This window comes from Lepidochelys kempii, chromosome 5, assembly GCF_965140265.1.
Source record: "Lepidochelys kempii isolate rLepKem1 chromosome 5, rLepKem1.hap2, whole genome shotgun sequence".
In the NCBI taxonomy this organism is placed as follows: Eukaryota; Metazoa; Chordata; order Testudines; family Cheloniidae; genus Lepidochelys; species Lepidochelys kempii.
In genome coordinates, this window is record NC_133260.1 from 130829717 (window position 1) to 130901467 (window position 71751).

At 48.3% G+C, this 71751-nt stretch overlaps 1 protein-coding gene across 2 annotated transcripts; it reads right to left on the reverse strand.

The window, feature by feature from the left end:
- Window positions 1-8585: 8585 nt before the first annotated feature.
- CHRNB3 (cholinergic receptor nicotinic beta 3 subunit) lies at window positions 8586-51192 on the reverse strand. Of its 2 annotated transcripts, XM_073346322.1 has the most exons (6): window positions 51075-51192; window positions 43510-43661; window positions 41628-41672; window positions 22521-22630; window positions 16094-16976; window positions 8586-9080 (listed from the first exon to the last, which is right to left on the reverse strand). In XM_073346322.1, the coding sequence occupies exons 1-6, from the start codon at window positions 51130-51132 to the stop codon at window positions 8946-8948; spliced, it is 1383 nt and encodes a 460-aa protein (XP_073202423.1). In that variant the 5' UTR covers window positions 51133-51192; the 3' UTR covers window positions 8586-8945. The 2 variants fall into 2 exon arrangements, with proteins under 2 accessions (XP_073202423.1, XP_073202424.1); XM_073346323.1 differs by lacking the exon at window positions 16094-16976 and having other exon boundaries at window positions 9027-9080.
- Window positions 51193-71751: the final 20559 nt, after the last annotated feature.

The window sequence follows — 71751 nt, forward strand, 5'->3', positions numbered from 1 at the left end:
CTATGTGCCACAGCCACTCACTCAGAATTGTTTTATTAATAATGCTTACACAAGGGACCAGAATATCGTGTGATGCCAAGCTTGCGAATGATCGAAATTCAAAACCATCTGGAATGTACCTACAATACAGACACGCAAATATACTCAAATAGTTTACAACCTTCCTACCCGTCAATGCCAAGGCTGAGAGTCGCCAGACTGGATAGTGGATTTGGATGCCACATTCCCATTAAAATTCATGGGCCTTGGACACTCAAATCTCCTATCCAGCTTTGAAAATTTCAGCCTAAAGAAGTAGGCTGGGCTTTTCAAATGCACTCAGTGTTGGCAAAAACAACAAGGAGTCCTTGTGGCACCTTAGTGTGGCAGTTCAATGATGAGACAGAACACAGCTTTATGCAAGCACGCAGGCTGGTCAGCTGAAATGGGCTGCTGCCCCCCAGCTTTCCACCTTCCCCTTTTATTATATTTCTCCCCCCTATGCATTACATACTTCTACCGCAAAAAGACACACAAAGGAATGTATGACGTTGATTAATATACTTGTTTACCAACTTTTATCTACTACAATCCTGGTTCTCAGGCCTTGAGCCCAGGCTAAGAAAGCTTCCCACGGTCACTGTCTTTTAATCAACTTCTCATGGTTCATATCTAGTCCTTGTCCTTGGATAGAGCAATGTGTGCATTGCTTCTACAAAACAGTCAGGGTGTGCCCTGCCTGTTTCCAGGTGGAATAACTAAACATGAACCCTTCACCTTAGAGACTAACAAATTTAATTGGGCATAAGCTTTCGTGAGCTAAAACCCACTTCATCAGATGCATGGAGTGAAAAATACAGTAATACAGTAAGTTAGTGCTGGCTTCCCTCTGCTCCTGCAGACATCAATGGAAGTGTTCCTTGTGAGCCTTCTGCCAGCTGTCATTAGAGCCAGGGCCAAGTAACAGCTAGGGTTTCCTGTTAGGATAAATTAAATGAATGGCTCAAGCCCTCGCCTAAAACTGTATCCCTCCCAGGTGTTAGAACCATCATTTAAACCATCTGACCACACATCTCTGCCCCTCTCGCAAACACACGTAGAGTCTTATTATCTTGGGCACACAAACCAACCAGCGGCCAAGGAGATCAGCTTGCCATCTTGCCTCCTAAAACTTTGGTTTCCAGCAGAAACCTACCTCAGCCTCACCACAAATTCAGGCCAACGACCTGCTCCATTAGGTAGGTCAGAGGGGGTCACCTCCGCTGCAGAATTGCTCTAGATTGCTGCCAGCTCCTATGCAAGCAGTCCCAGTCAGCTCAGGTCACATGCCGCTAGCTCCCATCAGGAAGCTCAGGACCATCTTGTACCAGCAGCAGGACAATATGACTCCAGCAGGAATCTCTACCCCCACTAGCTGTGTTGGGCATAGCTACACAATCTGTGTCCATCAGTAAGGTTTGGGGAGGAGAGGGCAAATGAAAACCAACTTGGCAGAGCACCAGCGTGTTCTACGCCCGATGTCCCCCGCTGGCTTGTCTAGAAGAGAAATCCTTGAGGCGGATCCCATAATATAAATCGCCCTACTGTACACTTACACCCCATGCCATAGATATCTATGAGGGACATGGAGCATCTCTGTAATAGTTTATAAATAGTGTGTGGTGACCAGGTGGTTGGGATGTTCACCGTATGAATATGTTGGTTTAATTTAATGCGGGCTGGTGGAAAAATAAGCAGGAAGGCAAACTGATGACTGGAGACAGGAGTGACAGAAGCGCCCTAAAAGTGGAACAGGGCTACTGGTACCTGAACCATGGCTCTGCCCTCCACACACCACCCCCTCCCCCCAAGGCTCCATCCCCCACTCGCTCCTCTCTGCCCCCTCCACAGGCTAGCCCTTACTGCCAGTAAAATGTGGGAGGGCATAGGCCCCTGTTCCAGCGCCCCTGACCAGAGATAAGACATTTACAGGCCAACAGGAGAGCTCTTGGTCCTGAGAAGACTGGCTCAACTGCCTGGTGTCCCAGCCAACTCTTTTGGACTGCAGGGCTGTAAATCCCAGGAGCTGAGAGAACAAAGCAACTGGATGAGGAGCGGGGGAGCTGTTGAGAAGCAGGTCAGGAGAACAGACTGACAGACACCGACCTCCATGGGGGAGAGCCAAATAAGGTAGGTCTGGTGGGGTCACCTGTCACCATCACAGAGGGCAAGGTGTGCCATACCTACGGTACAATCTGGACTGACAAATAGCTGTGGCCCCTCCTTCTGTGGCTTGCACTCACTGGACAGCTGGGCTTGCTCAAAAGCATCAGCCAATATAGCCATCTCTACTACAGCTTTTAAAGATTTATTCCAGACTGATTTTCATATAATCAGTGCATATACTCAAGAAATGTTCTTGAGCAACGAGCATCTACAACCCCTTTTTCCTTGAACCCATTTTCTTATTATGTCACACAAGTTATAAACATATTCACTAGGACTCATGTCAGCACCCCTCTTAAGATTGCTAAATTTCAACCCATACACTTCAGGAGTCATTTGAAAACTTTGTAAATGGATTTCAAAAATTCAGAATGTATTAAAGGTCCCTGAATTGGTGTTTCATTAAATACATTCAAAGCTTTACTAGTTTTGCAACTAGTGTGGGGACTTTCTTGTGCTCAGGACTCTTATCAACTTCACATTGCTTTTCAAAAGCAGTGAGGTACTCCTCAATGGAAGCTGTCTCTTTGCATGCAGGACACAACTTGTCCAAGCTGAGGGTCCCTTGGGTGCGGGGAGATGTTGGTGACTCTGGGATCTTTCCATGTTTTTCTATCAGGGCCTCATATTTCCTCTCCTTTTCCTTGTCTCCATGGCTTTTCTATGGGCAGCTTCCCCAGCTTCCCGTGCAGCGGTTGCTTCTTTCAGTCTCATTTCCACCTGTCATTTCTGGAATTCACATTCTTTCTCTTTCTTCTGCTTCCAAGCTGGCTAACTGTAGCTTTGCAGCTGTTTTGCTGGTGCTCATTTTTGTGCTTTACTGTTTCTAGTTCCTTCACCTGAAATATTCAAACAGAAAACAATAAACTGGAACCACTCTTTGACTGTTTCCAGGCACCACACTTGAGACTCACTTAAAATTGCTAGGCCAGTGCTTAGAGTGTAAACTTCATTTAAAATAACAAGCTGTGCATATATCCTGCTGACTATCCCACTGTAACATACCCAGGTACAATCTGGACTGATGGACAGCTGTGTCCGCTCAGTTCTCCACTCCTGGTCTGCTCACACACAGCCTCCAGCATGTAAATTACTCCCAGCTATACTGTATGAGTAGCACGGGCAGCCACTCTTGAATTACACTGCATGATAACACCAGCAAATTCCCAGTCCCAGACTTTCCCCCAGAAATGTGTGTCTTGTACTGCCCAGCCCTCTCCTGGACAACACAAGCTCATACAAAGTCCGTCATTTTATTAATAGAAAATAATATGCACAAATCCTGTTATCTCAAATGGAGTTTCCCAAACATTTCAGTCCAAGCACACTGGTTTAGATAAAATAACTTTATTAACTACAAAAGCTAGATGTTAAGTGAATACAAGTAATGGGGTATACAAGTCAGAATTGGTTAAAAAAATAAAATGCAGCTAAGGCCTAACTTAACAACCTAGTGTGAATTCAAAGCAAAGGTCTCTCTCACCACATGTTTCAACAGTCTTACTAGCTGAATTTCTTCCAGTCAGGATCCCTCCCCCTGGTTGCTTCCTTTGTTCTTCAGGTGCCGTGGATGCCGTGAGTAGCAAGAAAGAGGAATAATTTGTGGTGTCTGCTCTCCCTTCTTATGCTTTGCCTTTTTATAGTTCTTTCTCTTCTTCAAGAAGCATCTCCAGCTGAGATTCAGGAGACAGAAAGTCTGTGTGGACGGGAACTCCAAGCTGTTTCTTTGTCAAGATGTAGATTTTTCGCCCATGCTCTCTTTCCTGCTGAAGAGTGTCCACTTAACCAGGTGATAGTCCATTTGATTTTGTTGACACCTGGCTGAGGCATCAGCTTGCCTTTTGTCTCTGAGGAACTGGTTCATGGTTCATGGTTCCCAGACTTGGAACATGTCTTAGTATTACACTACAGAGGAATCTCATATCTTTACACAATGTTGCCACACATATTTTACCAGTACTCTAATGATCAGCAAATTATGAATTTTCAAATGATACCTCACAAGGCATACTTTGTACAAAATGTATTGTAGTCCTGTAAAAGGTGTGAATGCAGGGATACAGACCATCACGGTAGGGCCTTAGGTAAGACAGACTAGACTGTAGACTGTTGTTTCAAAGTCCTTTTTCTCTTAGGTTATGCTTGGTACAGTTAGGGTTAAACAATACTATGGCTGTCTGGTCCCTAGATGAGGACGGGTGAGTCCCAGAGGAATGGAGAAGGGAAAGCACAGTACCTATCTTTAAAAAGGGGAACAAAGAGGATCCAGGGAGTTATAGACCAGTCAGCCTAACTTCAATATCTGGAAAGCTACTGGAACAAATTATTAAACAATCCATTTGTAAACACCTAGAGAATTATAGGGTTTTAAGGAATAGCCAGCATGGATATGTCAAGAACAAATCAAACCAACCTAATTTCCTTCTTTGACAGAGTTACTGGCTAGTGGATAGGAGGGAAGCAGTAGATGTGACATATCTTGATTTTAGTAAGGCTTTTGACATAATCCCACATGACATTCTCATAAACTAGGCCTGGGAAATGTGGTGCACAAATGATTGAAACACCATACTCAAAAAGTAGCTATCAGTGCTTCGCTGTCAAACTGTGAGGATGAACCTAGTAGAGTCCTGCCAGGGTCAGTCCCGAGTCCAGCATTATTCATTATTTTCATTAATGTCTTGGATAATGGAGTGGAGAATGTTTATAAAATTTGACGGCAACACCAAGATGGGAGGGATTGCAAGCACTTTGGAGGACAGGATTAGAATTCAAAATGGCCTTGAGAAATTGAATAATTGGTCTGAAATCAACAAGATGAAATTCAATAAAGACAAGTGCAGAGTACTTCACTTAGGAAGGAAAAATCAAATGCACCGCTACAAATTAGGGAATAACTAGCTAGGTGGCAGTACTGCAAAAAAGGATCTGGGGGTTACAATGGATCACAAATTGAATATGAGACTACAATGTGATGCAGTGCAAAAAAAGTGAATATAATTCTGGGGTGTATTTATAGGAGTATCATGAATAAGACACAGGAGCTAATTGTCCCATTCTACTCGGCACTGGTGAGGCCTCAGCTGGAGAACTGTGTCCAGTTCTGGGCACCACACTTTAGGAAAGATGTGGATAAACTGGATTCCAAAGAAGAGCAACAAAAATGATAAAAGATTTAGAAAATGTGACCTATGGGGAAAGATTTAAAAAACTGGGCATGTTTAGTCTTGAGAAAAGAAGAGTGTGGGGGGAACCTGATAATAGTCTTCAAATATGTTAAGAACTGGTACAAAGAGGGTGGTGATCAATTGTTCTCCATGCCCACTGAAGGTAGGACAATAAGTAATAGTCTTAATCTGCAGCAAAGGAGATTTAGGTTGGATATTAGGAAAAACTTTCTAACTATAAGGACAGTTAAGTTCTGGAATAGGCCCCCAAAGGAGGTTGTGGAATCTCCATAATTACAGGTTTTTAAGAACAGGCTAGACAAACACCTGTCAGGGATGGTCTAGGTTTACTTGGTCCTGTCTCAGAGCAGCAGGATGGACTAGATAACCTCTCATGGTCCCTTACAGCCCCACATTTCTATGATTCAGATGAGAATGGCCCATTTTCCCCACTGGATAATCCCCATGTCTTCACAGAATCATAGAATCATAGAATAACAGAGTTGGAAGGGACCTCTGGAGGCCATCTAGTCCAACCCCCTGCCCAGAGCAGGACCAATCCCAAATAAATCATCCCAGCCAGTGCTTTCTCAAGCCTGACCTTAAAAACTTCTAAGGAAGGGGATTCCTCCACCTCCCTAGGTAACGCATTCCAGTGTTTCACCACCCTCCTAGTGAAAACGTTTTTCCTAATAACCAACCTAAACCTCCCCCACTGCAACTTGAGACCATTATTCCTTGTCCTGTCATCTGTTATCACTGAGAATAGTCTAGATCCATCCTCTTTGGATCCACCTTTCAGGTAGTTAAAAGCAGATATCAAATCCCCCCTCATTCTTCTCTTCTGTAGACTAAACAATCCCAGTTCCCTCAGCCTCTCCTCATAACTCATGTGTTCCAGAACCCTAATCATTTTTGTTGCCCTTCACTGGACTCTCTCCAATTTCTCCACATCTTTCTTGTAGTGTGGGGCCCAAAACTGGACACAGTACTCCAGATGAGGCCTCACCAATGTCGAATAGAGGGGAACGATCACGTCCCTCGATCTGCTGGCAATGCCCCTACTTATACACCCCAAAATGCCATTGGCCTTCTTGGTAACAAGGGCACACTGTTGACTCATATCCAGCTTCTCGTCCACTGTCACCCCTAGGTCCTTCTCTGCAGAACTGCTGCTTAGCCATTCGGTCCCTAGTCTGTAGCGGTGCATTGGATTCTTCCGTCCTAAGGGCAGGACTCTGCACTTGTCCTTGTTGAACCTCATCAGATTTCTTTTGGCCCAATCCTCCAATTTCTCTAGGTCCCTCTGTATCCTATCCCTCCCCTCCAGCGTATCTACCACTCCTCCCAGTTTAGTGTCATCTGCAAACTTGCTGAGGGTGCAATCCACACCATCCTCCAGATCATTAATGAAGATATTGAACAAAACCAGCCCGAGGACCGACCCTTGGGTACTCCGCTAGATAGCGGCTGCCAACTAGACATGGAGCCATTGATCACTACCCGTTGAGCCCGACAATCTAGCCAACTTTCTATCCACCTTATAGTGCATTCATCCAGCCCATACTTCTTTAACTTCCTGGCAAGAATACTGTGGGAGACCGTGTCAAAAGCTTTGCTAAAGTCGAGGAATAACACGTCCACTGCTTTCCCTTCATCCACAGAACCAGTTATCTCATCATAGAAGGCAATTAGATTAGTCAGGCATGACTTGCCCTTGGTGAATCCATGCTGACTGTTCCTGATCACTTTCCTCTCCTCTAAGTGCTTCAGAATTGATTCCTTGAGGACATGCTCCATGATTTTTCCGGGGACTGAGGTGAGGCTGACTGGCCTGTAGTTCCCAGGATCATCCTTCTTCCCTTTTTTAAAGATGGGCACTACATTAGCCTTTTTCCAGTCTTCCAGGACTTCCCCTGATCGCCATGAGTTTTCAAAGATAATGGCCAAAGGCTCTGCAATCACATCTGCCAATTCCTTTAGCACTCTCGGATGCAACGCATCCGGCCCCATGGACTTGTGCACGTCCAGTTTTTCTAAATAGTCCCGAAACACTTCTTCCTTCACGGAGGGCTGGCCACCTCCTCCCCATGCTGTGCTGCCCAGTGCAGTAGTCTGGGAGCTTACCTTGTTCGTGAAGACAGAGGCAAAAAAAGCATTGAGTAATTAGCTTTTTCCACATCCTCTGTCACTAGGTTGCCTCCCTCATTTAGTAAGGGGCCCACACTTTCCTTGGCTTTCTTCTTATTGCCAACATACCTGAAGAAACCCTTCTTGTTACTCTTAACATCCCTCGCTAGCTGCAACTCAAGGTGTGATTTAGCCTTCCTGATTTCATTCCTACATGCCCGAGCAATATTTATATACTCATCCCTGGTCATTTGTCCAATCTTCCACTTCTTGTAAGCCTCTTTTTTGTGTTTAAGATCAGCAAGGATTTCACTGTTAAGCCAAGCTGGTCACCTACCATATTTACTATTCTTTCTACACATCGGGATGGTTTGTCCCTGTAACCTCAATAAGAATTCTTTAAAATACAGCCAGCTCTCCTGGACTCCTTTCCCCCTCATGTTATTCTCCCAGACTCTCAGTCTTGTTACACTTAACCCTTGCTTTCATGTACCTGAAATTACATAGAAAATGTATCACAGTTTGTAAGTCTGGAACATGAGCAAACTCAGATTGCACAGCTTTGGGAATGCCTCCTGACATAAATGCAAATTATACCTGCCAGCCAGTACAGGCCCACAATTTTCCTCATTTACCAATGGGGGAGACAGAAACCAAGGTATGCAAATAATCTGGAAGAGGTAAGAGTATGCCCTCAGTTCTTCTAGGGGGAGTTAAGACATTCTGTCCCCACAAACCTGCTAATCCTAGGGTTTATATTCTAGTGACTTCAATGGGAGCAAAGTTATGCCAAAGCAGAGCACTTTGGAAAATCCCACCTGTAACGTGTTTATATTTTCTAATGCACAAACACACACCTTGTAATAGCCGGTTATGAAACACCTAGATAGGTATATAAAACAGCTGTGCTTATTACACTTAAAGATAACAAGGTGGACTGACAAAACCTTAGCGCATCAGTGCCCTGTGTATTCCTAGACTATTTAATTTTTCTTTGAACGTAGCATATTTAATACATGAGGATCCCATTTGTTAACAGACTATTTGGATCAAAAAGAAACAGTCACCTTTCAAAAAAAAAATCATGAAATCATATTGTAATATAATCAGCCTTTATAGGATTAATTAGTTAGGGCCCAGTTGTGCAAACCTTGCTCACATTAATGAACACTTACACGCACAAGTAGTTTCATTGATTTCAATGGGCAAGTAAATACCCAGCAACCTAAGGGTTACACAATTGAGCCCTCAAGTTGTACAGCAATTTGCAGATGTAACTATTCAAGTGAGAAGCATAATTATTATTATCAATATCATTTACTGCAGCCAGAAGGCAATGAATTTTCATTTCCATCTCAATTTGGTTTTGTCGACCCTGCACTCATTGAAAATTAAAAGACCCATCAGTCTCAAGGGGCAACTGTATCTTTCAGCCATTCTCCACATTAACACATGAATTTATTCCTATAAACTGCTGCTTAACCACGCCTGTAAAGCGGGGGTAAATATTAAAACAGAACCTGTCACTGACACCACCAAAAATAACCACAGGAAGATCCGATCGAGGACTTGAGCTACAAATTTCCAGTCTTGAACTACCTAGAAGAAACAATAACAACAATATTAGCTTAGTTCTTTTTCTTACAAGTTTCAATATATTTCAGCTGCAAAAATTGCAATTAAAATATGGTCTGTGCTAGTTATAATTTTGAACAAATGTTGCCAATGCCATAAATATTGTTCCCTTGGGCCCCAATCCGTCAAACACTTACGCACATGCTTACCTGAGTAGTCCCATTGACTCCAATGAGTGTGCTGCAGTGATTAAAATTAAGCACACGTATACGTGTTTACAGGATTGGGGCCTTAAAATGGTTTGATAAAAATTTTTTAAAAGGTTCACCCTCAAGTACTTTGCCATCGATCCAGCAAAGCCTCAGGCAGAGCTTTCCGAATGTGAGCCGTCCCATTTACTTCACTAGGTTTGAGTGCTTTGCTGGGTCAGAGCCTAAAACACACAGTGCATTGAGGAAGAAATGGGAGTTTGCATTCCCAGCTGTAAGTTCTGGCACATCCCGGCATGCCTAATGTAAAACAAACCAGGAGAAAGTTTTTATCCTCCCAGTTTCACACGGAGAGCCTGTGACCATGGACACAGACATCAAAATGCAAAATATTGTTTTTCCTGTAGATCCCCTTTTAACTCATTGCAGATATTGGGCCAGAGTCACCAAGAGGCTCCAGCTCTTCTAAATGCACCTTAATTGGCAGGGTTATGGCTGCTTTGTGTTTCAGTAGTGGTACAGAGGTGCTAAAGGGTACTGGTGACTCTGGTCCATTATGACAGGTTTCAGAATAGCAGCCGTGTTAGTCTGTATCTGCAAAAAGAAAAGGAGGACTTGTGGCACCTTAGAGACAAACCAATTTATTTGAGCATAAGCTTTCGTGAGCTACAGCTCACTTCATCAGATGCATCCGATGAAGTGAGCTGTAGCTCACGAAAGCTTATGCTCAAATATATTTGTTCGTCTCTAAGGTGCCACAAGTCCTCCTTTTCTTTTTTCTGGTCCATTAGTTACCATTTGTTTGGCCAACCTAGTCACTCTGAAACTTAGTCATCAGAAAGAATCATGCACACCCAAAACTGATCCTTTTCTGAAAATTACCTACCCTGCTACCCTTAGCTAGAATAAGTAATTCAAGGTATGTCTATGCTAGGGAGACCAGATGTCCCAATTTTATAGGGACAGTCCCAGTTTTTGGGTCTTTTTCTCACTCAGGCATCTATTACCCCCACCTCCTGTCCTGATTTTTGACACTTGCTATCTGGTCAGGCTATTCGATGCTGTATTGTAACCAGGTCTCTGAGACCGGGCTTGTGGACTGAGTGTTTCCAAACCTGCGTTTGAAAAGCCACACTGCATTGTAAACCTGAGTTTACAGTTGCTGGACCCAGGTCTCAGAGCCATGCTAACAAGGCCATATGGCACTATGCAGACTGGCTGACACAGGCCTGTGGCTGGAGCTGTGCCCTGCTGCAAAATGACAGGGCTTGGACCCAAGTCACAGGAGCACTCGGGTTCTGACCCACGCTGCAGCAGGGTCCACTCAGGGCCCGTGTGCTTGCTGACCCAAATCAGACTGATTGGTGTGTGAATGGAAGGGGGGCTTGGGCTCAAACCTGAGTCGCAGCCCCAGCTTAATGTGCCATGTAGCCATACCCTAAATGGTCCAACAGCTTACACCCATGCCAGGAGTACAAAAGAAGAGACATCTTTTAAGAATATCTGCTAGCAGGCTGCCTAAACAAGCCTTTCTGACCTCCAGGCAAGAGACCGAGAGGCCAAACTGGAGCCACGCTCTGCCGCAAAATAGTGGCTGCTGTGGCATTTTTACATCTGAATGTAAGAGAGCTGGAAAACTGGGAGCAGGACAGGGTTGACTGGTGCCTGGTTCATGTAGCGAGGCAGGAAGAATGACGGTGATGCCCTCAGAGAAAGTCCCCTCCCTCCCTGAATGAGGTCCGCTGGCAGGGCTGTTTGGCTGTGGGAAGCTTGTCCTGCTATTGTCCAGCAGCTAAAGAGAGGACTTCAATCACTAGGGCTAGCAAGCTCTTTAACAAGCTTAACTGCTATGTACACTTCATTTACAGCTATGCAGATTAGCTTGGGGATGGGGGGAGTGACAGTGACACTATAGAAAGAGGGTTTCAGAGTAACAATACAGAGTGTTAGTCTGTATTCACAAAAAGAAAAGGAGGACTTGTGGCACCTTAGAGACTAACCAATTTATTTGAGCATAAGCTTTCATGAGCTACAGCTCACTTCATCGGATGCATACCGTGGAAAATACAGAAGATGTTTTTATACACACAGACCATGAAAAAATGAGTGTTTATCAATACAAAAGGTTTTCTCTCCCCCCACCTCACTCTCCTTCTGCTAATAGCTTATCTAAAGTGATCACTCTCCTTACAATGCGTATGATAATCAAGGTGGGCCATTTCCAGCACAAATGCCTCCAACACCACTTTCTACAAGCCATTACCCTCTGATCCCACTGAGAGTTACCAAAAGAAACTACAGCATTTGCTCAAGAAACTCCCTGAAAAAGCACAAGATCAAATCCGCACAGACACACCCCTGGAACCCCGACATGGGATATTCTATCTACTACCCAAGATCCATAAACCTGGAAATCCTGGGTGCCCCATCTTCTCAGGTATTGGCACCCTGACAGCAGGATTGTCTGGCTATGAAGACTCCCTCCTCAGGCCCTACGCTACCAGCACTCCCAGCTACCTTCAAGACACCACTGACTTCCTGAGGAAACTACAATCCATCGGTGATCTTCCTAAAAACACCATCCTGGCCACTATGGATGTAGAAGCCCTCTACACCAACATTCCACACAAAGATGGACTACAAGCCGTCAAGAACACTATCCCCAATAATGTCACAGCTAACCTGGTGGCTGAACTTTGTGACCTTGTCCTTACCCATAACTATTTTACATTTGGGGACAATGTATACCTTCAAATCAGCGGCATGCTATGGGTACCCGCATGGCCCCACAGTATGCCAACATTTTTATGGCTGACTTAGAACAACGCTTCCTCAGCTCTCGTCCCCTAACGCCCCTACTCTACTTGCGCTATATTGATGACATCTTTATCATCTGGACCCATGGAAAAGAAGCCCTTGAGAAATTCCACCATGATTTCAACAATTTCCATCCCACCATCAACCTCAGCCTGGTCCAGTTCACACAAGAGATCCACTTCCTGGACACTACAGTGCTAATAAACAATGGTCACATAAACACCACCCTATACCGGAAACCTACTGACCGCTATTCCTACCTACATGCCTCCAGCTTTCACCCTGACCACACCACACGATCCATCGTCTACAGCCAAGCTCTGCGATACAACCGCATTTGCTCCAACCCCTCAGACAGAGACAAACACCTACAAGATCTCTGTCAAGCATTCTTACAACTACAGTACCCACCTGCGGAAGTGAAGAAACAGATTGATAGAGCCAGAAGAGTTCCCAGAAGTCACCTACTACAGGAAAGGCCTAACAAAGAAAATAACAGAACGCCACTAGCCATTACCTTCGGCCCTCAACTAAAACCCCTCCAACGCATTATCAAGGATCTACAACCTATCCTGAAGGACGACCCAACACTCTCAAAAATCTTGGGAGACAGGCCAGTTCTTGCCTACAGACAGCCCCCCAACCTGAAGCGAATACTCACCAACAACCACATACCACACAACAGAACCACTAACCCAGGAACCTATCCTTGCAACAAAGCCCGTTGCCAACTGTGCCCACATATCTATTCAGGGGACACCATCACAGGGCCTAATAACATCAGCCACACTATCAGAGGCTCGTTCACCTGCACAGCTGCCAATGTGATATATGCCATCATGTGCCAGCAATGCCCCTTTGCCATGTATATTGGTCAAACTGGACAGTCTCTACGTAAAAGAATAAATAGACACAAATCAGATGTCAAGAATTATAACGTTCATAAACCAGTCAGAGAACACTTCAATCTCTCTGGTCACGCGATTACAGACATGAAAGTTGCGATATTACAACAGAAAACTTCAGAAACAGACTCCAAAGAGAAAAGGAGTACTTGTGGCACCTTAGAGACTAACCAATTTATTTGAGCATAAGCTTTTGTGAGCTACAGCTCACTTCATCGGATGCATACTGTGGAAAGTTTAGAAGATCTTATTATATACACACAAAGCATGAAAAAATACCTCCTCCCACCCCACTCTCCTGCCGGTAATAGCTTATCTAAAGTGATCACTCTCCTTACAATGTGTATGATAATCAAGGTGGGCCATTTCCAGCACAAATCCAGGGTTTAACAAGAACGTCTGAGGCGTTCATACACATTGTATGATAATATACATTCATATACATTGTGTATGATAATCATGTGTATGATTATCATACACAATGTAAGGAGAGTGGTCACTTTGGATAAGCTATTACCAGCAGGAGAGTGAGTTTGTGTGGGGGGGGGAGGGGTGAGAAAACCTGGATTTGTGTTGGAAATGGCCCACCTTGATTATCATACACATTGTAAGGAGAGTGATCACTTTAGATAAGCTATTACCAGCAGGAGAGTGGGGTGGGAGGAGGTATTTTTTCATGCTTTGTGTGTATATAATAAGATCTTCTAAACTTTCCACAGGATGCATCCGATGAAGTGAGCTGTAGCTCACAAAAGCTTATGCTCAAATAAATTGGTTAGTCTCTAAGGTGCCACAAGTCCTCCTTTTCTTTTTGCGAATACAGACTAACACGGCTGTTACTCTGAAATCTGTAGTGATAAACACCCATTTTTTCATGGTCTGTGTGTATAAAAACGTCTTCTGTATTTTCCACAGTATGCATCCGATGAAGTGAGCTGTAGCTCACAAAAACTTATGCTCAAATAAGTTGGTTAGTCTCTAAGGTGCCACAAGTACTCCTTTTCTTTTTATAGAAAGAGAGATTTCAGTAAAACGAGGCTGCTCACATGGTAGAGGTTGGCACTAAAAGGCCAAGGTTCTAGCCTGACTCTGGGGAAGGAGCAGGTATGGTTGTGTGATTTCTATAAAATGAGGCAGCTAGCCAAGAGGGTCCCACAGTCAGAAGGAAAGAAAGTAAAACCCTTAGGTACCACAGAGATGCCACGTATGGAAGCAATACTAGAGTGCCAGAAGGGGTGAGTGCCCAGAACAAAAGGGAATCAGGAAGGAAAGAAGCTGATTGCCGTGGCTAACCGGCAGGGCTTGGGAGCCTATTTGAACCAAAAGAAATCGTTCCGAATTTGGAAATCTGACCCTTGTGAAGCCAATCGAACTTGAGGCTGAGGAGGGAATATGTGAAAGGGAAATTAGAAAGGCTAAAAGGGATTGTGAAGAGCAAAAAGCTACATATATGAAAACAAACAAGATATTATTTATGTATATCAGAAGCAAGATGCTTGAAAAAGAATCAGTAGGTCCACTGGGTCACCATGGACTAAAGGGAGCAGTTAAGGAAGACAAGGTTGTTGCTGAGACACTAAGGCTATGTCTACACTGCAATCCGCGGCTGGCCCAGATCAGCTGACTTCGGTTTGCATAGCTCAGGCTGCAGGGCTACAAAATGTCAGTGTATATGTTCCCGTCCGGCTGGGGCCTGGAACCCCATGAGCCAGAGTCCTGTGAGCCAAAGTCAGCGGACATGGTTGCAGTGTAGACATACCCACTATGATTTCTTTGCATCAGTCTTCACTGCAAAGGATACTGGGGAGAGAGACTTACCCGAACCTGCTCTTTTCTTGTACATTTGGGACTGTCAGATACAGAGGTGGCAGGATGAAGTGGCTAAGCTGCGAGCATATATATAAGATTCCCAGACAATTTTATACAGCTTTAGAGGAAGAGTCATACATGGACTTTTCTCTACCGGGCACTTTCATTAACACAGCATACCTGGTGTGGGACCAAAGCATTGGTTCCACCCACTCCCTCCCTTGCCCATTCACTCCCCGCTCATATATGCAGGGAAGTAGCAGATGCTTAATGCATAAAGAAGCTCAAGACTGAGTCCTCAGAATTTTTGTGGTAACTAATGACCTGAGCCTGCAACGTGCATGGTGGCAGAGCCCACATTCGCTTAGAAGGGAGCTTTCCCTGAGTAAGTTCCCCTTAATACTATTCAGATGAATTGAATAGCTTTCTCCAGGCTAAGGGTAGCCATTGTAGCTATCTGGCAGGGGATCTGTGAGCGTTTCCCATGCCCTTCCTAGGGCCGGCCAAGGAGCAAACAAATACAAATTCATAAACATCTCGGACACATTTTTGTTTTGAAGTTTTTTGAAAACAATATTCATTTTAAAAAAAAATCACTTTTTTTTGTAACTGAAAATTTTTGGTGTTTTTCCTTTTTTGGTTTTATCATTCAAAACACTTCAACCCACTCTGTCCATAACCTGCATTTCTACTATCACAGTGATCTTCTGAAGTTATCAGGGAAATTTTAAAAAGAATAATAACTCTCTATATCTTGGGGCCAGATTGCTTTGATCCACTGCTAAAAGCTAGATGGAAACAACAGACTCTCAGAACTGAAGCTTCAGAACAAAGGATACAATTAATTATTTACCACTGATTGGAAGTAGCTACAACAAACAGCTCCTTTCAGCATGGTACTAACAAAACCTCTATTTCTTTTTCATAACTTGTCTCTATACATCACCCCACAAAATCATATCTTTTGGAAATTCCATGTTATTTCCACTTCTATGTTCATTTTTTTAAATGAACATCATAACAGACAGCTAGATAATTGGGGCAAAAAAGTTTGGAGAGCCAAATATACTTAATATTTAGTGTGTGATTCTGATATGACACATTGGTGTAAATCAAGAATACCTTCACTGAAATCAGCGGAGCTATGCTGATGTAAAACAGATACAAGGCATTTAGGTGGCTAAAGAACCTATTTGTAGGTATTAGAAAAGACAAGTTATTTAACTATGCTGGCTGTAGATGAAAAAAATCTTCATTCTATTAGAACAACCATGTACTCTTCACGTGTTAACATTACCTGCCTGATGAAATGCTCCTTTTTTACATGGCCAGAGATGTATCTAATAGAATCAGCAGCTTTTTCCAAAAAAGCAATCACAATTTTTTCTCCATCCTTGACTTGTTTCTGTTTCTTTTTGCCCAAGATCTTTGATTTTGACACTGGGATAGTTCCTCCAGCCTCTGAAAAGGAATAGCGGTCCACATGGCCCTTCATGCATAATAGCCTAGGAAGCTTTTGAAGGAAGAGTCTTTTAACCCAGGGAGCCATAGGATGGTAGGTTGCTGAGGACCGATGGTGCACGTTAATAACGAAAACAGTAACAATAATTGATAGGGTTACAAAAATCATAATAAACAACAAATACTCGCCAATCAGAGGAATGACTTTGGAAGAAGATGGTATTATTTCTTCAATTACTAAAAGAAAAACGGTAAGGGAGACTAAAACGGATGTAGATAATGAAAGTTTTTCCCCTTCATCAGAAGGCAAATAGAACACCAGCACAGTTAGAAAAGATAATCCAAGGCAAGGGACGATTAGGAAAAGAGTGTAAAAGAGTGGGAGGCGTCTTAAAACGAAGGAGTAAGTAATGAATGGGTAGGAATGCAACCCATCCTTTCTGCTGCCTTTCATGCCTTTGGCATTTAGGATTTCCCACTCTCCATTATCAAAGAAGTCTTTCCTATCAACATTTTCATCTACTAAAATCAAGTCAACCATGTTGCCATCATAGGTCCAGGATCCAAATTTCATGGAACAATTCTGTCTATCGAATGGGAAAAACGTCACATCCATAGTGCAGGAACTCTTATAACTGGCTGGTGGAGTCCAGGTAACAAGCCCATTGTATTTCACTATGGCTTTGGTCATCAGGGAGCCTTCAAAACGTCCATCGGCACTGGGGAGAGGAGAAACAGGATCAGTTTCAGTTTTTCACCAGACCCAGTTCAGTCATTTGGATTTTTTGCGGATGATACTAAACTGGGAGGAGTGGTAGATACGCTGGAGGGGAGGGATAGGATACAGAAAGACCTAGACAAATTGGAGGATTGGGCCAAAAGAAATCTGATGAGGTTCAATAAGGATAAGTGCAGGGTCCTGCACTTAGGACGGAAGAACCCAATGCACAGCTACAGACTAGGGACCGAATGGCTAGGCAGCAGTTCTGCGGAAAAGGACCTAGGGGTGACTGTGGACGAGAAGCTGGATATGAGTCAGCAGTGTGCCCTTGTTGCCAAGAGGGCCAATGGCATTTTGGGATGTATAAGTAGGGGCATAGCGAGCAGATCGAGGGACGTGATCGTTCCCCTCTATTCGACATTGGTGAGGCCTCATCTGGAGTACTGTGTCCAGTTTTGGGCCCCACACTTCAAGAAGGATGTGGATAAATTGGAGAGAGTCCAGCGAAGGGCAACAAAAATGATTAGGGGACTGGAACACATGAGTTATGAGGAGAGGCTGAGGGAGCTGGGATTGTTTAGCCTGCAGAAGAGAAGAATGAGGGGGGATTTGATAGCTGCTTTCAACTACCTGAAAGGGGGTTCCAAAGAGGATGGCTCTAGACTGTTCTCAATGGTAGCAGATGACAGAACGAGGAGTAATGGTCTCAAGTTGCAGTGGGGGAGGTTTAGATTGGATATTAGGAAAAACTTTTTCACTAAGAGGGTGGTGAAACACTGGAATGCGTTACCTAGGGAGGTGGTAGAATCTCCTTCCTTAGAGGTTTTTAAGGTCAGGCTTGACAAAGCCCTGGCTGGGATGATTTAACTGGGAATTGGTCCTGCTTTGAGCAGGGGGTTGGACTAGATGACCTTCTGGGGTCCCTTCCAACCCTGATATTCTATGATTCTATGATTCTATGATTCTGATTCCAGTTCTGTTTTCTATTCCTTTGAGATGTGCGAGCATTGACACAGTACAAGTATTGGGCAAAGAATTCCATAAATCCCAGCCGCTTTAGAAATCTGGGAGGAATCCTTCAGATGATGAGGGTCATGGCAGCCCTGGGCTTTATAAAGTGCTACTCTTTTCCTTGTTTAGCAGATCTCAACTTCTAGACTCCCCAGGTCTCTCTCCATGTGATGCGCCCACATGAACTATGGCCCAGTGGTCAGTGGAACTATTCAGGTGCCTGACACTGGGGGGCAGCATGAACTAGTGGATAAATCATGGGACTGGAAGTCAGGAGACATTGATTCTACTGCCAGCTCCGGTGACCAGCATCAGCTGTCTGTAACTATGCAAGCTCTTCACAGCAAGGACTGTCTCTCACTGTGTTCACACAGCACCTAGCACAATGGGGCTCTGAACTTAGTTGGGATCAGTAATTCCATACCTCCCAATAGTCCTAGGTTTTGTGGGACTTTGAGATCCTTCACAGATTCATAGAGTTTAAGGCCAGAAGGAAAAATTAGATCACCTCATCTGACCTCCTGTATATCACAGACCATTACATTTTACCACCTTATCCCTACACTGAGCCCAGTAACTTGTGTTTGGCTAAGACTTATCTTCCAGAAAGGCACCCAGTCTTGATTAGATGACATCAAGCGATGGAGAATCTACCTCTTCCCTTGGTAGTTGGTTCCTATGGTTAATTACCATCTCTGGTAAAACACTGTGCCGTGTTTCTAATTTGAATTTGTCTGGCTTCAGCTTTCAGCAACTGGTTCTTGTTATGCCTCTCTTTTCTAGATTAAAGAGCCCTGTAGTACCTGGGATTTTCTCCCCTTGCAGGTATTGTGTATACTGTAATCAAGTCCTCAATATTATTTTCTGATAAGCAAAACAGATGGAGTTCTTTAAATCTGTTAGGCATTTTCTCCAGCCTTCAGATCATTTTTGTGGCTTCTCTGCACCCTCTCCCATTTTACAATATCCTTTTAAAAACATTGACACCAGAACTGGATGCAGTGTTCTTACACTGGTCTCACCAGTGCTGCATGCAGCGGTAAAATCACCTCCCTACTGAGTACTCTCCTGTTTATAGAGTCCCACTTTGACCTCCAAAGCCCCATGTACTGGCTGAAGCAGTTTCTGTCCCCCTGAGGATGGCTGCGCTTGGCTCCCTACTCCAGACGTTGCAACCTGGTGCACAGGATCACTGCATCACTCCCTCAAATTTGGCCCAGCCACACCCCTCGTTGGAGGGCTGGGCCAATGCTGAGTGGCACTGTACCCTTGTGCACCAGGGACCAGGTTGCAATGCTTAGAGTGAGCAGCCAAGCCAACCAGCCCCACAGAACAAGAGCCACAGGAGCTGCTGTTGTGAGGTGAGTGTGAGGCGGGCTCACTCTCCTACTCCCCCTCATCAGGCCTCCCACTTCTCGGGGCAGGACTCACCTCGTTTCAGCCACTTGATATGTTGGCAGGTAGGTAGTTCTATGGTAAATATTATAGGCAGACCTGGTAGGGCTTCCTATTATTAAGGTTGCTTGATACTTCCCATTGTAAGACCCTGTTTTCAGTTGCTTATAACTTTGCCAAACTTTGACCATTCAGGCTGAAATTTTCCAGGCCAGCTGACATTTCTGGGAAAATTTCAGCTAAAATGGCTCAGCCATTCCCAAGAATTATATTAGCGACAAACAGGTTGTTTTGCCTGTGTTGAGAATCTAGCATCTCCATGCTGTGGAGCAGGCAGTTGAAATTTGGTAGGGGTATGGCCTTTGCATCAGGGATGTGCCTTTGCTATTCCTGTTAAAAAACTGTCCACTTTTGGTTATGAGCCTTTGAAAAATATCAGTTTGCACATGCTCAGTACAGACTTGTTAGAGCTTGGCTGAGAAATTCTCTGAAGATTCTGTCTGAACTGCAAAGGCTGCAGGGGCTCACGAGAACTTTTCTTGAAGTCACTGCTCCTGGGTGCTGCAGAGCATTGTGGTGCCAGGCACCAGAAGTGAAAATAGGGGGATTGTCTCTCTGGTGCCCACACCCCCTGCTGGGCCATGCAGAGTGAAGGATGAAACAGCCTGAGTTGAACACAGAAGGAACAAGAGCTGGAAATGCAGGGAGATTGGATGAGGAGGCTGGGGTGGGAGAGACACTGGCACTTGCTGAGCAAGGAGAATGAGGCAAAGATCCCGGGACGAGGTGCCTGGTCAGAGACTGGGATACAGAGTCAGGGAGGGGGAAGACTGGGACTCAGACAGAAACCCCAGAGGGGAAGACTGGGACTGGCTGGGCAAGGAAACTGGGACTGGGATGAGTAATCAGGGGGGAGGAGGGGATATGGGACTGGCTGGGTGAGGAGACTAGAACTGGAACAAGGAGCCAGGGTGGGGAGGGAGATGCAGGATAGGGAGTGGCTGGGTGAGACAGAGGCAGAAGGGCCTGGGAGCACTAGAATCATAGAATCATAGAATATTAGGTTGGAAGAGACCTCAGAAGGTGATCTAGTCCTCTCCTCCAGAACCTGAATGGAACTAATTATTCCTGAGTCTCAATATTCCTCAACTGTCAGCAAATAGCTGTGAAAACCACTGGGAAAATGTCTGTCTCACACCTGCCTCCCCCAGTGGCTGCTCCTCACAGAGAATGACAACCTACTACTGCTATCAGTTCATCTGTTATCTCAAGCAGCAGAGGTCCATGCAGTGGAACTAAAGATTTCAACCTGCTGATGTTCCTGTGGGTGTCAATATGGTTCCATGTGATGGATTTTCTGTATTTTTTATTTGTTTTTTGAAAAGAGAAAATTACACGCAAAAGTATGTTAAAAGAGTGTTAAAGTTGCAAAGTCACTGAAGGATGCAGGGGTCCTGTGGGGAAAAAATAGTTTGTGATCATGTAATTAATGGACTATCAAAAAAGCAGACTCACAATAGACTCACTGTTACAGTGGCATGGACAACCTTCATTCTGGCAATTTCTAACTGAAGGGCTTGACTTTGCAGCCTTAGTGTTTTTAATGTCTTTTTTGTGTGCAATAAATAATAATAATAGAAAAGTTGAGCCCATGTTTAAGTGCTTTGCTGGATCAGGGCCTAGGCTAGTGCACGATGCACTACTCAGCTCTACTGCACACTGGAGATGGTCAATAGGGTATAACAGAATGTGCTGATCTCATCTGCACCTGTCTCTTTTGTGTACTTATTTTGCTCCCTCCAGAACCACTCCCTACTATGGAGATTTCCTCTGTGCAAGTTTCAGGGTAACATGGTAGCTGGAATGCAGAGAAGGAACAAAAACATGCTCCAAACAAACTGTTTAATTCTACTGTCTACAGAAGGCACCTGGGAGGCCAGGGAAACACTGTGAAGTTTTGTAGCACCTTTAAGTAACATGAACCAAATTCTGCCTGGTGTTTTGCCCCTGTGCACTTGCAAGACAAGACCTGGGCAAAGTGGGAGTAAGGGGAGAGTCCTGCCTCACACTGCAGCTGATCCAGAGAGTGGGGATGGGCAATTGCTCCTTTTCTCCAAAAACCCTCCCTGGCAGAGTACCACAGGGATCATCTATTCTATCTCCCCTCTGCCACACGAGGCCAACTGGGAGTAGTGGAGAGATGCTACAGACTCTGCTCCTAGCAACAGGCTGGTAGCACCCAGCTGTGACCTGTGTTCTCCACGGATGCAAATAATGTCAAACTCCCAGAGTTCAGATCTGGATCTGAACGCTCCCCAGGATCAGGTGTGATTGGATTAACAATGACACATCAGGCCCAGGCCAGAACCACAAAGTGCAGGTCTGAATCCAAACTGCCCCAGAGTTTCATTCTTTTATTTCTTTGAATTTGTAAAACAGAATTCTAGGCACGCCTGTCCAGTGCGTAATATGGACATAGACAAAGGACTGTGTCCCTAGACAAATCCATCTCAGCACACTCCCTGTTCACCAACCTTAGGGAAGAGAAGGGAAAGACGGGCTGTGCAGCCTGCCTGGAAAGTTAACAAATCTGGGCTCTGGCAGGCCAATGCGGGGAGCAAGTTCTGAAATGGAGGACCCCTCAGACAGAATGCCTGGCCAGCAGCTCCCTCTTGCTTACACTGTGGGAGCTCCATCCAGCTCAAGCACCTCCGCTGATCTCAGCGGGGGCAGTATATCACAAGGAGAGGATCTCTCTCCGGCAATCCTGTCCCAAGCTGTTCAGGCCTTTGAATCCCACCCCAAACCTTACTGGAAGCCAGTGCAGATCACAGAGCACTGATCTAATGCGCTCCCAGTGTCCAGCTCCACTCTGCACCAGCTTCAGTTCCTAAGTGGTCCCAACATGTAACCCCAGGCAGAGTATATGACATTATATGGAGCAATCTAAGCCAGCAAGCATTCTAGTCCAGACACATTTCTGGATAGTCGCTATCTAACGAGATCCATGGTTAAGCCCGGTGCTAGCCAGCATGGCTGGAACTGAATGTTAGTGATTCACTGAATAAGTCTAAACAACTATCTGAAACCCTGAGCAATGAGCCTTGCTTCAAAACGTGATGAGCCTTATACTCACTTTTCAAACAAAACAATGTCCGGCAGCCACAGCGACTCTGACGGAACCCGGATCGCCGTGATCCCACCATAGTCCTCAGGATTCCAGCACAACTTATGGTCAGTCCATTCCTGCAATGAGCCAACAACATCCTCTTTCCATTCAGACACAACAGGTTCCCACCGCCAGATAGGTCATTGGGCCATCTCAGAGGGATTGTAATACACAGATGTAAACCCAGCACAATGGGACCCCAAGTCCTGATTGGAATATATGTATCACAACAACTGTTGTTGTTATTAATTTATTAATTATTAATTATTACTGAAGTTGGTGGTGACCCCTATATTTAGGTTGTAACACTTTCCATTATAAAAGGATTCTTGTAACCTTTCTTTGAGAAGCTCTCTCGCCTCCACTGTCTGCAACAGGCCTGTGATATTTGACAGGAAAAATCCCTTCAGGATAGAGAAGTTCCTTTTCTTTATCCTGTGAAATTCTATTCAGATTTGGTCAAGACACGAAGGGTTAAAAATCACTATTTTTTCCTTCTCTCCCTTCTTTCCCTTCAGGAAAATGTCGGCAGGCTGCCAAAATCACTGAACATTCCCAGGCTGGGCTCACACCACAACCAAAACAGCAGCAGTAACGTGCATGGAGAACCCCAGTCAGCTGCCAGGGTGGAGAGATCCAGGCTGATCCCCTGAGCCTCTTCCCTGCCCTCTCCAACCTGGCACATGGGACCCAGCATCCCAGCCCCCCTCTGGGGGAATTGTATGGGGCAGGAGCTCCCTCATCTTCCAGAGCTGGCAGGAGAATGCAAAGCCAGGCTCCACCCATAAACCCCCGGACCTAATACACGTCCCAAACAACTCTCCCACTCCTTGCGGGCCCACACAGGGTAGGAGCCCCCACCTTCCTGGGTGGGAAAGAGAGTGAGTGGCATCAGACTGCCTGTGACTACCCTATGAACCCAGCACATGCTGCCAATGGCCCACACTTCCTCCTTCTGCCATGTACTGTAGTTAGTCCTGCAGCTCAAGTGGTAACAGGCTGTGTTGCAGAACTGAAGTCTTGGGGTTCAAACCCTATAAATGATGGAGGGGTGGGGTATTACAGGCATGCAATAGAAATGTTTTTTTACCTTTGTCCTTAATAAAAAACTAAAAAATTACATACGAGAACGACATTAAAAGAACGTTCTTTATCCAAGCACACCGAAGTTAGGAAATGCCAGATTTATGGCTGCCTGTGCCACCCTCATTCTCTTGCCTGAGCAACCCACATACATTACAATAAAGTCTTCAATTACATGATCACATACTGTGTTATCCACAAGACCCCCCCTCATTCAGTGCACAGGATAGATGACCAAGGGGGCTGAAGGGGATTGTCAAGGTTCCTTCCCCACTCTGAACTCTAGGGTACAGATGTGGGGACCTGCATGAAAACCTCCTAAGCTTACTTTTACCAGCTTAGGTTAAAACTTCCCCAAGGTACAAAATTATTTTACTCTTGGATTTCCACTGCCACCACCAAACTTTATCTGGGTTTACTGGGAAAACGTAGTTTGGACACGTCTTTCCCCCCAAAATCCTCCCAACCCTTACACCCCACTTCCTGGGGAAGGTTTGGTAAAAATCCTCACCAATTTGCATAGGTGACCACAGACCCAAACCCTTGGATCTTAAAACAATGAAAAAGCATTCAGTTTTCTTACAAGAAGACTTTTAATAGAAGTAAAGAAATCAACTCTGTAAAATCAGGATGGTAGATACCTTACAGGGTAATTAGACTCAAAACATAGAGAATCCCTCTGGGCAAAACCTTAAGTTACAAAAAAGACACACAGACAGGAATAGTCATTCTATTCAGCACAGCTCTTTTCTCAGCCATTTAAAGAAATCATAATCTAACACATACCTAGCTAGATTACTTACTAAAAGTTCTAAGACTCCATTCCTGTTCTGTCCCCGGCAAAAGCAGCATACAGACAGACGCAGACCCTTTGTTTTTCTCCCTCCTCCCAGCTTTTGAACGTATCTTTTCTCCTCATTGGTTATTTTGGTCAGGTGCCAGCGAGGTTACCTTTAGTTTCTTAACCCTTTACAGGTAAGAGGATTTTCCTCTGGCCAGGAGGGATTTTAAAGGGGTTTACCCTTCCCTTTATTTTTATGACAGGGATGCTGGTGAGTTCATGTTTTAGGAGTAAGTCAGGTGCACGCCTTGCTTTCCACACTGAGCTTTGGCACGATTTTCCACCTCCTTGCTTTGTTTCTTTGGTTAGCTTTGTTAACTTTGGATCACGTGGTACCCAGTCTGAAGAGCTGGGGATATGAGCAATTCTCACAATGAGAGAGACTTTTGCTGCTGTATTCATTATTTATGGGGGTTTTTAGGTTGCCCTGGGAGATTGCAAAGAGAGAAGAGAGAAGTAAAATCAATACCAATAATAACAGCAGCTTTCGGTAAAAGTTCAGGAGACAGGGCCTAAATAGCCCCTGGGTTTTCCCAGAAACATCCTGCCTGGTACTGCTGATTGGTTATGGATATCCGAGAATGCAACATTCTTTGGCACCTCACATACTAGGGATATGCAGCATTTGCAATGAGTCTGCCATTAGGGATGATGCCCCACTGATATCCGTTGAGATTGCTGCTACACAGCTCATTCTCCTAGCCTGCGGCTTTGACCATGTCACCCCTCTCTTTGTGTAAGGGACTGTTGGCCCCTTACTAAAAAAGCAGTGGGGGTTTTTGGTTGGCTAGCTCCCAGTACCAAAAGGAAGGGGAAGGGTCGACAGGAAATCAGGACCTTGAGACTGAGAGTCCCCAGGAACAATGGGGAGAGACCAATGCTCCAGGTCAGCCTGATTGACAGGGCAGGCAAGCTAATGATGGAGTTGTGGGGGTTCTGAATTGCCTGGAACAGATTGGGGCTGAGCTAAGGAGAGAGCAGGGGCCTGAGCTGAGTGGGGAAGCAGGGCTGCGCCAACCAGAGAGAACCAGAGAAGCAGCCCAGGGAGCAGACCTGTGCTGGGAGCAGAGCCACAGAAGCAGCCGAGAGAGCAGACCTGTGCTGGGAGCAGAGCTGCAGCAACCAGAGCCAGAGGGGTGAGAGAAGCAGCCCAGGGAGCTGGAGGCAGAGCAGCAGCAGTGCTGGGGCTGGAGTTGGGGCTGGAGCTGGAGTAGTCCGAAGCCAGGTGCAGTGAGCAGCTGGGGAGAACAAGGGGGGACCCTGGGCAGTGGGCCCAGCACAGGGAGATGCCCCCAGCCAAGAGGCCTTGCAAGCGAGACTGGGAGGGGGCCTGTAATCCCAGACTGGGGGGGCTGATGCTGGGAAGAAGGGTCCTGCCACCTAGAGCCTGAGGGCTTGTGGCCACCACCAGAGCAAGTGTCCGACCCGCGGCATCCCTGCAGCACAGCCAGGGCCTGGGCAGGAGGCCTGGGACTTGTGAGGAACAGACTGTGAACTGCCCTGATATCCCAGAGACGCTGGTTGTGATATTCCCTGCCACAGGGCAGGGTGACAGGTTTTCCTTTAACCTTTCCCATTTTTTCCTTATTTTTTTTAATTGATTGCTGTTTAATAAATTGTATTTGCTTGAACTGTATTTAATGATCAGTGGGTCAGGGAAGCCCTCAGTGAAGAGAGAGTACCCCGGAGTGGGGACAACCTAGCCCCTGTCCTAGGTGACCACAGCAGGGTTGGGGGTCGAGCCACCCAGGAATCCTGGGCCCAGCCTTGTTTGGGTTACGAGGACTCTGTCACACAGGAGAGTGGAAGGGGAGCCCTCAACATCAGGCAGGCCTCTGAGTAAAGGAAGTCGGAGCGAGGACTCAGATCCTTTCGCTAGCCCATTTCCCCAGGGTAGTGTATAAGCCAGGAAAGTTTCCCACAATAGCAGTACATTCCCCCACTTACAGTTGCATCCCTCCACTGGCTTACTCTTCTCTACTGCACAAATATAAGCTGCTTGTCTTCGCTCTCAAGGCCCTTCACAGTCAATCCCCACCCTACCTATCATCTCTCATTCACCATCAAAATCTCAACTCCCATCACCAATTGTCCTGTGATGCCAGCCTCCTTTGCTCACTTGTTAAATTTTCAAACAAGCCCCTGCACCCTTTCTCCCATGCTGCCCCTCACACCAGGGAGAAGCATCCCCAAAACTAACTCATCTGCCTCCTTCAAACCCCTCTTTCAAACTCTGCTTTGCTGTGTTGTCTACAAAAAACTTGACAGTGGTTAAGCGATTAGGGTGCTGATACCACCTTGTACTCCCCAGTCTGTCTGAATCCATCTGTTGTCTCTTGTCTTACAGACTGTAAATTCCTTGGGGCAGAGACTGTATTTTTGCTCTGGGTTCGTAAACTGCCTAGTGCAACGGATCCATGAGTGGGCTCAGAGGCACTACAGTAACACAAATAACAACTTTCTGGGATGACTCTAGTGCTAAGAGGATCTCAGAGAGGAACAAAAATTAAAATTAAGTTACAACTTATTTCAGTGCCTAACATGTCACCTGTCCTTCCACAGGCCAGGACTCCCTCACCACCAAGGGGTGCAGGGCTCAAGGTGCAGGTTACAATGACTCTGCTACAAACCCTAACTTTAGTCTCCTTCCCCAGCGCTCAGACACACTCCCAGCAGGTGGCAGCCCTGGCCATGTGGTGGCTGATTTTACCTAGGGAACTGGGGGGCTAACTCAGCCAGGCTGGGGGAGGGAGGTTCCCCAACAAAACTCCACAAACTGGGAGTCACCTTGAAGAAGGAAAGAGCCAAGCTGAGGGATGTTGCTTCCAGGTCCCCAGAGGCCAGTTCTCAGAGGGACCCTGCATGCAGGCCTGGGACATACCAGCTCTCACTACTCCCAAAATGGCTTCTCCCGTCTCCAACGCTCCCAGGGGCAGGCATTTCACTTCCTATTGGCCAGGCTAGCTCTTCTTCCCAGGCTTTCTACCCCTGCCCCCTTCTCTCAGACAGTGCCCCTCCTCTGCGCAGGCGTGCTGGCAGCCATCCGGGCACCTGCTGTCCTCCCCCACGCCAACACAAGTCCTCTCGCTTGAAAGAGTGTCTCTCCTCTCTCCCTCTGTGTTGCCTAGCAGACTCTGAGTCTGCCCTTGGCCATGCTTCCTCCCAGGGACAGCGCCCCTCCCTGAGTCATATGCACACAGAGCCACTGGATAATTGGATAATTTCTACTACTGTCTTTGTGCTCCCCTGTCTATTTGTCTGTCTGCACATGTTGTCTCTTGTCTTAGGGCAGGTGCACACTTAAAACACTGTGCTGGGCCACTGTAGCGCCTAAGTGAAAGTGCTCCTATGCCGACGGAGAGCTTCTCTCATCGGCATAATTAATCCCCCTCCCCGAAAGGCAGTAGCTCTGTTGACAGGAGAAGCTCTCCTGTCGAGCTAGTGCTGTCCGCATAGGGGGTTAGTTCAATATAACTACGTCACTCAGGGTGTGTGTAATTTTCACAGCCCGGCCTAAGCACCGTAGTTATCCTGATATAGGTCTGTACTGTAACCCTGACCTTACACTTAGATGATAAAATCTTCAGGGCAGGGACAGCCTCTTTGGTCTGTGCCTGTACCACACCTAGCACAATGGATCGCTGGTCCGCAACTGGGGTCTGTGGATGCTACCACAATACAAATCGTAACTACTAATGATGGCTGACAGGGGCTAATGGCTGCCATCAGGTGGGTCTAGAATCTAAGACAATCACTGACCTTGTTAATGCCAGTGGGTGCCAAGCACCCTCTTCAGGATCAACAGAAGGCACAATCATGCAGCTGCAGACAATGTGGGCTTCTGCCTAAAGCAATAGGTCTCACGGCAAGCTAGAGCTAACCCAGGTAGATTAACAAGGGTTTCCCTGGTTGCCAGCGCAGGGACTAGGCTGTGTGTGCTGGAAAGAGAAAGCCAGCAGGAGTCATGATTGTCACCCTGAGAGGAAGCAGAAACAGAGCTTGAGCACAGGCTCCCTGGAGCGTCAGTCTTGGGGATTTCTGAGCAAGGAACCTGCCTACCGTCTGCCTCAACTGTGTTTAGGGAAATGGGACCTTGTGGACACTCTGTGAATAAACAAGATTACACCAAGAATATACATAAATTGTGTCACCGATTTTGCCTCCTAATGAAAACAACCCTGCAAGGCCCTGAATTTTGGCTAACCACTCAGGGCAAAAGGGCGACACAAGTAATAATCAACTAGGATTGCAAATAGGAGGATGTTGTGCTGTCTACTTTTTCCTTTATTTTATTTGGGGGGGTGGAATGGGGAGGCCTGGGAGGATTTACTGATTTCATTCCTTGGGAAATGCTTCCAAGATGTTTGAGTGAATTTTTCCATGCCATAATACAGCAGCAGTACTTCAGTAATTCAGAAAGGGCTACCTGGTACCCGCAGCGGTAGCAGTCAGCAGCCTCTGCATTACGCGGAGTATCGATGCTGGTCACTGAAGTGAGGACACCTAACATATTGCTTTAAATAAAACTATGCGCTTTAATACCGTCAAGATTGTTTTACTGATGCAAAGGAGAATTAGCCAACACATTAAAAAAGGCAATGGTCACACAACTGCATTGAATTAGTTTCCTATTGCTTTCTTGTTAAGGCTATATCCATTCTCATGCACTGTAATTAGAATTATCATTTATATTACCATAGCACCTAGATGCTCCAATGGAGATCAGCACCGCATTGTGCTGGGCGCTGTACAGACACACAGTGAGAAAGAGTCTCTAGCCCAAAGAGCTTACAGCCTAAGTGGACCAGGGGTGGGAGGGGAAACATAGAGATTTGCCACGGTCTCACCACCGGTCTGTGGAAGAGCCAGGACTAGAACCCAGGTTTCCTGATTTTTACTCAGTGTCTTAGCCACTACAGTGATATCAGCTCATGCTGGTGCCTGTAATTCTCACTGCTGATAGCTGCTCCCTGTGGATGGATGGGCACTGCCTGATGTTCTGCCAAATCCACCTAGACTGAGCCCTGCTCTACACTGGGGCATGGGATCGATCTAAGTTACGCAACTTCAGCTACGTGAATGACATAGCTGAAGTTGACGTACTTAGATCAACTTCCCGTGGTGTCTTCACTGCGGTGAGTTGAGTGCGGCCGCTCCCCTGTCGACTCTGCCTGCACCTCTCACGGCGCTGGAGTACAGGAGTCAACAGGAGAGCGCTCAGGGGTCGATTTATCGCGTCTAGACTAGACGCGATAAATCAATCCCTGCTGGATCCATCGCTGCCCGCCGATCTGGTGGGTAGTGAAGACATACCCTGAGTATCCACCACTTAAGACTGGGGAGAATAACGTACAGCCTAATACTGACAGATAGCTCTTCTTGCTATTCAGCCTCAATGCTCCATTTCTTAGTTTCATCTCATTACTCCTAGTTACAGCCCTGGGTATTGCACTAATAATTCCTCCTCCTCCTTGCTGGTTACACACATCAGAGATTTGTAGTCTGTTGTGTCCTCCTTCAGTTATGGCTTAGCCAAGCTGTACATATTACCCCTTCTAAGCCCGCTTTGTATATTAGTCCCTCCAGGACTCAGATTGTTTTTCTTGTTCTTCTCTGAACTCCCTCCAGTTTGTCACTATCTTGGGGCTAATAAGGACCCACAGCTGAATGCAGGGTTACAGATGGGGATCTATCAGAGTAATAGAGGGGGACTGCTACCTCCCTGCTCTGGGATGTGATGCCATTGCGTATGCAGTCCAGATCACATTGGCCTTTGTTTTGCTTGCATCCATATTATATGGCCAACCCATGTCCATATTTGCTGCCCATCATTACTATTAATAATAATTTGTATTATGGTGTAAGCAGAGTCAGGATGAGCTCCACCCTGACATCTGGTGGTGAGGTGTGGCAAGTTGTGGAAAAGAACTTCAGGGGCTGATCTCATTTGCATAGGCACACCCACCCCACCTAGAATGAGGCCATAACTGCCCAAATGGTCACTTTGGCTGTTGTGGGATCCCCAGTGTCTCTGTTATTGGGGCGGGAAGAATAAATTGTTATTACTCTGATTATGGGAACTGTACTTGGAACTGTACTTGGCCTTTTGTTATGATGGAGGGACTCACCATCAACTAAGTAGCACTCGCTAGGCAAGGGACATGGGTTCCAAAACTCTGTGAATTGAGAGAGGCTTGAGACAGGTATTAGTACTTGGTAGTGTAGGTGCCTTTGTGAGGGTCTGAAACACCAATTGCACCTTTGTCTCTCTCCACTGTGGAACGTCAGAGCTAATTTTGGGTCTATTAAGAGTCTTGCTACAGGTACTGTGCTGAATTCACTTTGGCCTTATGGTGCACCAGCACTAAGGCTCCTGCTACTATGAGCTGAAATTACTGAGAGCTGGGAGCACTGTGTCAAGTAGTGGGGAGCCAGAAGATCTAGCCTGCAGGGGTACTGTTCGTGGATAGGCTGGCGGAGTGTTCGTGAGTCAGAGAGTAGAGCGGAGCCCTGTGGGGCAGTCAGCTTCAGGACACGTAAGGTGCCCCTTACCTCTTTCCCCCACAGGCAGGCACATTTTAGCCAGAGTGGGGAGTAACACTATGCAGATGAACTTTTGAACTCTGGGGCTGGACTTTTTGGACTTTGGGTGATTTGTGGATTGCTGGACTCAAGAGACGTTTGGGTTCTGGGACTCAAGAACCTGAGGGAAAGGATGTGGCCCAATTTGCTGGGGTGGGTCTTTGCTCATGGTTTGGTTAATGAACACTAGTTGTGGTGTTTCCCCAATTTAATGCTGATGTCATTTACCTCATGTTATTAAAGATTCTCTGCTACACCGAGACTCTGTGCTTGCAAGAGGGGAAGTATTGCCTCTTTGAGGCGCCCAGGGGGTGTGTAAGATTTTCCCAGGTCACTGGGTGGGGGCTCGAGCCACTTTTGCATTTGCTTTGATGAGAGGGAATCCCTGTGTACTGAACCCGGCCCTTGCTGCTATCAACTTGGCCTGGCAGAAGGGTTACAATGGTGTAACATTACCACCGAAGGCCCATGCTGGAGCCAGTCTCACTTCGTTAATCGCTGTACAAACACATAGATTCACTGGTTTTGTGGCCAGAAGGGACCATGATGACCATCTCGTCTGACCTGCTGCATAGCACAAGCCAAAGAACCTCCCCCAATGATTCTTGCACCAAGCCCACTGACCAAGTGCTTTATTTTGGAAGGACATACAATCTTGATGTAGACTCCAAGTGATGTTGAATCCACCCTTGGGAATCTGCTGGGAGGGGACAGGAGGAACTGTTCACCCAATACTCCTCCCGATGAGCAAATGGGCAGGGAAGGGAATGGAAAGGGGAAGGGAATGAGAGGAGACCTGTCTCTATTTTCCTACTGGTTGGCCAGAGAACCTGGTCGGGTGCACGGGATGAGTGAGCTGCTCCACAAAAAGGAGTGACGTAACTCACTCCTCCGCAGAGCAAGGGGGAAGCAGGGAATTATGATCAGAGTCCCAGTTTATGCTCTTGTGTGCTCCTGCAGCTACATATGTGCCATCTCTTATGCTGCGCAGGTGCCTGCATGATGCCAATCCTCAAGTGACATTTAGCCGCACAGAGAACACTGCCAGCTGGCATAAATTAGAGCAGTCCCTAGCCTGCTCTAATTCACACCAGTGGGCTGGGACCTGTGCCAATGTACCAATAGAATCCAGGAGACATAACTTGCTCCCCAACCGTCCTTGATGCAGGAGGGAACCTGGGCCAGTCCCTGTAGTAAAACAGGCCTCCGCACAACTGCGGTCTGTGACATCGCACTCCCCGACCTGCACCGATATCTCCCTGTGCTAAGGTGCCATTTTGTGTCTGCAAGGTGAACAGTCATGGGTGGCAGATGAACTGTGGGCTTGGGGAGGCTAACCCGCCGCCTGGCCTGCCCCTTCTACCTGAGGCCCCACCCCTCCTGCGGCCGCCAGCCTTCCCCTTCCCCTGCCCCAGGCCGCCTGAGTGCCTCCAGCCCTGGAGCCAGGGCTGCTGACAGCAATTCTGGACCCCAGGGCAGAACAGTCAATGGGCCCTGTAGAAGGGTGGTCACCCACTCCAGCCTTAAAGGGCTTAAAACAGCCCAGGAGAGGGCTGTGGCTGGGAGCAAGCGGTTCCCGGGCTGATTGGGGGAAGCAAACTCAGCTGTGGCCATGCCCCGATCAGGCCTCAGCTGGCACTTAGAAAAGGGCAGTGGGCCAGGAGTAGACTCTCTTTCTGCCTTTAGAGGGAGATGGGCCTGGCTGCTGGGGAGCATACCTGGGTACCTAAGGTGAAGCAGGGCTGGGGAAGGCCAGAGGAGCTGGGAAGCTCCAGACTGAAAAAGCCCCAGGCTGCAGGCCTGGCAGATGGCCTAAGACAGGGTACTGGGGTTGCAGGGGTAAGCTCACCTGTAAGCAGAGGCAGCAGGTCCAAACCTCTCCATGTCTGTGATGATTGGCTTATATGCTGCAGTCTGCCCCAGTGAATGGGGGCTAGATGGTGACTGGGCAGTAGCCATATACAGAGGTGAGGTGGGGGTTGGGGGTTCCCCTGGAGGGGGAGACCCAGAGACTGTGGGGCACTGCCAGGAGGCAGCACCCCAAAGAAAGGGGCCCTGGGGTATGGGGGGGCAGTGGCAAGCGGAGCAAGTGGCCTGCAGAGGGCGCTCCGGAGGCTGGAAGAGCTAATTCCCTGAGAGACCAGCAGGAGGTACCACAGGGGTGAGTCCTGCACCGTGACAGGCCCCCTAGAAAGAATGGGTGTGGCATCTCCTACAGTTGGGCCCAGGGGAACCTTTGCTTATTTCCAGTCTCCTACTGTCTGTGTTTCTGTGGATCATTTTCTCTAATACACATTTACCAACCACAGAGATCCTAACTTTCAGCTCTTCCCCATGGGTATCCATCCAGCTGCCTTTCCCATCCACCTGGGACTCGTGCAAGCCCTAGAGCTGCTTCAGAATTTTTGTTTCTCAGATACCACCCAGCCCCTTCCCCATTATATCACCAAAGGAGTTTCTTCTCATTGGCCTTTGGGAGGATCAGGCAGAATAAACTGCAGTTTCTGTAACTTCACTACCTGAAGGCGGCATCTGGAACTTGTAGTGCAATGTCTCAACGCTGAAGAATTCCCTCTCCCCTTCCTTCCCCAGGCCACGGGTAAGCTGATACCCTAGTAACCAGCCAAGATCCGCTTTTTTTTTTAAAAGGTATTTCCAGGCAACCTGTCAAAAAACTAGGCACGTATCCAAAGGTACTTGAGCATGCAAACACCATAGCTCAGTTCCCAGTGGGGATCCATTACAGCTGTTATTATTTATGCATTTGTATTACAGTAGCACCTATTGGTCCTAACGGAGATCAGGGCCCTATTGTGCTGTACATAGAGACAGTTCCCTGCTCTACAGAGACTACAGTCTTAAACTCAGCATTAACCAGTGACCTAAATAATGATTACATGGTTTACTGTGTGCTCATGGCTTTATAAACCCACAGCTGTGGATATATGAAAATTCTCATGATAATCCCCCAAGGCTTGTATGTCCCTCTTTCACATGTTACTCATGCACCAGTTGAAGCTCTTTTTGGAGCCTTACCTTCTTATCCATAGACTCCAAGGCCAGAAGGGACCATGGTGATCATCTAGTGAGTCTGACTCTGCATAACACAAAATAATTCCCACAGCAGATCTTTTAGATCTTGATTTTAAAATGGTCAGTGATGGAGCATAGAATCATAGAATATCAGGGTTGGAAGAGACCTGAGGGGTCATCTAGTCCAATCCCCTGCTCAAAACAGGACCAACACCAATTAACTCATCCCAGTCAGGGCTTTGTCAAGCAGGGCCTTAAAAACCTCTAAGGATGGAGATTCCCACCACCTCCCTAGGGAACCATTCCAGTGCTTCACCACCCTCCTAATGAAATAGTGTTTCCTAATATCCAACCTAGACCGCCCACACTGCAACTTGAGACCATTGCTTCTTGTTCTGTCATCTGCCACCACTGAGAACAGCCTAGCTCCATCCTCTTTGGAACCCCCCTTCAGGTAGTTGAAGGCTGCTATCAAATCCCCCCTCATTCTTCTCTTCAGCAGACTAAATAACCCCAGTTCCCTCAGCCTCTCCTCATAAGTCATGTGGCTCCAGCCTCTTAATCATTTTCATTGCCCTCCAATTTATCCACATCCCTTCTGTAGTGGGGGGACCAAAACTGGATGGAATACTCCAGGTGTGGCCTCAACAGTGCTGAATAGAGGGAAATAATCACTTCCCTCGATCTGCTGGCAATGCTCCTACTAATACAGTCCAATATGCCATTGACCTTCTTGGCAACAAGGGCACACTGCTGACTCAGATCCAGCTTCTCATCCACTGTAATCCCCAGGTCCTTTTCTGCAGAACTGCTGCTTAGCCAGTCGGTCCCCAGCCTGTAGAGGTGCATGGGATTCTTCCTTCCTAAGTGCAGAACTCTGCACTTGTCCTTGTTGAACCCCATCAGATTTCTTTTTGCCCAATCCTCTAATTTGTCTAGTTCACTCTGGACCCTATCCCTACCCTCCATCGTATCTACCTCTCCTCCCAGTTTAGTATCCTCTGCAAATTTGCTGAGGGTGCAATTAATCCCATCATGATTAATGAAGATGTTGAACAAAACTGGTCCCAGGACTGACCCCTGGGACACTCCGCTTGATACTGGCTGCCAACTAGACATTGAGCTGTTGATCACTACCTGTTGAGCCCGACAATCTGGCCAGCTTTCTATCCACCTTATAGTCCAGTCATCCAATCCATACATTTTTAACTTGCTGTCAAGAATACTGTGGGAGACTGTATCAAAAGCTTTGCTAAAGTCATGATATATCACATCCACTGCTTTCCCTATATCCACAGAGCCAGTTATCTCATCATAGAAGGCAATCAGGTTGGTCAGGCATGACTTGCCCTTGGTGAATCCATGTTGACTGTTCCTGATCACCTTCCTCACCTTCAAGTGCTTCAAAATGGATTCCTTGAGGACCTGCTCCATGATTTTGCCGGGGACTGAAGTGAGGCTGAACGGTCTGTAGGTCCCCAGGTTCTCTTTCTTCCCTTTTTTAAAATATTTGCCTTTTTCCAATCGCCACGAATTTTCAAAGATAATGGCCAATGGCTCTGCAATCACATCAGCCAACTCCCTCAGCACCCTCGGATGCATTAGATCAGATCCATGGACTTGTGCATGTCCAGCGTTTCTAAATAGTCCTGAACCTGTTCTTTCACCACTGAGGGCTGCTCACCTACTCCCCATGCTGTGTTGCCCAGTGCAGCAGTCTGGGAGCTGACCTTGTCTGTGACGACCAAGGCAAAAAAAGCATTGAGTACTTCAGCTTTTTCTACATCATCTGTCACTAGGTTGCTTCCCCCATTAAGTAAGGGGCCCACACTTTCTCTGATCACCTTCTTGTTGCTAACATACCTGTAGAAACCCTTCTTGTTACCCTTCACATCCCTTGCTAGCTGCAACTCCAGTTCTGTTTTGGCCTTCCTGATTAAACCCCTGCACACTCGAGCAATATTTTTATACTCCTCCCTAGTCATCTGTCCAAATTTCCACTTCTTGTAAGCTTCCTTGCTGAGTTTAAGCTCACCGAAGATTTCTCTGTTAAGCCAAGTTGGTTGCCTGCCATATTTGCTATTCTTTCTGCACTTCGGGATGGTTTGTTCCTACACCCTCAATAAGGCTTCTTTAAAATACAGCCAGCTCTCCTGGACTCCTTGCCCCCTCCTACTAGCCTCCCAGGGGATACTGCCCATCAGTTCTTTAAGGGAGTCTAAGTCTGCTTTTCTGAAGTCCGGGATCCATATTTTGCTACTCTCCTTTCTTCCTTTTTTCAGGATCCTGAACTCAACCATCTCATGGTCACTGCTGCCTAGGTTGCCACCCACTTCTACTTCCCCTACCAATTCTTCACTGTTTGTAAGCAGCAGGTCAAGGATTATTATTAGTGAACATAAATAAATCCTCTGGTGAGACTCCATCACTATTCCCTGTACAACAGTCCCAACAGCAACACATCCACACCCCACAACTACTAGCCTACAATCATCCCATCACCCCCAAACCATCTCCAAATACCAGTGATAATCCCCTAATGAGATCAGTCACATAACCCCAAAGAACAGCCACCAGCCCCAAATCAAATGTAAGCAGAGTCAGAATGAGCTCTACCCTGACATCTGGTGGTGAGCTGTGGAAAAGGACTTCAGGGGCTGATCTCGTTTGCATGGGCACTCATGTTCGCATGGGCACACCCACGCTGCCTAGGATGATGGACTGCTTGCCCAAATGGTCACTTTGGCTGCTGTAGGATCCCCAGTCTCTCTATTATTGGGGCAGGAGTAATAAAGGGTTGTTATCCTGGTTATCTGAATCAAGGACAGTAGAACTGTACTTGGTATTTTATGACAGAGGGACTTGCCCTCAACTAAGTAACACTCGCTAGGCAAGGGACATGGGTCCCAGTGACTTGAGAGAGGCTGGGGACAGGTACGCGAGTCCCCTTCTGAGGGTCCTAAACACCACTTTGACCCCCTCCATGGTGTAACGACAGAGCTAAGTTTGGCTGCATTAGGAGTCTTGTGACATGCTGCAGAGCTGAAATCGCTGGTGCCCAGGTCTAAGCATCAGACTGACCTTGGACTAGTGGCGCACCAGCACTGAGGCTCCCCTGCTACCAGCTAAAAATCACTGAGAGCTGAAATCACGAAAGAGCTGAAGTTGTTGAGAGCTGTGGGGGGGGGGGGGCTGAAGACAAGTTGGTGAGCGGACAGCAGGATGGCTAGCATGGAGAGCGGAGCAGATAGCCGGGCGGCTGGTGGTGAAGACTGCAGCAGAACCCCATGGAGAGGGGTGGCACTAGGCCGTAGACCCGAGCAGCAGAGCATGTAAGATGCCCCCCATACCTCCCTCCACTTCCACCAAGGCTGGGAGGTAAATTCTGCAGATGAACTTCTGACCCTGGGGGGCTGCACTGACCAAGGACAGAAACTGGGGGGAGGCGGGGTGACTATTGGGTTGCTGGACTCAAGACCCTGAGTGGAAAAGGACACTGCCAGACTTACTTGGGTGTGGGTCTTTTGCTCATGGTTGGTGTTATGAATCCTGTTTGTGGTGTTTCCCCAACATAATGCTGCATAGTTTCCCTCCTTTATTAAAAGGCTTTTGCTACACTTGGACTCTGTGCTTGCGAGAGGGGAAGTATCGCCTCTTAGAGGCGCCCAGGGGGGTGGTATGTAATTGTCCGAGGTCACTGGGTGGGGGCTCGAGCCGGTTTGCGTCGTTATTGAAACGGAACCCCTAGATACTGAACCCGGTCCTTGTCGCTGCCAACTCTGACGGGCAGGAGGGTTACACAAAATAGCCTAAAATATGCCCCCACCAGGCCAGTGCTGTCACCAAAACACCCTCCCTTCCCCCAGACCTACCCTGCCCTTCTCCTCCCTGGCAGACCCCAACAAAGCCTGGCCGGCACCCAGCGGGGACTGCCAGTGCCTTTGCGGCAGATGTTGGACCAGCAGTGGCTGGATCCTGAGTCCAATCTCGAGTCTTCCCCTCAGCGGTCTTCCCAGCTCTGCGCCCCCACCCCTCCGCTTGGCTCCTTCCCCCCAAGCTGTCCTTGACTACCTCTGCCTGCCCTCCATTTTCCCTTCCCAGCCCGGCTTCCCGCAGTCATCCCCAACCCAGTCCCCCGTCCCACATGGATGCAAAAAGTTTTGCTCCTGGATACAAAGCTGCAGCGATTGTTGCCGCAGCCGGACTGTCGTCTTCTCCCCCCAGGTTCTGCCCCACCCCTCCTCCTGGCGCAGCTGGGAGGCTGCTGCCCCAACTCACCCTCCAGCCACCCAGGGCCCCCTCCTGCTTCCCTGGAGGTGGAGCCTCCCCAAACACAGAGCTGTTTGGGGAGGCTCAGCCTCCCCTGGCCTTTAATACCTGCTGCCCATGTGAACAGTTGTGCATCATGGTACAAGTGCTAATACATACAGCCTGGGGACTTGCACGGTGAACAGCTCACATGAACACCAGGGATTTTTCAGTGGTATAGACTCTCCTGGCACCTGCTGCAAACACCTAGGATAAATGTGATGTGGGAGGCACATTGCTCTTTGCCACTGTCATTTTAAAGCCCCTCTGTGACCCCAGATCCATTCTCTTCCCTTTGATCTGTCAGAGGGCTGTGTCTGACCCTTACTTCTAGGGGTTGTATTTTGCTTGTTACATCACGTGTATGATTCTCTAGAGGCAGCACCCGACACTCAGAAAGTTAGCCCAAGCACATACTAGCTATAAATGCTATTGTTATTGCCCACTGGACCCAGGCCTGATACAAATGAAGGTTACAGACAAGATGATCTGTTGGCCTTTTCCAGCTCTAATTTCTATAATTTTACCAAAAAGTGCCTGACTTTCACACTCCTTCCTGAATCCTGGTTCTTCTCACTGATACCTTTCTGGCAGTCAACTAAAAGTCACAGAATGTCCTTGCAGCGTTTAACCAGACAGACCACGTCAGAATCCATATCTTCTTATGTCACAATTTTCAACAAGAAGTCTAAGCAACTCCCCTGATACACCCAAGAACTAGCTCAGCAAAGGAGAGTCAAAACTGACCAGAAATGGTACCTTTATAATAACCCTTTGCCCCGACGTCTAATGTGTTGGCCAGAACTACCTATCCACATGTTTGCAGTCCCTGTAACCTCAGCAGTATAGTATCTGATTGATTTTTTTTTTCACTTTCCACCATCCCAATTGATCATTTAATTTACCTTAATGTTATCAACATTTGCCCTGTTAAAATTTGTGATCTCATTTTGCCCTTTTTAAAACTAATAGCAACAGCCATGGATCGTATGACATGTGGATCCCAATCTTTCAAACCTTAATGGGATATCCAAATCCCAACATTGGATGCTCACATCATCTGAATGTCCAGTTTGTGCACCTATGTGCCAACCTGAGCATCCAACTGTTGGAATGAGATGCCCAAAGTATCCATGTGTGAAAACTCGACTAGATTTCCCACTTATTTTCTGTTCACTTAGGAACATAGGACATAGGCCAGGAAGGGACTTCCTAGGTCATTAAGTCCAGACCAATGCTACTGCAGGCAACCCTATCATATAATCCTGTTCATAAATTTATCAAGCTCTGTCTTAAAACTAATTAGGTTGTTTGCCCCCATTCATCCTATTTGAAGGCTGTTACTTGATCTTTATTGTTTTCAATCTCAACATTAGCACTTAGAAATTCTTCAGCAATCAAATAGTCCTCAACCAGCAAATCAAAGAACTGAAAGTTATAGAGTTTCTATCTGAAACTCTATGCCAGTTGCTTAAATTACACTAATCACACAGCTGCTTTAACTCTCACTGGAGCCAGGTGCTACTTACGTTTACAGGATGCAGTAATGGATTGGATACTAGTTATAATTGTCATGATGTCTATGAACCAATAAAATTGACTAAACAAAACACTAAGTTCTTTGGGAGTTAAGGAGTAGGTGGGTAAATAATGGTTAAACGTATATCTCTGTCAAGGTTCCTCCCCCACTCTGAACTCTAGGGTACAGATGTGGGGACCTGCATGAAAAACCTCCTAAGCTTATCTTTACCAGCTTAGGTCAAAAATTCCCCAAGGTACAAAATATTCCACCCATTGTCCTTGGATTGGCCGCTACCACCACCAAACTAATACTGGTTACTGGGGAAGAGCTGTTTGGACGCGTCTTTCCCCCCAAAATACTTCCCAAAACCTTGCACCCCACTTCCTGGACAAGGTTTGGTAAAAAGCCTCACCAATTTGCCTAGGTGACTACAGACCCAGACCCTTGGATCTTAAGAAAAATGAACAATCCTCCCAACACTTGCACCCTCCCTTTCCTGGGAAATGTTGGATAAAAAGCCTCACCAATTTGCATAGGTGACCACAGACCCAAACCCTTGGATCTGAGAACAATGAAAAAGCATTCAGTTTTCTTACAAGAAGACTTTTAATAAAAATAGAAGTAAATAGAAATAAAGAAATTCCCCCTGTAAAATCAGGATGGTAGATATCTTACAAGGTAATTAGATTCAAAAACATAGAGAACCCCTCTAGGCAAAACCTTAAGTTACAAAAAGATACACAGACAGAAATAGTTATTCTATTCAGCACAATTCTTTTCTCAGCCATTTAAAGAAATCATAATCTAACACATACCTAGCTAGATTACTTACTAAAAGTTCTAAGACTCCATTCCTGTTCTGTCCCCGGCAAAAGCAGCATACAGACAGACGCAGACCCTTTGTTTTTCTCCCTCCTCCCAGCTTTTGAACGTATCTTGTCTCCTCATTGGTCATTTTGGTCAGGTGCCAGCGAGGTTACCTTTAGCTTCTTAACCCTTTACAGGTGAGAGGAGCTTTCCCCTGGCCAGGAGGGATTTCAAAGGGGTTTACCCTTCCCTTTATATTTATGACAAGCTCTTTGGTTCAGTTTGTATATGATATGTCATTCCAGTGAACAATGTCCCCCCAGGACAAGCACATTATAAAAGGATGATGAATTTAAATCCCAGGCATTGTAATTACTTTGGAAATCTGTCGACTGTTTGTTTTTTGCACCTCTGTTTGATCTTGCTGAGAAAGGGACCCCATGACTAGAGGATAGTGCCAACCACTCTAATGCCTTCTAAGAGTGAGACATAATAGTCCCTCAGGGCTGCTACACTGCGCACTGAGGCCTGGCTCAGTTCTCTGCAGCGGAGTAGGAGGTTGTTCTAACAGACAGCTGGCATAAGTGCAGGACGGAAAAGGAAGATCACATGATTGTGTTTGCCAGCTTGTAGTCAAATGCTGGAAAACAGGCAGCCATGTGGTCCAGAATCTCCATTCCTCAGAAGCCTCTTTGGGGTGATTTGAGTATCAGAGCAGGGAAACAAAAACTTCATGAAGAGCCACGCTGGCCTTATTCAGTCCTGGAGGGTAAGAACCCCATTACTGTCCTGATCAAATGGTGACTCCAACTACAGAGAGAGGGGAGCGAGGTCTGCTTGCCTGGTATTCCCCCCTGCCACCAAACAACTCAACATGTAATGTAATGGTCTGTTTTACCTGTTTCAGCCACACATTTGTTGTCATCAGCTGATTCTTTTCATCCTAGGGAGACAAGAAAATTGAAATTAAAAATATCCAAATAAATGGTTCCCATACTGATGTCTGACTGAATGGATTTCAGTTCCTTTAGAAATCTGAGGACCTATAGCATTAGGGTCCGATTTTCCAAAGAGCTCAGCACCCAGGTCACGTCAGAAGCCCCTGGATTCTGAGCACTTTTAAAAACGTCAGTTGGGGTTTTCAAAACGCTCCCAGGAATCAGATGCCCAACTCATTGAATTTCAATGGGATTGCAGCCCGAGCACTTAGCGCCCAGTCCTGCCGCCTGTTAGCCCACACAACTCCCACTGAAGTCAATGAAAGCACTGCCTGGAGGCTCCTAGTAACACATGAATGCAACTCTGGGAAAGAATTTTCTTCTACAGAAATTGAAGCAAAATGTGCATGAACACCAGCTTTAGAAAGCAAAGGGTTCTGTGGACTGTGCTGCTTACTTTGAAATAGCAGGAGAGGAAAAAATTAGCCACAGTCTGAACTACCTTTATTTTAGATTCTAGTACAAGCAAGTGGGCCTAGGCCAGTGGAGTTAAGTACTAGTGCAGCGCTCTGTGCTGAGAGGGAATAAATCAGAGAACTCCCTTGCACAACTGCACCTAACTATAGGACCATGGGGATGTAGGCGGAGAATGAGGGTGTCTAAGAAGATGTGGGCATAAATGTGATCCAGTGGGCTCATTTCTTGGACTTTCCAGCAGCTACTATGAAGAAGTAATTCTGGAACCATGCTCCCATGCATGTTGAGGTTCTCCAGCATGCTGCAAACTCACTCGTGCATTACAGTGTTTTATGGATGGGCAGAAAAATAATTTTTAGGGTGAAAAAATAGTTTCTGCTTCACGTCTGGCTTCTTATTTTGGTTGCCAGCTGTGTCCAGACATGAGTTGTGCCCAACATTTATATTACAAACATTTGAGGGTTGCTGGTGGTGATATTTCATTAAACTGGTTGAAAAAGAGGAGGGATTTTTTTAATTCACTTTCCCCTTTTTTTAAAGTTTCAAAATGTTGAAATTTTGAAAATTGAAAAACATCAGCCAGCAGGAGAGTTGGAAAATGGGCAGGAGGAAATTGGGAAAAGTTTGATGAAATTTTTCCTAATTTCTTTTTAATTTCAAAATTTAGACGTTAGAAATTTCATTTAAATTCAAAAAATGTCAACCAACGTTAAGATTCACTTCATAACATGAAGAGCAACCTCATTTGTAAGCTCTATTCCATTCTCCTCCCCTAGGATGTCTTTCTATTAGATGGTAAACTCATCAGAGCAGGGATTATCTATTACTCTCTGCTTGTGAAGTGCCTAGCACACTTTATTACTATTTATTATTTGTACAACCCATAGTATCTAAGAGCCCCAATCACGGACTACAGCCTCATTACACTAAGTGATATACAAGCACAGAATAAAAAAATGTTCCCTTGCCCCAAGGAGTTTACAATCTGTGCACAACACAAGAGATAGATACAGACAGACCAAAGGGGGAATACAAAGAAACAGTGAGACAATATTGGAGGAGGGTCTTTCATGCTTGTTACAGAGTAGCAAGATGCAACATCATCCTAGGAGCAGAAATTGGGTAGACCGGGATCGGAGAGGGTAAGTTGTCATATCTCTATCCAACAATTGACATGCAACTATCTGACAACTCCATTATGCATCCCGTATCATAAGATGAAAGGTTAATGAACTAAGCTCTTCCAGATCCTAGTCGCCTAAAATTTGCCATGAAAAATGATACAAACATTAAAAAATTGTTTACCACAACATGAGTTTGCAGGTGTAGGTTTTCTCTTTGTTAAAGGTCTTACAGCTTACTTACCACATCCACAAGCTGAGATATCTTTAAGCCAAAAAGGACTTTTATTGTATCGTTGGAGTATTCAACAGGTCGGACCCATTTCTGGTACCCATGAAATAAGTGTCTCAGGAGGGCATCTTCGTTTTCAGCAATCAAACTGAGCCCAGCAACAGCTAAAAGGAGACAAAGAGAATGTGGGTGTATGTGAAAGTGCAACGCAAGGTGTCCTGTGAGTTGAAAAGAGTAAGAGAAAAGATAACCATCATCAATGAAAACAGGAAAATCTGCCTCAGGCAAAACCTTGCCAGATAGGGATTAAATTTACAGTCTCTCAATTGAGCCACAGAAGGAGAGAAGTACAATTAGTAAGCTCAAATGGGGATTTTGTTATATTTAGTCTGTCATTGGGTTATCCTGATTTGATTAGGTGTTTATTGTTTATTAGTATATTTTTAAAAGATCATCAAGGGTGCCAGAACACCAGATGGGCCTCGCATTTTAAAGCAGTGAAAATCCAAATCAATACGTTGCCTCGGGAAGAAATCACACTTTTTTGTAATACATGAGTTGGGGGCTCCCTGGTCACCTTGTACTCCAGGTAGACTGATCTACGTCATAGAGGCGTTTGATCAGCTGTAAGTAGGACATGCTCTTTACAGAGTCTCAGTCTCATTTTGCTCACATGGACCTTTTGAAACTGAGTGCATACATGGAGTGATGTATGGCATGCAATGTTCCCTCTAATTTTTGACAGGCCGTGTGTGCAACAAATTTCTTCTGTGCATATTGTTGTGCTTCTGTGCAAATTTTTGTGTGCGTGGTGTTTCACCATGTGCGCAGGGTTTAGGATCTGTGTGCATGCGCACAGGCCCACAGCTTAGAGGGAACGGTGATTGCATGGTTGTGTTTTGTGATGAATCTGCTATGCAGGAAGCTACCATTTCCATCACCTCCTCCCCACTGTGTTCTGATCCCCAGTGTGGACATACTTCTCCTGACCAGGGGGCAGAAACTCTATGAAGGACCCTGACCCAGGAAGTAACCATGCTCTGGGGGAAGGTTAGATCCATCCATTCTACACGGCGCTTGGAAGTTTGGGCTCTCCACTACTTTGCATCCCTCTCCCAGCTGTGTCTCCAGCCCTTTGAGCTGCCATCTGCCTTCCAGCCCCAGGCCACCCCATTTCTCCAGGAGAAGTTGGTAGTCACACAGACAGCACTTGAAGGAGAGACTGGTGTTTCCTTTTCCTCTTGAAGACGCATGTGGTAAAATCCCACCCTGAACTCATGCTGCACCAGCCCTCTGGCTGGTGTTGCTGGATCTCCCTGCTCATGCCTGTCCAGGTCTGTGGGCTGCAGAGAGGAGCAGGGCTTTGCTTTGCCTGCTCCCTTCCTGCTTTGGGGGCCCACAAGCATTGGGAAGGAGCAGTCACTGGGCAACCCTGAGTATAGGTGTAATGCAGCACTCGGAACTGAACCTGGGCAGGGGTGGCAGGTTTGTAGAAATTTTGGTGGTGCCCAGAACCCGCCCCTGCCCAAACTCTGCCCCCCCAACTCCTCTCCCCACCTGCCCAAGGCTCTGGGAGGGAGTTTGGGTGGGGGATGAGGTCTGGGGTGCAGGCCCTAAGCTGGGGCAGGGGATTGGGGTTTGGGGATGGGAGGGGGTACGAAGGGAGTGGGTGCAGGGTGAGGACTGTGGGGTATGGCTGCAGATGAGAGGTTTGGGGGATAGGAGGGGCTCAGGGCAAGAGTAGGGGTGTAGGGGCTGAGGGCTCTGTCTGAGGCTGGGAATGAGGGGTTTGGGGTGTGGGAGGGGCTCAGGGTGAGAGTAGGAGTGTGGCGGGGTGAGGGCTCTGTCTGGGGCTGGGGGGTTTCGGGGGTTAGAGAGGCTCAGGGCTGGGGTAGAGGGTTGGAGGGCAGGGGGATGAGGGCTCTGTCTGGGGCTGGAGATGAGGGGTTTGTGGTGTTGGAGGGGGCTCAGGGTTGGAGTGTGGGGGGATGAGGGCTCTGGCTGGGGCTGGAGATGAGGGGTTTGTGGTGTGGGAGGGGCTCAGAGTGAGAGTAGGAGTGTGGGGGGATGAGGGGTCTGTCTGGGGCTGGGGGGTTTCAGGGGTTAGAGAGGCTCAGGGCTGGGGCAGAGGGTTGGGGTGTGGGGGGATGAGGGCTCTGGCTGGGACTGGGGATAAGGTGTTTGGGGTGTTGGAGGGGGCTCAGGGCTGGGGCAGAGGGTTGGGTGTGGGGGGATGAGGGCTCTGGTTGGGACTGGGGATAAGGTGTTTGGGGTGTTGGAGGGGCTCGGGCAGAGGGTTGGGTGTGGGGGGATGAGGGCTCTGGCTGGGACTGGGGATAAGGTGTTTGGGGTGTTGGAGGGGCTCGGGCAGAGGGTTGGGTGTGGGGGGATGAGGGCTCTGGTTGGGACTGGGGATAAGGTGTTTGGGGTGTTGGAGGGGCTCGGGCAGAGGGTTGGGTGTGGGAGGATGAGGGCTCTGGCTGGGACTGGGGATAAGGTGTTTGGGGTGTTGGAGGGGCTTGGGCAGAGGGTTGGGCGTGGGGGGATGAGGGCTCTGGCTGGGACTGGGGATAAGGTGTTTGGGGTGTTGGAGGGGGCTCAGGGCTGGGGCAGAGGGTTGGGCGTGGGGGGATGAGGGCTCTGGCTGGGACTGGGGATAAGGTGTTTGGGGTGTTGGAGGGGGCTCAGGGCTGGGGCAGAGGGTTGGGCGTGGGGGGATGAGGGCTCTGGCTGGGACTGGGGATAAGGTGTTTGGGGTGTTGGAGGGGGCTCAGGGCTGGGGCAGAGGGTTGGGCGTGGGGGGATGAGGGCTCTGGCTGGGACTGGGGATAAGGTGTTTGGGGTGTTGGAGGGGCTTGGGCAGAGGGTTGGGCGTGGGGGGATGAGGGCTCTGGCTGGGACTGGGGATAAGGTGTTTGGGGTGTTGGAGGGGCTCGGGCAGAGGGTTGGGTGTGGGAGGATGAGGGCTCTGGCTGGGACTGGGGATAAGGTGTTTGGGGTGTTGGAGGGGGCTCAGGGCTGGGGCAGAGGGTTGGGCGTGGGGGGATGAGGGCTCTGGCTGGGACTGGGGATAAGGTGTTTGGGGTGTTGGAGGGGGCTCAGGGCTGGGGCAGAGGGTTGGGCGTGGGGGGATGAGGGCTCTGGCTGGGACTGGGGATAAGGTGTTTGGGGTGTTGGAGGGGCTTGGGCAGAGGGTTGGGCGTGGGGGGATGAGGGCTCTGGCTGGGACTGGGGATAAGGTGTTTGGGGTGTTGGAGGGGGCTCAGGGCTGGGGCAGAGGGTTGGGCGTGGGGGGATGAGGGCTCTGGCTGGGACTGGGGATAAGGTGTTTGGGGTGTTGGAGGGGGCTCAGGGCTGGGGCAGAGGGTTGGGCGTGGGGGGATGAGGGCTCTGGCTGGGACTGGGGATAAGGTGTTTGGGGTGTTGGAGGGGCTTGGGCAGAGGGTTGGGCGTGGGGGGATGAGGGCTCTGGCTGGGACTGGGGATAAGGTGTTTGGGGTGTTGGAGGGGGCTCAGGGCTGGGGCAGAGGGTTGGGCGTGGGGGGATGAGGGCTCTGGCTGGGACTGGGGATAAGGTGTTTGGGGTGTTGGAGGGGGCTCAGGGCTGGGGCAGAGGGTTGGGTGTGGGGGGATGAGGGCTCTGGTTGGGACTGGGGATAAGGTGTTTGGGGTGTTGGAGGGGCTCGGGCAGAGGGTTGGGCGTGGGGGGATGAGGGCTCTGGCTGGGACTGGGGATAAGGTGTTTGGGGTGTTGGAGGGGGCTCAGGGCTGGGGCAGAGGGTGCGGTGGGGAGTGAAAGCTCTGGCTGGGGGTGTGGGCTCTGGGGTGGGGCAGGGCTGGGGATGAGTTTGGGGGGCAGACAGGCTGCTCCGGGACAGGGGCCAGAGAGGAGGACTCCCCCCCAGCCCTTTCCCTGCCAGCAGCAGCGAGCTCTGGGGGAGGAGCCCCCCTTTCCTGCCCCCCCAGCAGCACACTCACCCCCCCCCCCACTGTCACTGCATGTGCTCCTAGGGCCCCTCTCGGGCCCAGGAATCTCCCTCGCCTCCCCCGGGGTGGGTGCCGGGGGGTGCTGCGTGCGCCTCCTCCCCTGCTGTTGCCCCTGACTGGGGGCGAGGGATGGGGCTGCCCCTTGGCCAGCATGGGGCAGGAGCGGCGACTGCAGGCGGGGGGTCCCGCCGGAAAAGGGAAGGTGTGAGGGGGAAGGGCAGGCTCAGTCAGTCTGCCCTGGCAGGGGGGCTGGGGGCAGAGGACCCTGCAGTTGCTGCAGGGAGGCAGCATGGAGCGGCTGGGCTGGGCAGGGCCCGGGGAGGCGCGCGGGGGGGCGGCAGGTGGGCTCGGGGGGACGCCGGGCCCCTGGGCTCTGGATATTGCCGGTGCGAAGGCACCAGGTGGAGGCAGAACTCGCCGCCCCTGCCTGGAGCCGGTAGATCTACTGCCTGAGCTGAAAGCTGGAGCTCTGCTCGCCCGGCGTGCAGGCCCCTGCAGAGCGCCCCACTGGCTGGGCGGCCGGCCGGGGGCTGACCTGCTGAAGCGCCTGGCCTCCTGTAAGGCGCACAAGACTGGGAGGAGGCGCCACCCTGAGAATTCATGCTGCAGCCGGGCCCATCTGGGCTGTGATTGTCAGGAAATACTCCCTAGACATCAGAGACATTTCAGCAGGGCAATGTCCGTACCCCCGCGGCTGATACAGAAAAGGGAGTCCTTTCGGGGCGGCTAGCCAGTGGTCAGTGGATTAAAGGTGCTGATTCCACTGAAGCAGACGGTGTGGCAGTCTCCCGGGTTTGACCTGCCAGCGTTCCTTAGGTAGCATCTAAACAAAGGGAGAGGGAGCGGATTCCCTTCCACCCCAGAGCCTGGCAGTGCATTCAGAGTGCAATCTGGAGGCGGAAGATAGTAACGCCCTGCAGCAAACACATGAATAGACTGGAATCTCTGCTTATACATGTGTGTGAGGCCAATGGACAGGGTGTGCTGGGAATAAGGCTAGGGTGAGGGCAAGTAAGGCCTAGGAACCAGCTGCAGCAGAAACATGCTCCCAGATCTGAGCTTTCACATAAACAAATCCATTTTCTAACCCCTGTGGTTACTCCCAGCCTGGAACTGGACATATACCCCTGTAACACTCATCCTACATCTACAGCTTCAGAGCCTGTGAGGATGGGAAATGCCCCATTCATCTCAGGTAGGTTCTTGACTCTGGAGCCTAACAATAACACTGCAACATGGTAACGCTGTTGACTGTTTCACTGCTGATTCTGAGCAGAAACTTCCCAGCTCCTGTGCCTGTCCTTCATTATTGGATATGGATATGGAGCTGGAGCGGAGAAGCTGGTTCAGGAGACAGAGCACAGTTGACGGGGGGGGTGATGGGGATGACGATACATGAACAAGGTGGCTTTTGGCCACTTTTCCACCTTCTCTGCACTGAGACGAAGGAGCCAGTTTGGTGCACACACACACACAGGTACAATTTAGAGCAGCCTCGGCTGCTCTAAGTTTTGCCAGTTTGTAACAGCCCCTATGGGCTGTTACACCAGCTAGGAAGTTCTGGAACACACCAGTCTCTCTCTCCCCATACAGCTCTCTCCGTCCAGATCACTGCACTCCCTGCTGCCCCGGCATGACTCCCCTCCCTGTTGAGGGGGAGAAAGTGGTATTTAGCTGGTGTAGCTGTCTCTATGCTACCAGGGCATTTCACCATGCTCATCCCCAGCTGGCTGGCCCCACCACCATACGCTGGAGTAAGGACTAGACTCTACCTCTACAATGTCAAGCCCTCTCCTCCAAATGCCTGCTCACTCCCTTTCCCATGCCCGCTGCCAAAAGCCTCATTGAATCCGAGTGCCCCAAACCCAAACTGCCTCCCACTGTTCCCAGGGACCAGAGTCTCTAGCTGCCAAGCCCTCCAGCTTTCCCCTGACAAATGCTGCAGTGGTGCATTGCCAGCAAAATCTCCCAGCAGAGGGACAACCTGGGGGAGGCCGTAAACCAGAAAACATCCCAAACCTGGGAAGTGTGTTAGATTTAACTGGAAAATAATGAACAACATCCCTTATCCCTTTCCTGATTTAATGTAATACAACCCGCCCCTGAAGCTGGCTCAGAAATGTCCCTGTGCCACAGAATCAGTAGAGAAGAGGAAGCAGTTTTCATAGAACCTATGTCACAGAGTACATGGGCCCTGACTCCGATCTGGGAGGCATAATGGAAACTGGGTGGGATGATTCTTACAGCTGGATTATGTTGAGCCTTGAAGAGCATGATCAATAGAGGAGATGCAGAAAGGAAAGAAGTGGGGTCCCCAGAAACAGAGCCACGAAAGATCGATCGGGCCAAATTCAGCTGTGGTGTAAATGGTGACATCAGTTATCCACTGGGAATAAATTGGTCCCCAAATGCAGGAGAGGGGGGCAAGGAAGAGGCAATGCTATGGCCCTGCCCCCTCCATAGGCATGGGGTGAGCAGTCTGCATCCCATAAAATCACAGGCATGCTCCTCCTGGTGCAAGGGCTACTCTCTACAAAATGTCTCCAGGTATTGCGGGGCCCCCTCCTCCAGGCTGTGCCTAACAGGCATCCCTAAAACCCTAAAGAAGGAAAAAGGCTGTTTAGGGAACTAAGAGAAATGGGGTAAAACTGAGTACAGAAAACATGTAGGCTGAATAGCTGGGAAAAAGTCCTTCCGGTGAGGTCTGTTCTGCCATGATCTCATCTCCCCAAAGAAATGTGAGAAGACTTTAGGCTAGAATCTTTTACAACAAGACTAGATGAAGCAGTGGGGAATACACTGAAAGAAGCGACGTTGCCCTTGAAGAAAGATGAACAAGATTATCAGAAGCTGTAGGTCAGACCCATCTCCAATGTCATTGATTCGTGTGTGTGTAAGTTTCAGTGCTCATCACCACATTTATTGTGTGTACGATGAATTCATCACGCTTGCCATACCACTTAATATCTCCCCTCGTTAACTTTTCCTCATTTATAGTGGTTTGTGGTTTCTGATCCTACTGGCAAAAGAGTTGATAAATGAATAGAAAAAGCTCTGGCATTGATGGTGGAGGGAGCTTTCTACACATAATGTGCACTGGAAGAAATACACAGACGGTACCTTTTGCCTTTTGTCTTTTCACTTGAGCGGCTAGGTGTTCCTCTCAATGCTGGGGATTGTCTCTTCTTTAGCATCATTCTCTCTCTCTCTCTCTCTCTCTCTCTCCCTCACACACTCATAAAAACACTACTTTTCTTCTCAAATGTCAAATATTTTGTGGGATTGGGCACTAAACCCAAGATGCACCTTTCTGAGTAGAAAGTGGCTCTGCTATTTTAGTTACTCTTCATTTCTCCTCTGCTCCAGTAATATCTACCAGTAACTTCATTGCCTCATGTCTAAAAGGCTTTTAAATGTAGGAACAAGTATAACCATGTTTTACAAGTCAAAGTTGTTTTAAAAGAAAGTAGAATAAATATTAGAAGAATGAATGCTAATGCCTAACTTCAACAAGCAGACACCGACCTGTGTTACAGACAGAGATCTGCATTTCTGACGTTGACCATGGGAAAGGAAGAAATCGCACTTACCTGAGTTGCTAACGCAAAGAATGAGGGGCACCATAGTCAGATCTAGGAGCAGCAGCATGGCAGCTTTTGTTTTCACAAGCGAACACAGTCCAGCCTAGAAATGGGTTAACATGAACTAACTAGAAAGCATGAAGGATAAGAGTGTCTGCAAAGAAGGATAGTGCATTCCAAGCCTAATCTTGCATCACTAGGAAGCTTTTTAAAGTACGCTTCATTGATTTTCAGTCAGCTGTCACAGCCTGTAAGTCTGAAAAATATCTCTGGGTCCTAAACTCCAACACATTTACTCTTTATATTCGCAAAAAGAAAAGGAGTACTTGTGGCACCTTAGAGACTAACCAATTTATTTGAGCATGAGCTTTTGTGAGCTACAGCTCACTTCATCGGATGCATACCGTGGACGGTATGCATCCGATAAAGTGAGCTGTAGCTCACAAAAGCTCATGCTCAAATAAATTGGTTAGTCTCTAAGGTGCCACAAGTACTCCTTTTCTTTTTGCGAATACAGACTAACACGGCTGTTACTCTGAAACCACTCTTTATATTATAACCAGTGCTAGCCTGCTATAAATCAGCATGAAGTCAGAAAAAATGTAAGTGGTAGACAGCCAAGACAGACCATAATACAAATATTCCACAAATATATCTTTTACCACCAAATCATAAACATCAGGGATGGAAAAGGTCGCACTTTCCCCGTGCAGGAAGGGTTGAAAGAAGGGCATGTTTAATCGAGAGAAAAGAAGGCTGTGGCTGGACATGCTAACTGTCTCTTAATTCGTAATAAATTGTTAGGAAGAGGACAGTGATCAATTGTTCTCCGTGTCCACTGAAGGTAGGACAAGTAGTACTGGGCTTAATCTGCAGCAAGGGAGATTAAGGTCAGATATTAGGAAAAACTTTCTAAGGGTAGTTCAGCACTGGAACAGGCTTCCAAAGGAGGCTGGGGGAATCTCCATGATTGGATGTTTGTAAAAACAGGTTAGGCAAACACCTGTCAGGGATGGTCTAGGTCAGTGGTTTTCAAATTGTGGGTCGCGACCCAGTACTGGGTCACGGAATGGAAGGGACTGGGTCGCGGCGGCTCTGGTCTGCACCGCCGACTGGGCCATTAAAAGTCCCGTCGGCGGTGCTGCCCGGCTAAAGAAGGCAAGTCCCTACCTGTTCTGACACTGCGCTGCACCCAGAAAGTGGCCAGCAGCAGGTCTAGCTCCTAGGCAGGGGGGCATCCGCCTGGGTCCGCACTCCCACTGGCCGGGAACCGGCCAATGGAAGCTGGGGGGTGGTGCCTGTGGGCGAGAGCCATGGGGAGCTGCTTGCGCGCCTCCGCCTAGAAGCCAGACCTGCTGCTGGCTGCTTCCAGGGTGCAGCGCAGTCCACGATGCCAGGACAGGCACCCCAAACCCCTCATCCCCAGCCCCACCCCAGAGCCTGCACCCCCAGCCCAGAGCCCTGATCCCCTCCCGCACTCCAACCCCCGCCCCAGCCCAGAGCCCCCTCCCACACCCTGAACCCTTTATTCCCAGCCCCACCCCGCAGCCCTCACCCCCACACCCAAACCCTCTGCCCTAGCCCAGAGCGCCTCCCACATCCCAAACCCATCATCCCCAGCTCCATTGGGTCACAGGCATCAACAATTTTCTTCAACTGGGTCGCCAGAAAAAGAAGTTTGGAAACCACTGGTCTAGGTTTACCTGGAACTACCTAAGTGCAGGGGGCTGGACCAGATGACCTCTCGAGGTCCCTGCCAGACCAACATTACTGTGAGTATAGGATTGTTTCCCCCAGTGTCCTCAGGGTCTAGTGTTAAATAACTAAACTGATGGGGCTTGTAGCAGTTCCATGGGGAGCCTATTGAACAAGTTTCTAAATCTCATTCTTCCTGGTATTGGACCTAATCTAATGGAAATCAATTACTTCAAATGGGCTTTGGATCAGACCCATTCACCCTCAATGTTCATTTTCCCACCCCATTCCTCCCTCAGGCACCCCGAATGGAAGTCACTAAAACATATATCTAGAAAAAGAGAGTTTAAAGCGCAGAGTTTTGCCCTTGCCATAGCAAGATGGACCGGCCAAAACACTTGGCTTGCATCCAAATTTGAAAATACATTTCCAGTTTAAAATCTAGATATGACCTCCTCAGCTGTTCTCGTGGGATACTGATCGTCTTTGATGGCCATAGTAGAATCTTTTGGAGCTATTCAGATCCTTGACTGATTTAGTTGTATAGAATCATAGAATATTAGGGTTGGAAGAGACCTCAGGAGGTCATCTAGTCCAATCCCCTGTTCAAAGCAGGACCAATCCCCAACTAAATCATCCCAGCGAAGGCTTTGTCAAGCCAGGCCTTACAAACCTCTAAGGATGGAGATTCCACCACCTCCCTAGGTAACCCATTCCAGTGCTTCACCACTCTTCTAGTGAAAGTGTTTCCTAATATCCAACCTAGATCTCCCCCACTGCAACTTGAGAGCATTGACTAGCCTGGTAACCCTATAACATCTTAATTTACCATCTGGCCAAGCTCATCTTTTTACTTCTTGATGCTAATGGGGCTTTTCATGGTGTCTGTCTTTTTGGCAGCATGCTCAGATTTATATCAGTGAGGTGGGTTATATCCCAGTCTGTTAAACAGCTTACCAAGTTCTTTAAGAACATCTTTTGCATCCCATTCAACAGGCAAGTTATACCCCCCTTTGATTATCTGCATTTTGCAGGTTGCTTTTCAACTCAAGCATTCATGGGACTCCCTGTTCCATTACTTCAAACTGGTATCTGTAACAGACTTGCCAGTGTGGCTTCGACACGTGGAATGGTGTGGTCACTGCTTTATGGGAGAACCTTAGATTTGGATTTTAACGTTGGGCAGTCACTAACCCTTTTGAACATGCCTACTGTGATTATTTTGCAGTCCGCTCCAGTATGTATTCTGAAATGCATTTTTTGTTGATTTATTGCCAAAGCCACAAGCCCATCTGTTGTGGAACCTGTCTTTGTAGTGGTATGAGAAGACCCAGCAGTCTTCTGCATCCTCGTCAGAGCTTTGTTCTCCAGTCTTATATTCGGGCATGCATTCTGCTTTTGTATTTCTTTGCAACTTGTGCGGCGAGAGATGCACTTTTGCTAAATGGTTGCTTTCACAGCACATTTATCACACCCTTTTTGCTAGCTGTCTTTGGGTTGTTTTGCAGTTGCCTCCGCCTGTGTTGCAAACATATTTGTTTTTTTTTTATTTGCTTATCCTTGCAGTCTGTCTTTATGCATGGACTGCATTTATAATTAGATGCACTTCAGTTCTCTTTCCCTCTTGGTTAACTTGAAGTTGGGAAGCTTGGTTTTCACAAGTATCAAAACTTTGCAAATTCAAGTCAATTTCTTGCAATAACTTTGCTTTGAACTGGTTATCAGTTATACCAGAAATAATCTGGGTTCTCATTAGCCTGTTAATTGTTCACATCATTTAGCCTTATTACACAGGTTTAAAACATAATGATCAGTTATCTTATCTGGCAGTTAGTTTCCCTTTAAAGAAAATGTGTCTTTATCAAGTAACATTTCTGTGTGGTTCTGTGTTCTTGACATTTTTAATGACCTTTGTCTAGCAGTTTGCAGCCCCATTCATGCTTTCGCTGACTTATACTGTGCATCCCCCATGCCCCTGGGCTTGCCACGTATAGTAGTGTGAAGGATCTTGCCCTCTCTGGTTTCTCTGTTCTGTTCCTGGTCCAAAAATATTTGCAAGTGCTGCAGCTTTCTCCTCCAGTTCTCTGCTGCAGTCTTCCATGTAGAATAGAGATCGGGAAGCATTAATATAATTGTACATGGCACGAGTAAGACCTCATCTGGAATACTGCTTACAGTTCTGGTCACTCATGTTCAAGAAAGATTCATTCAAACTGGAACAGGTTCAAAGAAGGGCTACTAGGATGATCAGGGGAATGGAGAGCCTACCTTACAAGAGGAGACTGGGAGATCTTGGCTTGTGTAGTGTAGCAAAAGCAGGCTCAGAGGGCATATGATTGCACTCTAAAAATCACAGGAGTAAACTAAGGGACGATGTTGTCACAGGAACACATAGGTATAAAGTGGTCATGAATAGATTTAGACTGGATATCAGAAGAAGGCTTTTAACCATCAGAGGAGTGTGTTTCTGGAACAGCCTCCCCATAGGAAAAGTGGGTGCAAACAACCTAACTAGTTTTAAATTGGAGGTTGGTACATTTATGAAGGGGATTATATGATGGGGTTGCCTGCCATAGCAGAGGATTGGACTTGATGACTCAGGAGGTCCCTTCCATCCCTATATTCCTTAATCATCACGGATGAGGTTGAGAAGTTTTGAGGACCGGAAATGAGAGACTCAGTTGGAGAAGAAGCTAGACAGGGAGGAGCCTGAAGGATGGTACTTGACAGATAAATGGAAGAGGGAGAGAGGAGTTGGCTGCAATATGCTCTGGCAAAAGTGGGATAAGCACAGCAGGTCCAGGTCTAAATACACAGGAACAGAGTTATTCAGGTCTAACACTAAGAGCAGGAGACTCCCTGCCTCACTCACGTAGGGAAAGGACTCCCTGTAGGACCAGAGCCAGAGAGAGGGGCCCTCGGAGTGGCGTTTGGACTCAGCTGCCATTTCAGGATAGTGTTTGACTCCCCAGGGCTTTTGATGCAGTTTGATCATGACATTGTTTTGGGAACAATCTCAAGATGGTCATAGTGAAATGGGTAAACATAACGGAGCTCTGGGCCTTGCTGCTCTCCCACACCACGCAGGGACCACTTAGAGGAAGAGCCAGTAAGAGAGTGACAGCTCCTGTAATGAAGTTTGGGGGATGAAGTTTGATCCCCCTGCCAATGCCCAGTCATCACCAGAAGAGCCAGAGAAGAATCCAGTTCAACAGACTCCCACTTTGTCCCAACACGTGCCCCAGGGACATCCATGATAGCCCCTCAGAATCAGGGCTGCTCTGGGCCATTACCAGTCAGCAAAGGACTGTAAGGCACCTCTAGACCAAGTGCAGCTTCCTGGAACCTATCTCAATTCCACAGCAGTATTTCCAGCTGCCCCCCATCAGCTCCTGTAGAGACAATGAGGTGGGAGTAGCTTTCCCACCCCACAGCACACACAGTATTTTCAAAGCAGGGGCCCCTTCCTCTGCCCTCAACTCCCTTCCATAGCGTGAAGACACTGTGGGCTACTGTTAGATAGTGTCCAACCCATGAGAACCACTCCACTTCTGGAGAGAAGGTTTCTTTCGGCAGGACTTGATCTGAGCTGCAGCTGTTCCAGAACCCATCCTAAAGGGTCTGTGGCTGCTAGGAAACAGGGGTATTTCAAGCAGCCCCTGCTGCAGACCTGAGGACCCCACTACTCGTATTTCTGGGGAGCTAAGAATTTGATTTTAATGTAAAAGGGGTGATTGGGGGCACAGAGTGAGAGGCGCGAGGGATGGGTTGTTGGGGATGGGTTTAGGGTACTGAGTATTCTCAGCTGTCACTGTTGGGATATTGACTGGGGGAACCTGTTGGGATGCGGGTTACATTCTAAAAGCTATCCTGTAATTTCCTTCCATGTAGTTCAGACTCACTAGCCCCACCCCCTCAGGCAGGGGCTGGGGGTCAGTCTCCATTCAGCCAGGGAATTCGTAGGGATGTTTGTGTCTACCATAGGCTGGGCGGTTGTCTGTTGTCTGGAAGGCTTTCTGGGGTTTTTCACATCCTGCCCTGGAGACCCCCAGATGGTTACTTAGGTATCAGAGCTGTGCCCTTCAGGAGCCAGTGAAAAATGGCTCAGAGCAGAGTACCACTACTGTTAATGTAGGGACTGGAAGTCCGAGATGCAATGTGGAGGACAGTTTCGGGGGCCAGGGGGTGAGGTAGAAAGAAGTCTTCTCCATCTTTAGAGCAGGTTATTGACATTTGTTATTAGTGCCATGGATTCAATCCCAAGTCCCATCATGTGCCCCACAGCACTTATTCACAGCCCCTGGATGTGTACGTCTGAGGGCTATTGAAAAGATTGTCTCAGCAATGGGCTCCTACCTTTCAGACTTGTTCCTGGCATTGGTCTGGCAGATCCCAAGTCTGTTAGTCTTCAGGGCATAGTGTGAGGTGCATTCAATTATACCGGACTTTGTCTGCAGAAAGGGGTGTGTGTAAAGAGCTGTACCCTTGGTTGAGCAGCTCACTAATAATTTATTATTAATTATTATTATTATGAAATACACTTTGTTATTGGCATTGCTGTGAATGTGCCCAGCGACCAGGTGATGGGCCAAGGTACACAGACAGAGTGAAAGAGCAACGACCACAAATAAGTATCGTAGGTACTAACATCCCCCCGTCATGATCAGAAGCAGGACGCCACATTACAGCAGGGCACCTTGCATCTCTCAGCTACACCATTTAAGATATAACGCTGTGCAGGGCTGGACTGCCATTCCCACCTCCCCCCACTGACGTGCTCTACGCTTCTACACCCTCCCCACACATCTCCCCTTCCCCATCTTCCATACATCCTCTCCCCTATCTTCCATACACCCTCTCCCCTCCCCCATACGCCCTTTCCCATCCCCCATCTTCCATACATCCTGTCCCCTCCCCCACCCTCTCCTGCCACCCCCACATCCTCCATACACACTCCGCAATCTCCCTCACATGCCCCCTCCCCCTCTCTGCTTCTCCCCTCCCCTATCCTCACACACTGCCCCTCCTTCCCATACCCACTATCTGTTCCTTCTTCCACATGCACCCACCCAAACCCCAGCTCTGTCTCCTTGTCCATTCCCAGAGACATCCCATGATCACCACCATCCCTCTCCTTTTTTCCTTCTCTCCTGACACTGCTTTTCTTGCTCTCTGTTATTTTCTCTTTCTGAGCCCGCCCTCCCTCCCTCCCCATCTCTTTGCTGCGTTGGTGCAGCTGTACTATCACCTGATGGCAGGGTTGGGACACTGCTGGCAGCAGCTCCTGGAATCCAACTGTAGTGGCTTTGGGACACGTCTACACTACAAAATTATGTCAACCTAAGTTACGTCTGCATACAGCCGGCACAGTAATTCAGTCGCTTGTGTGTGTCTACGCTGCTTGTGTCAGCAGTGCCCGTCCTCACGAGCAGCGCGTGCATCGATGCAGTATGCCATGCATCATGGGTAGCTATCCCACTGTGCAATTTGCTACCATCTAGCTCAGGGTGTTTTGGGAAGGTTTTGCAGTGCCTCATGGGGCCAAAATGAGTCAACAGCCTGTCATACAGTGTTCTCCATCCCATAATTTCACCTGTATCCCACAATGTTTCACGTCTCTTTTCAAAATCCCCACACACCTGTGCGTCCCCCCTCAATGTCTGCAATCTGTGTCAGAAGCCTGGATCCTGCACATCTCACAAATATTGTGATGAGTGTTGCAAGCCTGCGGGGGCTGGATCCTAGAGTATTTGCAGAGCCACAAGAGGAGCCGTGGAGAACATGACGATTCCTTGGAGGCTAGATTGCTGTGGGACACAGAAACAATTCAAAGTTATTGGCCGCATTCACAGAGCAGCTGCAGATGATGGAGTGCCGGTTCTGGGCTCAAGAAACAAGCACTGACTGGTGGGGTCGCATTGTCATGCGGGTTCAGGAGGATGAGCAGTGGCTGCAGAACTTTTGGATGTGCAAGGCCACATCCTGGATCTGTGTACAGAGCTCGCCCCAGCCCTCCAGTGCAGCAACATCAAAGTGAGCTCTGCACTGAGAGTGGAGAAGAGAGTGGTGATTGCTCTGTGGAAACTGGCAACGCCTGATTGCTACCAATGGGGGCTACTGTGATACAAGTGTGCAGGGCTGCAACTCTGGGCCATGTGCAGGACAATTTTGTAGCACGTGGGTTCCCAACTGCAGTGGAGCGATAGATGGCACGCAGATCCCTATTTTGGCACCAGACCACCTTGCCACAGAGTACATCAATAGAAAGGGATACTTTTCTACGGTAATGCAAATGCTGATGGCTCATGGGGATGCTTTACCAGCATCAGTGTGGGGTGGTCTGGGAAGGTGCATGATGCGTGCGTGTTTAAGAACACAGGCCTGTTCAGAAAGCTGCAAGCAGGGACTTTCTTTCCAGACCAGTGGATTACCATTGGGGATGCTGAAATGCCAAGAGTGATCGTGGGAGACCAAGCCTACTCCTTGCTCCCCCTCAACAACACCAAGGAGCACTTCAACTATAGGCTCAGCAGATGCAGAATGACCGTTGAATGTGCCTTTGGTCATTTGAAAGGTCGCCGTCACTGTCTGCTCTTGAGATTGGACCCCAGTGAGAAAAATATCCCACCAGTTACAGCTCCTGCTGTGTCTTATATAATGCCTGAGAAGCAAAGAGGGGAAGTTTCCCCCAGGGCGGGCAGGGGAGGTGGGACGGCTGTCTGCGGATTTTGAGCAGCCAGAGCTCTAAGAAGAGCTCAGTGGAGAGCTATTCAGCTCAGGGAGGCTTTGAAAGACCATTTCAATAGCGAGTCACAGTAATGTGTGTTGCTGCAGTGTGTTCTACCGGGCATTGCTCTTTCCCGCTCCGGGATGAAGCTTGTAGTGAGTGGTATGTGTAGTAGTAATATAACAATGCCAACGCACCTCTAACTATTATCTGTGAATGATGTCTGCCCCAGCCAGCACACACTGTGAACTAGTAAAGATGAATTAAGTTTCCATAACTAGACTTTTCTTCCATACCCATGGGAAAAAACGGTTACTCACTTCTCGTAACTGTTGTTGTTCTTCGAGTGCTTGTTCATGTCCATTCCAATCAGGTGTGTGCGTGCGCACGTGAATGGTAGCTGGAAGATTTTTCCCATAGGCGGCTATTTTTCCCATCCATCGGGTCAGTCTGGGCGCCCCCGGAGTCTCGCCATGCCGACCCACCACCCCCTCAGTTCCTTCTTGCCGGCTACTCAGACAGGGGACGGAGGGTGGGTATTGGAATGGACATGAACAACACATCTCGAAGAACAACAGTTACAAGAAGGTAACTGTTTTTTCTTCTTCGCGTGCTTGTTCATGTCAACTCCAAATCAGGTGACTCACAAGCCCAAATTCAGGTGGTGGGGCCGGAGTTGTCCACTGATTGCAGCACTGCTTGTCCAAAGGCCGCATTATCTCTGGCCTGTTGGGTAATCGCATAGTGCGTGGCGAAAGTATGGATGGAGGACCACATCGCTGCCCTGCAGATTTCCTGAGGGGGAACCTGAGCCAGGAACGATGTTAATGAAGCCTGCGCCCTGGTGGAGTGCATAGTAATTGGAGGTGCAGGAACACCTGCCAGGTTGTAACACTTGCATATGGAGGATGTGATCTTTGACGAGATGCATTGTGAGGACACGTTAGGCTCTTCATTCTGTTTGCCACTGCCATGAACAGCTGGACCGATTTTCTAAATGGCTTTGTTCTGTCAATGTAGAAAGCTAGCGCCCTGTGAACATCCAGAGAGTGGAGCCTCTGCTCCCTGCCGCTGGAATGCGATTTAGGGTAGAATACCAGGAGAAAGACATCCTCGTTGATGTGAAACTGCAATACAACCTTCAGGAGGAAAGCAGGATGAGGCCTGAGCTGCACCTTGTCCTTACAGAACATGGTGTAGGGACAGTCTGACATCAGGGCCCTGAGCTCAGACACCCTCCTGGCCGAGGTTATCGCCACCTTGTAAGAGAGGTAGAGCAGGGAGCACGTCGCTAACAGTTCAAAGGGGGGTCCCATGAGCCTAGAAAGAACCAGGTTGAAGTTCCCAGGCAGGGACAGGCTGATGCACATTATGGTATAGCCTGTCGAGCCCTTTTAAGAACTGTCTGACCATAGGGTTAGCAAACACAAAGTGGCCCTCCGTGCCCGGGTGGAAGGCCAAGATGGCGGCTAAGTGCACCCTTATTGATGACAACAAATGCCCCTGCTGCTTCAGATGGAGGAGGTAGCCCAGAATGAGCGACACTGAGGCTAGCATTGGGGACGAATGGTGCTGCGCTGACCAGGTTGAAAATCTCTTCCACTTGGCAAGGTATGTGGCTCTCGTAGAGGGTTTTCTGCTGCCAAGGAGGACCTGTCTAACCTGGTCTGAACAGGAAAGCTCCATTGGGTTCAACCATGGAGCTTCCATGCCGTGAGGCAAAGTGACTCGAGGTTCGGATGTTGAAGACGACAGTGATCTTGTGTCAGAAGGTTCAGGAAGAGCAGCAGGGTGACAGGGGTTTCCACTGACACGTCTAGGAGAGATGTGTACCAGTGCTGATAGGGCCAGGCTGACCCTATCAATAGGACCTGAGCTCGTTCTCTCTGGATCTTGAGGAGCACCTTGTGAACAGGTGGTATGGGCGGAAAGGCGTATAGGAGAGAACCTCCACAATTGAAGAGGAAAGTGTCGGCACTGGAGCCCAGGCTGTAATTCCGGAAAGTGCAGAACTGCTGGCACTTCCTGTTAGGTCACATGGTGAATACGTCTATCTGGGGAAAGTCCCACCTCTGGAAGATTGAAATCACGACGTCTGGGTGAAGGGACCACTTGTGGCTGTGAAACGACTTGCTGAGGTGGTCCGCCAGCTCGTTCTGCACCCCGGGGAGGTATGACACCTGCAGGTGAATTGAATGTTCTACACAGAAGTCTCACAGCATGAGGGCTTCCTGGCACAGGGGAGAGGAGCATGCACCCCCGTTTGTTGATATAGAACTTTGCTGTTGTATTGTCCATCATGACTGATATACATTGTCCCATTAAGCAGGCCCGGAAGGTCTGATATGCTACGCACACCGCTCTGAGCTCTCTGACATTGATGTGGAGACCTAGATCCGCCTGAGACCAGAGGCCTTGAGTCCTGCAGTCTCCCAGATGTGCTCCCCAGCCCAAGTCTGACATGTCCGTCACTAGCGACAGAGACAGCTGTGGAGTGGTGAAGGAGACCTCTGACCATACCTCCTGAGGGTCGAGCCACCACAGGAGGGAGTCAAGGACCAGGTGAGGCGGGGTCACTATCCTGTCCAAGCTGTCCCACACTGGGCGATACTCTGATGCAAGCCACGACTGAAGAGGTCGAAGCCTGAGTCTGGCATGCTGCACCACGTAGGTACAGGCAACCATGTGTCTGAGAAGCTTCAGGCAGTTCCTCGCTGTGGTGGTGGGAAACTGAGGCCTCAAATAATATTGGTCAGAGCCTGAAACCTCGCTTCTGGCAGGTATGCCCCAGCTTGGGTCGAATCCAGTACTGCCCCTAATAAACTCTATCCTCTGGGTGGGGGACAGAGTCAATTTTGCTTCGTTTAGAAGAAGACCCAGGTTGTTGAAGGTGGCTCTGATGAATCTGACCTGAGCTTCCACTTGGGTCCTGGAGCGGCCCCTGATCAGCTAGTCGTCGAGGTACAGAAACACCTGTACCTGGTGCCTGTGCAGAAATGCAGCGATGACTGCCATGCACTTGATGAATACCGGAGGTGTTGCTGACATGCCGAAGGACAGTAAATTGGTAGTTGGTACTGTTGACCACAAAACTCAGGTATTTCCTGTGGGGCTGAGTAATTGCGATATGAAAACATGGGTCCTTCAAGTCGAGGGTGGCATACCAGTCCCCTGGATCCAAGGAAGGGATGATGGAAGCCAAAGAGACCATGTGGAACTTGAGTTTCTTCACAAACTTGTTGAGTTCTCACAGGTCCAAGATAGGCCTGAGGCTGCCTTTGGAATAAAAGCCCTTGCCCCTGTGCTCCTGAGGAACCTCCTCCACTGCCCATAGAGATAGGGGGGACTGTACCTCCTGGAGCTGCTCATGAGAAGCGTCCCTGAAGAGGGATGGGGAAGGAGGGTGGAAGGGCAGAAGGGCAAAGAATTGGATGGAGGATCCCCTTTCTATGGTGCGGAGCACCCAGCGGTCCGAGGTGATACGGGACCATGCATGGTAGAAAGGGGACAGTTGGGAGGAAAAGGTAAGGTGGGGTAGATCCAGTTTTTGTTCTGGTGCACTGTCCTCAACCGCACCTTCAAAAGGCTAGTTTGGGGCCGGAAGGTGGTTTGGGTTGGCCAGAGCCCTGGTCTAAGGACAGATGTTGTCTTTTCCTGCTCCTCTTCCGAGAACCATCCTGGCGGTTCTGCTGATAGAACCTCAGAGGAGGTTGCGGCCTAAAGTGTTTCCGCTGCGTGGCAGGAGGGTGCAGGCCCAAAGACCTGAGGTGAGTCTTTCAGACTATGCAGCCTCTTGTCTGTCTTTTCAGAGAAAAGAGTCACACCCTCAAATGGGAGGTCCTGAATAGTCTGTTGGACCTCATAAGGGAGCCCCAAGACTTGGAGCCAGCATCATCCAACGCGGCCTGGAGGGAAGCACAGGAGACTAGCTTCCCCTCCTCCACCAAGGCCGAGAACTTGACTTGGGAGTCTGATGGGAGGAGCTCCGAAAATTTAGCCATTGCCGCACAGGTGTTATACAAGTACCTGTTGATGATGGCCTGCTGGTTCGAAATACGGTGCTGGGGACTCTCTGTAGAATAGACCCTTCTCCCGACAAGGTCTAGGCACTTAGCCTCCCTGTTTTTAGGGGAGGGCCCCTGGAAACCCTGCCACTCATGCTGATTAGCAGCGGCCATGACAAGAGAGTTGGGAGGTGGGTGGGAGTACAAATGTTCGTATCCCTTGGAGGGCACGAAATAACGCCTCTCGTTGCACTTGGCAGTGGATGGCAAGGAAGCTGGGATCTGCCACAGGGTCTTGGTGGTGTCTACAATAGTCTTAATCAGTGGTAGGGCAATAGGAGAAGCTCCTGAGGGGGTGAGGGTATCCACCATGGGATCAACCTCCTCGACCACCTCCTCAGCCTTAATGCCCAGACCCTTCGCAGCAACTGTTGTAATACCCTGTTGTCCTCAAGCACCGGGGCTATGGCTGTGCCTGCCAATGCCTCATCCAGAGATGAGGAGGAGAGGCTATAAACAGCAGATGCTTCCTGCCATCAGATCCCAAGGGGTCCCACTACTCTCGGGGGGAATGTCGGTGCCGATGGAGCGACTGTCAGTGCCGGGGCTGTCAATCATAGAATCATAGAATATCAGGGTTGGAAGGGACCTCAGGAGGTCATCTAGTCCAACCCCCTGCTCAAAGCAGGACCAATCCCCAACTAAATCATCCCAGCCAGGGCTTTGTCAAGCCTGACCTTAAAAACTTCTAAGGAAGGAGATTCCACCACCTCCCTAGGTAACGCATTCCAGTGTTTCACCACCCTCCTAGTGAAAAAGTTTTTCCTAATATCCAACTTAAACCTCCCCCGCTGCAACTTGAGACCATTACTCCTTGTTCTGTCATCTGCTACCACTGAAAACAGTCTAGATCCATCCTCTTTGGAACCCCCTTTCAGGTAGTTGAAAGCAGCTATCAAATCCCCCCTCATTCTTCTCTTCCGCAGACTAAACAATCCCAGTTCCCTCAGCCTCTCCTCATAAGTCATGTGTTCCAGACCCCTAATCATTTTTGTTGCCCTCCGCTGGCCTCTTTCAAATTTTTCCACATCCTTCTATGTGGGGCCCAAAACTGGACACAGTACTCCAGATGAGGCCTCACCAATGTCGAATAGAGGGGAACAATCACGTCCCTCGATCTGCTGGCAATGCCCCTACTTATACATCCCAAACTGCCATTGGCCTTCTTGGCAACAAGGGCACACTGTTGACTCATATCCAGCTTCTCGTCCACTGTAACCCCTAGGTCCTTTTCTGCAGAACTGCTGCCTAGCCATTCGGTCCCTAGTCTGTAGTGGTGTATGGGATTCTTCCGTCCTAAGTGCAGGACTCTGCTCTTGTCCTTGTTGAACCTCATCAGATTTCTTTTTGCCCAATCCTCTAATTTGTCTAGGGCCCTCTGTATCCTATCCCTGCCCTCAGCATTGGTACAGGCACCGGAGACACTGATGGTACCGCCGGTGGAGCCGGTGCCAAACCAGCTGCCTGAGCTGACGAAGGTGGCGGGGCCATTGTCTGTGCCGCTGTCAGTGCCACGGTGCCGAAAATGCGGTTGGCACCAGCACAGCAGGTGGTGCTGAGAACGCTGTCGGCACCAAGGTTGAAAGAGTTGTCAGTGCCGAGGCCGGTGCCAGTGATGGTGCCACAGCCAATGGATTTGGCGTGTGGGTAGGCACCAAGGCAGACTGCATGGTTGATGGCAGGAAGCATATGGCTGAGGCCACCAAAGATGCTGCGGAGCGGTACCCTCGGATCCTTCCCTGGCTTTGGTGTAAGGCTCAGGGGGTCCAGAATGGCCACTGTGGTGGATTCTGCCATTGCGGTGGCCACAACTGGGGATCTTGCCTGTCTCGCCTTGACCTTGATTGTCAGCTCCTACTCCCCCGAGAGTGGTAGGAGTCAGACTCTGACTCCGAGGTCTCAGAGACTGAAGGCCACGGAGGAGATGAGCTTCGCTGCCTCAAATGTCAAGAGCTTGGGGAGCGACTAGGCTCTCTGTCCAAGTGGGCCAGTGCCGAAGGACGTGGAGAGGGGGAATGTCTGGACATCATTGCCAGCTTCCCTCTTGACTGCACCTGGAGGTGGGGTGGGATCGCCAACGCCAGAGGTTCCTCCCTCCTAGGGAGCGAGAACGGCGCTGTAAGGTGCAGCAGATCCTGAGCAGCTTCGAAAACTTCCGGCGTCAAAGGAAGCAGCAGCTGCTGGCCTGTAGGGACCGGTGAACGTGCGGGGCAACTGCCTTGCCTGGGCAGGAGTCAATGCGGCCCTAACGGGGGATCTCGAGCTGTCGCCCACCTGGGGTCTCCCTACGTTAGATTTAGCCAGAGGTGACCGACTGTCCAGCTTCTTTTTCTTCTGAGGCACCAGTGAGTGAGAGTGGTGCCTGCTCTCCACTGGGCCTCGGGAGGTGCCGTGGGGGGCCGAGCGTCCCGGGACGAGTCCTTTCTCGGCACCGAACTTGATGACGGCGCCGAAGCACTCCGCATTGACAAGGACGTGTTCAGAGCGGGTCCCCTGAGCCCGGGTTCGAATGGGGGTGTAGAGCGGCCTCCATGAGGATCACTTTTAGCCGCTGCTCTCTTTCTTTAAGAGTTCTAGGGCGGAACTCGCAGCAGATTTTACAGCGATCCTTTTGGTGACCCTCCCCTAGGCACCATAAACACGAGGAGTGTGGATCACTCTTTGGCATGCACTTCAAGCAGACCACGCAGTTTTTAAACACCAGGGACCGTGGCATACCACGGCTCCGGGAAGTCGGAAGGGGGTAGAGACCCCCAACAATTCTAACTACCAAGATAAACTAACTATGTACAAACAACTGGAGTTGAATGCGCTTGCTAAAGCAAGGCTACAGGAAGTTCCAGGCACCGTAACTATCGGTAAGAAGGAACTGAGAGGGTGGTGGGTTGGCAGAGCTCTATATGGAGTGCCATGAAGGCTCAACTCCAGGGGGTGCTTGGAACAACCCGACGGATGAGGCTATGGGAAAAATCTTCCGGATACCGTGCACGTGGAATCAACATGATCAAACACTCGAAGAACAACAGATACTTTTGTAACTTAAGAAAATGTAATAAATACAGGGGAAAGAACTTGTAAAGGGCAAAGAACAGTCATTTCAGAAACACACCAAGCGTGCCTTTCACAGGTCAGTGTCTGAGCAGCTGTGATTGCCTGTACTCTCCCTTGGGGAGGAGAGGTAGGGGTAGTGCAGTGGCCCCGGATGCCACATGGAATGGGGGGGGAGGTAGGGAGGTCCAAGAAGGCAGTTCTTTATGGGCTGCAGAGGGAGGCGAGCAGGGGATTGTTGAACCTGAAGGTCAGCAAGAGTCTCCAGCGTGTCTGTTTGCTGCCTGAGAAGTGCTAGCATCTCCTGCACCACGTCCCTCTCCTTTTCCTGCGCCTTTTTCCTCTCTGCTCTATCCTTGGCCAGCTGTCCGTGAGGGTGATCCTCCGAGCCCTGTGCTCGGAATCCGAAGCAGCAGAGGCTTGCAGGGTCTCTTGGAACATGTCATCCCGCATCCTCTTCCTTCTCCTCCTCATCTGGCTGAGCCGCTCTGCTGGTGTGGATGGAGAGACCCTCAAGGCCACATTTCCAGCTGCAAAAGATGCAATGCACAGAGGTACTATAGGTTTCAGAGGAGCAGCCGTGTTAGTCTGTATTCGCAAAAAGAAAAGGAGTACTTGTGGCACCTTAGAGACTAACCAATTTATTTGAGCATAAGCTTTCGTGAGCTACAGCTCACTTCATCGGAGGCATTCAGAGGTACTATAGTAAGTGTATTCAAAATATAAAAGGAAATTTGGTATACTGAACTCACTCCCTTTGATCCACACAAGTTACCAGCACTACATTCTCACTTGTCCTTGGGATTTATAGATCACAACGGTAGTCCCAGCCATGGTGAGTATGGCCCAGAGGGGAGGAGGCGAGTTGGGACAATAAGGCAGGGGGTACCTCACAAGCATGAGTATATGCAGATAGGGAAGCTGAACTAAATACTGGCACCGTTTTCCACAGGCGGTGCTGATTTTAGCCAATATCTCACTCCTGAGGGTAATGGAGGCTGAAAGGGAACAGCTTCTTCAGGCATCAGGTTGCCGCCCGGGACCTTATGCTGCTAGCCTGTGTGCTGCAGTGGTGCCTGCTGAATTGCTGAGTGGTATGAGAAGTGTCCTACGATGGCAGAAGAATTAAGGTAGCCCTCCCCAGAAACCTTTGGCAGAGGATTGCAGAGTACCTGCAGAAAAGTTTCCTCAAGATCTCTCCAGAGGATGCACAGGACATCCCTGTGCACATAAATAGAGTGTTCTGTGGGCCCCCCGGTGCCTAACCCTAGAGCGGGATGAGCTTCAGATAGCAACTCTACCTTTACTGGTTGTTTCATTACCTCATCTAGCATAAGTAAAAAAGAGTAAATCATCAGATGTGTCCTGCTACTTTGTGGGTTCCGTCCCTGTCATTTCAAAGCAAACAGCATAACTTAGAGGTTCCTTCCCCTACTTCAGGCTCACTCAAGCTTGACTGTCAGGACTGGTTGGACTGCCTCCGCTCAGGTTCCTCTGAAGTATCCAGGGAGCTTTTGGGGTGGTGGTGAGGTCTCCGCCAAGGATGACATGCAGCTCTTTGTAAAAGAAGCAGGTCTGCAGCTCTGCACCTGAACGCTTCTTAGTCTCCCTTGCCCGTCTGGTATGCCTCTGAAGCTCCTGGGCTTTCAAGCAGCACTGCTGCTGGTCCCTAGTCTTGTAGCCCTTCTCCCCCATGCCCTGAGCAATCTGCCTGTAGATGTCAATGTTTCTACAGCTGGACTGGAGCTGTGTGTGCACGGCAAAGCCTCTTCTCCCCATAGACCCAGGAGATCCAACATATCCTCTGCTCTCCACGCAGAAGCGTGTCTGCAGCGTGGAGCTAGCATGGGCAGCTGGGCAGCTGCTAGATGTGCTCAAGAGTTACTAGGTGAGCTCTCCAAGCCAGGCAAACAGGAAATGCAATTTCATAAATTCACAGGGTGGCTTCCTGTGTACCTGGCCACTGGGCAGCAGAGTTCAAAACATTGACCAGAGCGGTCAAGGTGGGGCATTGTGAGACAGCTCCTGGATGCCACTAACAGCCGATGTAAGTAACACAGTATCTACACTGATACTGCATCAACCTAATTACATCAGTCTAAACCCTATGCCGCCCATGGAGATGGAGTATTTATATCGGCATAGCAGGTGAGTTACATCAGTGGGAGTGAAATTTTAGTGTGGACACTCTTGCATCAACCTAACTCTACAGTGTAGACCAGGCCTTGATTCTTAAAAGATCAGGACACTTTTACTTAGGAGACTGAGGCCCTGCTTCTGCAAACCTGGATGTGTTTAACTTCCTGCACATAGCAGGTCCCATCAACTCAGTGTGAATATTCACATGAAGTGTAATTTAGGAATCTAACTTTAGGCACCTAGGTTTGAAAATCTGGGCCTAGGATGACCATTCTGTGCAACTTTTCCACGTTGCTGATGGATGCCACAAAACCTGCTAAAAAATTATTCTGCAGGTACCCTCCATTTGTCAAAGCTTGAGAATTTTGTATGAACAAAGAACAAATGTATGGCCCTGGTTATGTCAGCAATTCCAGCTCTAATGAAGAGATTTATCATGTCTTGTATTTTGGTGAGAAAAGCAAAGTACTGGACTCTGCAGGGAGGTGAACATGTAGATTAGCTCAGCAAGTTCTGCAAGGAGAAATGGGGACACCTCGTGGATTTGAGATGAAATTACAGTGACTGTCAAATTATCATTAATGCACATTTAAAATGGGATACTCCTTCCAGTTGCTCTATTTTTTGCCACACATATAGTATATGAAATGGCCTGTTATATTAATTATTATTATTATTATTAAATTAAAGGCCGCATTATAAGGCAGACATACAGAAGCACAAATAACTCAAAATTAGTTGACTTTTTGGTGATCAAAAATGTTATTATTAAGTAATTATTAAATAATGTACCCCAAAATTACATATAAATTACATATAAATCATGACCAACATTTTCAAACAGGAGTGCCCAAATCTAGGCACCTATGCTGGGATTTGGAATGAAATTCAATGGTATTTCACTGCCTTGCTCCCTTAATCTCCTTTGAAAATCCCATCCCCAAAATACTTATTTAGGAAGTTACAAAAAAGTGGCCTGATTTTCAGAAGACCTGACCATGCACAGTTCCCAGGGCACTTAGTACCTCTGAAAATCAGGCCACTTTTATGTAGGTGCTTAACTTTAGGACACCAGGTTTGAAAATTTAGCTTAAATCCTATATTCTCTTTTTAAATTCTGATGACATAAGTAAATCACTCAAAGTTCATGCTGATTGAATTATAGCCATAGGGCCTGATTCAAAGGCCTTCCATTGTCTTCAGCTGACTTTGGATCAGGCCTGTATGCCCTTCCCCTCTGAAAAGGTTTACATTTTTAAAATGTAATTCAATATTCCTCAAAAATGGTTGAAATCTGGAAAGACGCTGCAAAGATTTGTGAGAGTGGCAGGTAACCCAAAAAATCATTTATGTTAAGGAAATTTTTAAGAGCAGGTTAGACCAACACCTGTCACGGATGGTCTAGATTAGCGGTTCTCAAACTTTAGCAACCTGAGGACCCCCATTTTGACTTAAAACTTTCCACAAACCCCCAAGCCTACCACTCAGCCCCAGGCCCCGCCCCCACTCCACCCCTTCACCCAAGGCCTCACCCCCACCCCACCTCTTCTTATCCCTGTGCCCCTCCTCTTTCCACCCCCTCCTCCAAGCACACCCCCTCCACACTCCTCCCCCTCCCTCCCAGCGCCTCCTGCACGCCAGGGAACCAAGAGTACTCCAGGGGGTCCACTGGCCCCACTAATCAACTCCTCCCTCCCAGCACCTCCTGAACAGCTGTTTCCCAGCATGCAGGAGGCACTGGGAGAGAGTGGGAGGAGTTGATCAGCTAGGCCAGTGGACCCCCTGGAGTACCATCACGGACTTCCAGGTGTCCGCGGACCCCAGTTTGAGAAACGCTGCTCTAGATAATACTTAGTCTTGCTCTTAGTACAGGGCACTAGACTAGATGACCTCTCGAGATCCCTTCCAGTCCTACAATTCTATGATTCTGTTTGCTTATTAAAGGGTTTTACTCCAAAAATCTGTTTTAAATTTTAAAATACATATCTTTAGAGAAACATGGGCCTGGGACTCAGGTGACCTGGATTCACTCCTCAGCTCTGCTACAGACTTACTGAATGACCTTGATCAAATCACTTAATCTTTCTGTGCCTTAGTTCCCCATCTGTAAAATGGTGATTCTAGTATTTCCTTTTTTCCACCTTTATTCTGTTTCAAGTGAAAGCTCTTTGGAACAGGGACTGTCTCTTACCATATGTATGTATAGTACTGCCCAACAGGGCTCCAGTCTCAGGTGGGACTTATAGGTATTACTGTAATACAAATAATAACATCAATGAGATAACTGTCTAGAAGACAGTGTAACTGACCCCACTTGGGGCCCACAGCCCTTGAGCCCACAGACCTTGGAGCTAAAACCATGAGATGCTCTCACTTAAGCTAAAGCACATAGCTAATTAGCTAGAAGCAATAATAGATTCATAAACCTCTGATGTGGGCCAGCCACTAGTTGGGGTTACAGTAGCAGCTAGGAAGAGGGAGCAGACATTTGTCTTGGGGTTAATGGGAAGGTTCGACAGCTGGGAGTGTCTGAGATGGAGCAGAGGAATTAGAGAGGGAAGTTTTCGTATGATGAAGTGAGCAGGTATTTGTCAGGCAACGTAGCAGGAGGGTTCAGCAGCTGGGATGCTGGTGGGGACAACTGGTAGAGGAAATTAGCAGAAGGGAATGGTAGCTTCCCAGAAGTCATTCAACAAACAGACCTTCTCATTCAAATAAACCCTTGCACAGTGTGAATCTGGTGCAGCTTTTATTTCCTCTTTACCATTATTAAGAAGGAGTGCTTGGATTATTTTCCTTCTCCACCATGTGTATTTGAACAAGTTGAGAAGGCCTGGGATCACAGTCATTTTTGACAGTGTAGAGCCCCTGCATCCCTCTGCTCATGTCTCGGTGATATCCCTGCACTATTGCATTAGGACTGGACACTCGTATGGCGATAGTGGGGGGGTCTTCTGGAAGCTGGCACACCCTTCACAATGGTGTATATGTTAATATTTCTAACAGATGCATC

Bases quoted from the DNA above. Each gene is read 5' to 3' on its own strand.
- CHRNB3 (XM_073346322.1), bottom strand. From the start codon at position 51,132: ATGCTGCTGCTCCTAGATCTGACTATGGTGCCCCTCATTCTTTGCGTT. The intron at 43,662-51,074 runs GTAAGTGCGATT...GTCTCCTTTTAG, and splicing joins TCTTTGCGTTAGCAACTCAG to CTGTTGCTGGGCTCAGTTTG. The intron at 9,081-16,093 runs GTAATGTTAACA...TGTTTCTTCTAG, and splicing joins AGGAGCATTTCATCAGGCAG to GTAGTTCAAGACTGGAAATT.